Source organism: Bradysia coprophila, assembly GCF_014529535.1.
Source record: "Bradysia coprophila strain Holo2 chromosome IV unlocalized genomic scaffold, BU_Bcop_v1 contig_84, whole genome shotgun sequence".
Taxonomy (NCBI): domain Eukaryota; kingdom Metazoa; phylum Arthropoda; class Insecta; order Diptera; family Sciaridae; genus Bradysia; species Bradysia coprophila.
In genome coordinates, this window is record NW_023503376.1 from 5,777,757 (window position 1) to 5,849,845 (window position 72,089).

The 72,089-nt window shown below is 36.6% G+C and overlaps 1 protein-coding gene and 1 long non-coding RNA gene across 2 annotated transcripts; one reads left to right on the top strand and one right to left on the bottom strand.

Moving 5' to 3' along the window:
• Window positions 1-600: 600 nt before the first annotated feature.
• Window positions 601-3,512, bottom strand: LOC119072863. The gene is made up of 2 exons (XM_037178170.1): window positions 3,303-3,512; window positions 601-2,007 (listed from the first exon to the last, which is right to left on the bottom strand). The coding sequence occupies exons 1-2, from the start codon at window positions 3,319-3,321 to the stop codon at window positions 749-751; spliced, it is 1,278 nt and encodes a 425-aa protein (XP_037034065.1). The 5' UTR covers window positions 3,322-3,512; the 3' UTR covers window positions 601-748.
• Window positions 3,513-15,977: 12,465 nt separating this feature from the next.
• Window positions 15,978-17,106, top strand: LOC119072959. Its single transcript, XR_005086965.1, has 3 exons — window positions 15,978-16,810; window positions 16,873-16,945; window positions 17,001-17,106. It is a non-coding gene; the product is annotated as an uncharacterized LOC119072959 (long non-coding RNA).
• Window positions 17,107-72,089: the final 54,983 nt, after the last annotated feature.

The following is a 72,089-nucleotide window of genomic DNA, read 5'->3' on the forward strand; positions in this document are numbered from 1 at the left end:
TACACTGAGATATGTACAGTTGAAGTTTTCAACCGACTTACACTTTTTTTACAGAAATTTCTCGAGGTACACAGGCATGGTTGTGTGGGGTGTCATTAGAAAGGTAGTTTTATGTACTTTCAGGGAAAATAGGGTCTTATTGGGGTTCGGAAGCATCTACGACTAGTTATGAGCAGTTGAAATATTTAAGTGCTTATATCGAATCGAAGATGCTACCAGCCTTCCGTAAGCTCTACTTTCCCTGAAAGTACATGCAATTACCTTTCTAATGACACCCCACACGATCCTATACGGCTCGTGTAACTGGAGAAATTTTTGTAAGAAAAGTGAAGTTTTCGATTTTTGATGACCTCATACCAGCCACAAAAGCTTCGAAGAATTTTTTTGAAAGTGGTTTTGGCTTCTGGTCCGATGCGTCCGATTTCGGTCTTCTGTTTTTCAGAAGAATCCCTCGCCAGAAAATTAAGAAAACTTACCGCTGGTAAAAGGAGACAAATTTTTGTTGATTGGTCAGAGTCGTAAGAGAAATTTGCATCCAAAAGTTATCGGGGCTTCCTTGTCGGCATGTGCATGCCAAGGTAGTTTTTAATTGAAACTACATCGATGCACTTAGAAAACTAAAACAAAATTTATTTGAAAACAATCGGTGGTTGCTTGGGACAAAGTACAATTAGCAGCTCAGTCAATTGGAATATTAGCAGCTCATGAAGCTCAGTCATTATGGTAGAAGTTTCAATAAAATAATTTTCTAAAACAAAAACTCGACCGACGTCAATTTGTTCGAAATGTTTTCCTTGCATTGAGTGACTCGTTTGAACGTATCGGTTTTGCGGAAGGCGTTGAGCAGTTCCTTCTTCTGCTCACTGTCCTGATTCACTTGACTGGCATCGTGGTAAACAATGTAGCTAACCTTCTGCAGTTTTGGTCCATTCAACGCAATGCAGTCCAGTACTGCTTCCAAGCTCAACATCGGTCGGTATGACTGTTTGTAACGCAAATGAGTCAACGACTTGCCTTTCGTAATTTCCATTAGAAATGCGTCGTTCACAAAGTCGGTTTCGTAGAGATCCAACCGGCGAAGATTTGTCAAGCGATGTAATTGCTTCACGGTTTTAACATTCAGTGGCAGGCTGTTATCGATATCAATCGAACACATTGACAGCGTCTGGATCTTGTTGTGGTTGATCAACGCGCCAAACAATTTGTCAACGTCAATGGATGCGGAAGCATTCGTCAATTTTAATGAAGTCAGTCGGTTGAACAGGCTAAATGGGCTGAAGTTCGCCGGTGCACAGTTGAACTGACATTCCAGTTCGTTCAATTTAACCAATTGATCGACACTCTCGATCAAAATGTCGGGAAATTCTGCAAAGCATTTCCGCATAGTCAGCGATTCCAATTCGGTTTTTGAATTTGCCAGGCACGTTTGTAGGTGCATTGGCTCGACTGCACAATTTTTCAATCTTAATTCCTTTAACGGTGGTAGTTCGCTCAGAAAACCACTGTCGATTTCGGTAAAATGTTTGAAGTTCAGCGTCAACGATTCCAGATTATTGAAACTTTTCAATTTTTCCATAAATCCCTCGGTCGGAGTCCAATTTTCTGGGAATTTTATCGAAATGTGTTTGAGGTTCGTTGGTAGCTGTAACAAATCATTGGGAACGGTATGGTGCAGCACGACTTTCTCCAAATATTTACAATTCCTCCGAAGCAATTCCATTGTCTCCTGAATTGAAATACCCGGCTCACCATCACCGTTGATCTCGATTTCAGTAATGAATCGACCGACTTTTGATAGTAGAAAATCTGCCGTTTCAACGTCGTCACAAATATCCGTCCACAACTGTAGCCGATGCGGAAATAGTCGATGAGCATTGTATTCTAATCGCTTACAAAGTGTACTGGCCAGAATCAGATCGTTTACGTTGAGGTGGGCGAATATATCCAAAAAGCAGTAGTCATTAAGATCGAGAAGACTCAGTTGAGATGGTGATGCAGAAGATGGTGCTGAAACGAATGGGAAACAAATGACAAACTATTATTATGGATCGTTTTTATGGGACAAAAAATTAATTTAAAGGCTTTGGACGACCCCTAAAGGTACTATGTGTCGCATTTCAAACAAAACTGTTTTTCGAAACGAGAAAAAATTGGTTTCTAATCATCAGCTATTTATTGGCACTTCGGGTTCAATTCGTATAAATTCTGTGGAGCACATTGGGTCCAATATGGCCAATTCGGGCCTGCCTACCAAAAACATGTTTTTTCATTTTAATTGTAATTTTGAGTTGGACACCGTATCTGTTCGCCCTTTTGATAGGGGTTGTTTATATAGAAAATGTGCGGACATACAAGACCTTTTCTCGTGAAATTGATTCTTGAAAATTCTCGAAATTTTTGAAAATGCTCAAAATTCTTAACCTTTTGCGCGACTATAACGAGTGACACTCGTGCCAGACATGCCGAAACGTTATGGTTTCTATTGTTCTCAATAGAAGTGCAACAGGTTAAATTAAAGAATTTTCAAAAATTTAAATTCTTGAAAAATCTGGAAAATTCCCAAAATGATCGAAATTTCCAAAACTCTCGAAAAAAAATCCTGAAAATAGGCCCTGACATAAAACGTTTGTTCGGCTGATACTTGGAATTGAAGAATTTCATAATCGAATTCTAACTGCTGATTGGCCATAGCAATGTAAAAAGCACGTTAGCTTCATTTATCGCCTAAATTCTCTTTTGTTTTTGACACGACAAAGAACAAAAACGATATGTTAGGCGATATATCAAGCAATAAGTCGTTTTTTTGCATCGATCTGAATATCCACAGTAATAATACACAAAACCAAACATTCGAAAATTGACTGAAAAATCCAATTTCGATCAAAATTCCATAAAAATCGAATTACACTTTAATCTCTTGAACGCTCTTGTATTCAGCAGCGAGTGCACATTGCACTACAACAATAACGAAAATCGAACCAAAAAGTGTTCTGAATTGGGCGAACATTTAACATCATAAAGTCTGATGGTAAATGCACACAATTTGCAGCTGACACGGAGTGTGCACTCTAGCCGTTCCATACACAGTCAATGGAATTTTTTTCTCCTTTTTTCCCAAAATTGTAATAAAATTTCTATAGCCCAGCATCGCCAAACTGTATTATAACAGCACAACGCATACAAAATCAACAACAAAAAGGTGGTTCGAAGTTCAAACGGTTGATTGGATTGCATAATATGCTGTTATTGAAATCAATGGCATGCATGGTTATACTGTTTTTGCGGTAAAAACGAAAACTTACAATTAATTAAATTATCCATATTGATGCAGTTCAGCTATTACAATCCGTCTATTTTATGATTGAAATTGGACAATCACAAATTGAATTCTATCGGTTTTTTGAACAGCACAATATCGAAATCGAATGATCGACTGATCGATTCTTTAATTACGCAGCAACTTCAACAACCAACCAACTAGGCCAACGATCAAAAATCAACTAAACACAAATTATCATTATTGGCGAAATGCATATACTCTGTGGACATACTCATCATACACACATATACACACAAGTCCTACAAGTTGTTCTCTTTATCTTTTCATTTTTGCATTGATGTGTGGACGGAATGTACAGTGGTGTAGAGCATGTTATATCAGAATTTTGCTATCTTTCAAAACCAAAATAATGAACAGAAATTCGACAAATCTCTCGGTACGGTTTCTTACGACCCGAAAACATTTTTGAGTGGCTAAAAATAAGTACAGTAACGTGTTCGTGCACGTGTTGGTTGTACGTTTTTCATGTTTCGGTGAAACGTTTGTGAAATCACGTAGAACATTTCTTCGCAATGCAATGAGTAATGAATGAGTAAGGATGAACAAATGAGTAGAAAAATCACCTAGAGCTAAGCTAACTTAAGATTGTTTGCTGTGTTCAGTGGTAATGAGTTTACCAATAATATAGTCATTGTACTAGGCGGTCTAAAATATTTATTTACGTATCTGTCGTGGACGGTAGAATTTTGTGAGTTGTAGGCCGAACGAGGTGACCGTTCAAAATAGATGGCCAAAATTACGAGAAAAATTCTGAAATTTATGGCCAAGACATTAAAAAAAATAAAAATATTTTCGCAACAAGTGACATAAAGTAGGACTTTCCGTTGCCTTTATTGCGAAAAACGTATACAACTCGATGATAAATGCTTTTTTAGGCACACGATGTGTATTGTCATCGGCCTACGGCTTCGAGTGGCAATCTACACATCTAGTGCCTAACAGAGCATTTAACTCTCGGTTGTATAATACAGTGAACGACATCTCAAATGTCTCACTGTCATTTTTTTCAGAGAATGTCATTGTGAATTTGCAATGACACAATAAAATTCTCAGAAAAATTTGACAGTGAGACATTTGAGATGTCGTTCACTGTAGTTATTTAAATCACATGAGTCGAAAAACGATTTTTAAAAATTCAAGGTGTGTGTGTGAGAGCTGAGAGGGTATTGTAACATTCGAATGCGATTGTGAACCTCGGTAAACATCGGTTCACAACTTTGCATTCTCATGTTATAATAAACAATACCCTCTCAGCTCACACACACACCTTGAATTTTTAAAAATCGTTTTTCGGCCCGAGTCATTTAATGGCTTTTACATTCGCCTTTCATCGAAAATCACGAAAAAAACACCAAAAATTATCAATTTAATCCGAAACTAAGCACCAAACAAACACAAAATATGTCGATCACTTTAGGAACACACAAAAATATTGCAACAACACGACAACGATTCTTGACAGCGTTCGTTTTTGAAGAGAGAGAGAGAGAGAAGTCTCTCAATTTGCTATGTCTTACAATAGGTTTGTTCCAAGTAACTGTAAACACGAACTTTGACAACCCGAACAACGACAATTTCGTCCGTAGCAACGTCGCTTACGTGATATTTCATACAAATAGAGCAACGACGCCTACGCGATTTACACAGAGATATTATTGAGGTTATGGTTCTGTGGATGAAATTTGACAATTCATATGGCCTTGGAACAAACCTATATGACGAATTTGTATCATAAACACGGTGCTTTCCAGTTTGTTAACTCTAGGTGAGCAATTTCCAATATTTAATCCCTATGTGTTAGCGGGGAACATTTTGACATTTTCTAAATATGTGAATTCGAATAAAAGTCGTGTTTTCGATCAAAGTCGAATGTAAAGCATATATCAAAATCCATTTCACAAATAGTGAAAAGTAAAACATAGAAAACCAGAGAAAAAAAGATCCTTCGATCGTCACCCAAATCACACATGAAAAAGTTGAGTTTTCGCAGCGCAGTTGCAGAAATAACTATTTCTCACCTCTGGTTTTTTCCACGTGACGAACAAGAGTTCTTTCTCTTTACAACTTTGTTATGATTTTGAAAAATGGTGAAACAAATTGATGTTTCGTGGATAAAACGAGCCGTCAGAACAGTTGGAGCGTTTGCTGCGACTGAGCCCCGTACAAACCCGTACATCTATTGCGCACGTGACCCTACTTCGTCCGTCGCCCTACTCTTACCGTAAGCCTATTGCGCCCGTAAACGTCGTAAAATTCTTATGCAATGTGTAGGTCTTAAAAATTGCGCATAGCGCAATTACGAAGCCCCGTACGACGTTCCTTTCAAAAGTAACACAAACTACACTTCCCACTGATCAGTGATTTTGGAATTATCATTTTCACCTATTTATATTGATTTTACAAAAATCCAAAATGGCGGCCGACGGCCATTTTGTTAGGAGGTGGAAAGTACAACGACTGCTTTACATTCGATAATACCTTTCAAACAAAAAAATTGCATGAAATTCGGTTAAATTTTACTCGAGATATTAACAAAAAACACCACCTTCACTGTACGGCCGAGTAGCCACATATAAGCTCACTCCAAGAGACCTAGCTCACGCTCCGGTAAACCGAATTTCATAAACTTTTTTTTCCCTGATTGGTACGGTCAATACCTATCTAATAAAGCTAAAACAGACGAAATATGTTGAAATGTGGCCGACCTACCTTTAGCCTTTAAATAGCCAGAGAAATCTTTGGAAAACGTTAAAGCACCTATGGGGCCCCAGCTCTGGAGGGGTCGACCCAAAATCGCCCATCTTCGAACTTAGCCTCACTATTTCAACTACCTTTCAGGGAAATTTTTTTTTTTTGAAATCGGATTTGATTTACATAAGATATTGACGTGACAGACGGACAGACGGACAGACGGACAGACGGACAGAAGGACAGACGGACAGACGGACAGACAAAATTTTTATTGCGGATTCGTTATCTATGAACATAGGCAAACACTTTGCCCTTACCGTCTGCTTCGAATTCCATCAATTACACACGGCATCGTAATCCTATAAGCCCCTTCGTACTTCGTACGGGGCTAAAAACGGCTATTCACGCCACACACGGAAGAACAATTATGTGTTTCCCTCGGGGGAAAATAGGAAATTCGCTCTGTCAGAATTTTCTAGTTTCTCCCCTTGCCTTGGTAAACCGTTACGTAGGACATGTGGTACCATGTTGCTTTAATGATTTCCCGCGTCGGATGTAATTAAACAACCAATAGATAAAAGTAGTTGGAGACTCTGACGTTAAAAATTGACAGGCCTGGCTATTAACTCCAAGAAAATCGAGAAAATGATATGACAGAACAGACAATATTTCCACCAGTGTAAGGTCATCTGATCAGATCAGCTGTTTATTTACATCAAATATAAAATAATAAAATATTGAACTCACTCAACGCTCGGTAATTAGATGGTAATTCGTACTTGGTAATTGGCAATTTTTAGCCCCGTACGAAGTACGAAGGGGCTTATAGGATTACGATGCCGTGTGTAATTGATGGAATTCGAAGCAGACGGTAAGGGCAAAGTGTTTGCCTATGTTCATAGATGACGAATCCGCAATAAAAATTTGGGCCGTCTGTCCGTCTGTCCGTCTGTCCGTCACGTCGATATCTTGAGTAAATCAAATCCGATTTCAAAAAAAATTTTTTCTCTGAAAGATAGTCAAAATAGTGAGGCTAAGTTCGAAGATGGGCATATTCGGGTCGGCCCTTCGTGAGTTAGGCCCACCTAAGTGATTTAAGGTCTTTTGGTGATATTTATGGCAAAATAAACGATGGAAATGTAAATGAATAAATGACACGGCAAATGATAGGTATTGTCAATACCAATCCAGGAAAAAAAAGTTTTTTAAAATCGGGTGAGTGGACCGTGAGTTAGGGCCTTAGAAGTGAAAAGCTACTAGGGCCCTATGTGTATTTTACATATAACTCGAGTAAGTTTCATATGTTTTTCGTAATTTTTGTTTCATTTGAAAGATAATCGAACACCGAATAGAATGTTGTTGAAAAAAAAAATTTGGGTCCTTGGACTAAGGCCGCTACTAGGGCCCTATGTGTATTTTACATATAACTCGAGCAAATTTCATCCGTTTTTCGTAATTTTTGTTTCATTTGGAAGGTAATCAAAGGCCGAATAGAATGTTGTTGAAAAAAAAATTAAATTTGGGTCCTCGGACTAAGGCCGCTACTAGGGCCCTATGTGTATTTTACATACAACTCGAGTAAATTTCATTCGTTTTTCGTAATTTTTGTGTCATTTGGAAGGTAATCGAACGCCGAATAGAAAGTTGTTGAAAAAAAAAATTAAATTTGGGTCCTTGGACTAAGGCCACTACTAGGGCCCTATGTGTATTTTACATAGAACTCGAGTAAATTTCATTCGTTTTTCGTAATTTTTGTGTCATTTGGAAGGTAATCGAACGCCGAATAGAAAGTTGTTGAAAAAAAATTAAATTTGGGTCCTTGGACTAAGGCCACTATTAGGGCCCTATGTGTATTTTACATTGAACTCGAGTAAATTTCATTCGTTTTTCGTAATTTTTGTGTCATTTGGAAGGTAATCAAAGGCCGAATAGAATGTTGTTGAAAAAAAATTAAATTTGGGTCCTCGGACTAAGGCCGCTACTAGGGCCCTATGGGTATTTTACATACAACTCGAGTAAATTTCATCCGTTTTTCGTAATTTTTGTTTCATTTGAAAGATAATCGAACACCGAATAGAATGTTGTTGAAAAAAAAATTAAATTTGGGTCCTTTGACTAAGGCCGCTACTAGGGCCCTATGTGTATTTTACATACAACTCGAGTAAATTTCATCCGTTTTTCGTAATTTTTGTTTCATTTGAAAGATAATCGAACACCGAATAGAATGTTGTTGAAAAAAAAAATAAATTTGGGTCCTTTGACTAAGGCCGTTACTAGGGCCCTATGTGTATTTTACATATAACTCGAGCAAATTTCATCCGTTTTTCGTAATTTTTGTTTCATTTGGAAGGTAATCAAAGGCCGAATAGAATGTTATTGAAAAAAATTAAATTTGGGTCCTCGGACTAAGGCCGCTACTAGGGCCCTATGTGTATTTTACATATAACTCGAGCAAATTTCATACGTTTTTCGTATTTTTTGTTTCATTTGGAAGGTAATCAAAGGCCGAATAGAATGTAGTTGAAAAAAAAATAAATTTGGATCCTCGGACTGAGGCCGATACTAGGCCTATGTGTATTTATACTCAATAAATTAAAATTTTAGGGCTATTTGAAAGTTTTGTTTTATTTGAAAGGAACTTCGTACGGGGCTTCGTAATTGCGCTATGCGCAATTTCTAAGATGTACACATTACATAATAATTTTACTTTAACTACTTTAACCGGCGCATAGGCTTACGGTCAAAGTAGGGTGACAGACGCACTAGGGTCACGTACGCAATAGATATACGGGTTTGTACGGGGCTCAGTCGCAGCAAACGCTCCGACTGTTCTGATGGCTCGTTTAAAACAATTCCTAGGCGAATCACTTTGGAAATGATTCTGAATCTGAGTTTTTTTTAGTCTGACTGATTCGAATCCATACTATTCCCGAAAGTCATGCGTGCTTCGATTAACTGTCAAATTCAAATTTTGAATAAATGGAGATATGTGTAACTTACTCAGTAAACCCCAGAAAATGAGTCATTACTTCAATGACATTAGCGTTAATACTACATTAACCAGTCACTGGGAAATGAGTTTTGTTATCTTGTGGCCAGAAAATGCGTCATTATTGTACTTTTCAAAACCTGTTTTTTGCATTTTCTGGTCATAAGACAACAAAGTACAGTACTTTCTTGCTGGGAAATTTTTTGTTGAGGCATATGGGATGCATACCTCGTCTTCGGCTGGAAATAGAACCATATCCGTTAACAAAATATGTCCCAGTAAGACAGTACAGTACTATTTTTCGTCTCTCTACTTTTATCTTCATCATGAATACTTAGTCCCTGGCACTGGAGACCTTGCTTGCTGTGAACTCTTACAACTTACAAGAATAACCACACCGCAAAAATGTGTTTCTTGTTTGTTGAATCCAATTTATTTTTGTACAAAAACTTTCAAATCCGTGTTCGATGAACGTTAAAAATTGTAGATTAATAATAAATAAAAGCCAATTCCAACGAAATGGATTTACAGTCTGCATGATAAAAATCTTGTTGGAATTGAGAATATTTTATTGAATAATTCACACATTCAATCGTCGTCGTACGTTTTAAACAAATAATCGAAACAAATAGTTCAATGAGAAGTTATTAATAAACGACACACTCATTTTTCTATCCAAACACTATAATGTCGTTCTCGTCTCGGTGTAGTGCAACATCATATAAATAAAATAACAAAATCAACGTTCAAGTTCTATTGGCTTAGCTATCCATCATTTGAAATTATTTATTGTTGTTGAAGAAACTTGAACATTTACAGAACTGGTAATTTACCAATATGTGTGCGCATTGTGTCTGATCTATTTTAGTTTTAGTTGCAAAATGATTTCTTTCAATACGGTACTGATGGCTACCATCTGTTGTTGACACCGACTGCAGAAATGAACGACAAGCTCAATTGTTCAGAATAATGAAGTAAAAGATTTGAAACCATCCGTTTGAAAATACTTAGATCAAAAATGAAGTAATAGATCCGATAGAGTAGAACTGATGATATGCTTGCCGTCTGTGAAACCAAAAGGATTCTGGGGACTCCAGCAATAGTGGAAGATATGATTCTTCTGATGTAACTCTGACAATGTAATCAATTTCTGTGATATTTGGATTTTCGGGTATTTTTTGTCTAAAATGCACAAACTCTGCAAAAGTGGTTCTGTTCAAAATATGAGTATAATGTGAACATTCCACACGTGTAAGAGTTGTTGAATGTTGAAGCTATGTGGGTTGAATTTATTTGCTTAAAATTTCATACAAAAAGCTTCATTTCCCATCCATGAGAACAAGAAACCTGAAACAATAACTGAAGTTCAGTTACTGAACTACGAAGTACGAAGTCGTTTTTGAAAGTATCAACAAAAATAGGAAAAAGTAAAATTTTAGAACTTTTTTCGTGTTTAACTTCGATTTTAAACGGATGTATTTTAGTCAGAACCAACCGTGGAAATATTTAGCATCAGATTCTGTACAGTACCAAACACGCAGACCGATAAATTTGAATGTTATACAATACAGAAAACTGTTGTTTAATGAGACCAGTATCGATTGCCTGATGTTCTTTCATGATATTTGTTGGTCTTTCGGTTTATAGCACCAGTTATCATCTAATTAAAATTAGTGAAAACTAACGATTCGTCAAACTTTTCTAGTTTCATAAAGTTGGTTTCGTTTGTTTATTGGTTGTTTCGACTGTCGTAAACATTGATACAAAACTATGAAAATTAAAATACTGACTGCATCGTCAACAAACATTTGAGCATGCATTCGAAATAAGCCACTGAGTTAGTGGTAAAAAGGTCACAGGCCGCAGATGATGTTGAATTAAGAATGTGTACCGCATGAGTACATGAGTATGCAGAGACGTAATATAATTTATATTTTAATCAGATTAAAAACATTGATGAAATTTCGGGGTGAGTTTCATTCTGCGTCACCGTCTTTTCATTTATTGTTGTACTTTGAACCTTTCACAACTTTTTGAAATTATGTCTTGTATTTCCCAAATTAGGTCTTGATGCCTACGAATTTTAATCTCTTATTAAGAAACAAACACAACAGCTGACATGGCACTTCGATATCGAGCCGTATATATTACCTTTGAGTTTTGTTTGTAAATACATAAATTGAGCCAATTTATCGGCGAAGAAAAGGTGAACAAAAGGGGGATTACATGTTATGAAATTAGAAAAATATTTACACTTTCTGTCTTAACCATATGGAACGAAGTGTTGCGGGAAAAGCACACGAGAAATCTTTACCGTGAGAGAGGGGCTGACAATTAAATTGAACATCATCAATACTATACAGCACAATGACTGTCAACGGTTATTCAGAAAGTACTTAGTAGAAAATTGATCTCAATTTGATATTTCTATATAAATAGTCAACTTGGAGACATACACAAAGAAGTTGAAACTGAAGTTTGAAATTTTTAACGATTTTTTTTGCTGCACGCGTAACAGGATTTCAACCGGAGTCGATTATGCAGGCACGCCGATTTCTAGGTGGCGTTGGGTCATGAAGCACCCAACAACAATATTTTAGTTCAAACAGGTTCATGTATTTTCAGTTCAGGTTCCATAAATACAGTAGCTCTGACCTGTTTCGAGCTTTAGCAAATCACTTAGAGAACTACTTAAATACGGAAAATCTATTGTATGCAGTTCAGTAATAGATGTTTGAGCCTCAAAATAACAAAATTTTCCCATATTTTCTTAAATTTTCCCATATTTTCTTAAATTTTTCCAGATTTTCCTTAATTTGGAAAAATAGCAAGAAAATTTGGGAAAATATAGAAAAATGTAATCTACACATCTATACATACCTCAATTTAACGTATAGAAGAACAAATTTCTAACATAATTAAGGTGACTATAGTGCCTAAAAACATTTTTATCACTCGGTTGCACAATGGTTATTTACGACATCGGGTACAAATGTCCTTTATCATACTTTAGATGTGTAATTATTGCACAAGACCGGACACATGTCTAATAATAGTAGGTTACAGTGCACCCTGCGAAAATGATTCATTACATGGGGGAACAATTTTGAGATACGAGCAACTCACAAGTGTGTGTCTAAGCGTCAAGGTTTAAAAACTGTTATTTTGACAAGGGTAGAGTTTGCATATCCGAGCCGAAGGCGATGTATGTAACTACCCGCGTCAAAATAACAGTTTTCAAACCGAGGCGCTTAAACACACACGCGTGAGTTGCGAGTTTCAAAATTGTTCCACAATGTAATGAATCATTGCAGCAGGGTGCACTGTATTCTATTTTATTGCTTGCCCATGCGAAAATTGATTCTTACATATCAATTTCTATAAATAGCAACAAAAGCTGATTTAAATACAACCATCTCTGTAGACAAAATCAACAAAACAAATAGAAATTTTTTCGGCACTATAAAACCAGTACACAGCCGAAATCGGCTCATACTTCTTCATAAAATATCCCGAAAATATTGGTACAGCAGTACCAACCGTACCGAAAGTGATCGAAGTGATCACACCATAGCAGGTGCCATGTTGTCATTGAATTGTTATTCCGTACCATGATAATACATTCTAAGCAATGATTTTGTTGTTTTTGTTATTTAGACGAAAAATTTTGCAGTGAAGTGAAAAATTTATCAATGTGTGAAGTGTTTTCGAATTTAAGTGAAAAATACGCAACTAAAAGTGCTCGCTATGTGTGTTCATAACAAATATTGAAATTATTGCTAGAACAAAGATGGGTGACGCTTTCAGTTTTGTGATTTTTCTTTTTATGAATTGAAATTCTTTTGCCACACTGAACTCTCGCCACTGCAAAATAATTGTCCAAAAACACAAAACATCAATAATTATTCCCGTTTTCATGTTAAAAAGCATAAAATATTTCAGATGACGCATTCACCTTCATATGGCTGCACCCGACGAAAACTGATTTTACATGAATGACTCGAGCACCCTGCGAAAATAGAGATTGCCTGACGAAAGTGTCACGCAAATATCCCTCAGAGAATCGACCATTTTCGTGGGGGGCAAATTGATATGTATGAATCAATTTTCGCATGTGGCAAGCAATAAAGTACTTTGCACCCCGAATCTAACGATTTAAAATAGAAAAATGATATGCTGGAACTAATGAAGTCATAGATTGCGTTAATGCGTTATCCTACAACACACAAGATGTAAGATACTTAATAGAGAGTTTGCGCAAATTACTTATAAGTTGACATAGTCAGATCTGACTGACTTGTTATTGGGCTACGGCCTGTTAGTTAGTCATTAAACGTGAAAAAATAAAATAAATAAAATAGAAATAGTAATGATAATAATTCAACTTATAATTTAACATGAGTCATATCTTCATACAAGAAATTCTAGAAGTTTGCTGCTATTCATTGCATTAAGTGTTAGTTTCGCCGATGATGCCTATTCGTACCTGTTGACTTTTAGAAGCAAAACACACATAAATGGCTTCTTATCGAATGGAATTTATTTATTATCCCAAAATTTCAATAGACGACAAACAGTAACGCATATATCGTGACAAATTTAAAGTTTATATTCGTTCCCCATATTCCCATTCATTTTCCCGTTAGTCCTTTTCCGGCATAAAAGAAAATCGAAAAATCTAAACATCAGCTTTTCCAAGCATATACATGAGTTGTAAATCGGATTTAAATGACGGTAAACTAGGGACGGAGCATGGCTTTGCAACTTTAACAGAAAATTGAAGAAAGGTGAATATGTTAGAGAATAACATGAGTAATGTGCTTTCAGCGCTAATAGGAAAACGGAACCATTGACATTTTTCATCGACATGTGTGTGTATACACATAACGGAGAAGATTGTGTCGTGTAAGCAGGTTTTTGAAACGAATCTTTTCTATCAGGGAAAAATGTACACTTTGAAGCTGTTAATACCGTTTTGCTATCCCATCAAAACGAATACATTCACGCAGAACGAGTTGAAGATTTAATACAAACGGAACAGATCATAAAGAACAAGAACTTCGATGATTTGATAAGCTTAAAAGTCTTAAGATACAAATTAAACGTATTCACCGTTCGGCTAAGACTGTTGAACGGAGACCGTATGAATATACTTGTCGTCAAACGATGTTATTTTTGTGTTTATTGCAAAATTTATATTTAAAGCCATTTGAATGTTCAGTCGTCTGTGTTTGCCTATTTCCTCTGAGAATGAACAAATCCCAAAGGTTTGCAAGAAATGTGTAGCAATACAAGCGTAAAGTGATAATAACCATGTTTACGTTGTTGTATATAAGAAAGCCATTTCTGTATCAAGTTGATTTATTTCGAAGATTTTCACACCTTGGCAGCCATTGACAAGGGTTGTTTAAGATGGCATCTGAAGAGGTAATAGATAAAGGTCTCAGTACTCTTTTTTTCCTACTTCTGCTCAGACTTGGAGTTTAACCTAAGACTCAAAACGGAACGGCTACATTTCGTCTTCACATCTATTTCACATCATGGCTGATTTGAACAACTCTGAGTGGTATCTGATCCGTAAATGAAAATCCCATTTATGTTTTGTTACCAACACTAACGTGAACCGACGACGTCATCATTTCAAGATTCAAAATAAAGTCTGACTGATATGAATTCAATGGTTTCAAGAAAAACCCATTTTCTCCACATTTCCGAAATCGATGAAAATTCGACAGCTGAACCTTAACTTAGGGTCACCCTACGTGCTTGTTTAAAAAACTTTTCCTTTTGAGCGAATTGTTTATAGATAAATGCAGGTGCAGAAATGCTCACAGATGGAGAATTAGCGCCGTTAAATTTCTAACTTCTGACTAGGAATATTTGATAATTCATTTGATTGATAAAATATTGATAAAATATTGATTATTTCCTTAGAATCGATTTTATAGATGTTTTCAAAAATCAATATTAATCGAATGTTATATCGATAGTCTGATGATCATTTTGTTGTCCGCTTACAAGTGTCATTCCGCTGGCCCGGAACTAATTTTTTTCTGGAAAATTAAAAATCGATTTTCCAGCCGGAAAAGCCATTTATCTACCAAAGGACCAACACTTTTCAATAAACTTTTATTTTCTGGAAAAGGTGATTCAATACCAACATTGAAGCAGCGAACAAAGTCGGTTAAAAATTCGTTGAATCTCAAGGTTCTAGAGCTGGGAAGATGTATCAATCAATTTCTATGATGCATCAGAGTGATTAATTAATAGAAACTGACCTCTAGCAACCAAAAAAACCGATAAAAAAATCCAGCAAGACTCGTAGACTTGCAAGAACCTACGTACTTTACTCTTTAAAAGTTTCTAGTTATTCTAAAAATTTGGTGAAGAAAATTCGACGAATTAGACTACCACCCAATTATGTGTTGATATCGTTGGATGTAGTCTCCTTATTCACGAAGATTCCGAAAGATTTGGTTGTATCAGCCGTTAACAAGAGATGGACAAAAATCAAGAAATTCACCAATCTACCAAAAGATGAATTCATCGTTGGATTAATGGTACCTGATGAATGCTGCTTTCAATTTGATGGGAAATTCTATCGTCAAGTGTTTGGTTCTCCAATGGGATCACCTGCCAGCCCAGTTTTCGCAGATTTAGTCATGGAGATTTTAGAAGATGATGTCATTCGAAAGCTGAAATTCAAATTACCTTTCTACTGGCGGTTTGTTGATGACATCATAACAGCTGTTCCGGCAGACAAAGTCAATGAGACTAAAGCTGAATTTAACAGATATAATGAACACATCCAATTCACCGTTGAAGAAGAACAGGATTGTAGAATATCCTTCTTAGAAGTGTTATGCATACGTGATGGCCGCAGCATTAAAATTGATTGGTATCATAAAGACACATGGTCTGGCCGGTATCTTAGTTTCAAGTCGCACTTAGCTTCGTCCTACAAACGCAACACCGTTACACTTTTGACGCAAAAGATTTTCCTCCTTTCCGAACCTGAATTTCACAACAAAAATTTGGATTTGTTAAGAGAAACCCTGAGAAAAAATCTTTACCCAATTGGATTAGTTGAGAGTTTAATGAAAGTGACCAAAGAAAAGTTTGACAAGAATGAAAAAGCGCTGCCGAAAGAAAAACTTCCTATAGTTGCAGTACCTTATGTTAAAGGGTTGTTTGAAAAGCTGAAGAACATATGCAAGAATGACGTTATGCTGATTGGTAAAGGAGACAACACCCTAAAGAAGTCAGTTTTCAGTAAATTGAAAGATCCGACACCGAAGATGAAACAGTCACATGTTGTCTATTCGATTCCATGTAGTTGTGGATGTAGATATGTTGGCCAGACTTTACAGTATTTGAAGTCTAGAACTGGTCAGCATAAATATAACATAGACATCAGTAACAATGAACATAGCGCATTATGTGATCATGCAAATTCTACTGGTCACACGCCGCTATGGGAAGATGTTAAAATTGTCTATCGAGAAAGTAATCAAAAGAAGAGAGACATTCTAGAAATGATTGCGATAAAAAAGACACCGAATTGTCTCAACAAACAGACTGATTGCATATTCTTGCCGTCAACGTACAATAACATTATCTGAAATTCTGGTGAAATTTGCACTGTGTGCTGTTGCTTTGTTACACGAATTTGTGTTTTTTACGATTAGTTAGATACACTCAGTCTAGTTGAATGTCTGTTGTTACAGACTTCTTTCATTGATTAATTTAAAGATTTTTGATGTTTGTGACTACCAATGTTTAAGTTTTTAGTAAGTTGACCGGTGATTAGTTTTGCTAAGTTGTTATTCTAATGTGAAATTATGTATTTTAGTTTAGCATTGGAGTCGCATATGACGAAGCACACTTTTTAATGCGTGTCTAAACTTATTATATAAACATTCGTGGTATGTGTGTTGCTATTGTATTATGATTAGGTCCTCATGAAATTAATGTTTTCAGCCACTGATGATGGCATCTATTTGATGTCGAAATTAATTTGGCAAAAATAAATTGATTTTGGAACAAATTGAGCGATACCGATTTTCTCTACATATATTCTAAAAATATTTAATTTTGAAGCTCAAATCTTGATAACCACTAAACGGTATTTGCTCGGTTCATTAGCAACAATATGACTATCCCAATCATGTGAATCCAGTGAAAGATATATAAAACACAAATACGGTACACACAAATACCTCAGTACCACGCGTCATCTCTGTGCTCCACGCGTCACCTCAGTGTACCACGCGTCACCTCAGTGCACCACGCGTCACCTCAGTGTACCACGCGTCACCTCAGTGCACCACGCGTCACTCAGTGCACCACGCGTCACTAGTTCACATTATTGTCCACCCAACGCATCTGCAATTTTAATGAAAGTATTCATCTTAAAAATTACATAAAGCGCAATTACGAAAGCTCGGACGAAGTACCGCTCAAATAAAACAAAAATTTGCGGAGTAATTTTAGGAACCCAAATGTGAAATTTTTTACACATAACCAACAATTACTTTTCTGTTAACAGAAACTGTCTATGTTCCATTTTTTCCAAGATATGTCACTTTTACTAAAATCCAATATGGCCGCCGGCAGCCATTTTGTTGGGAGAACGTAAATTTTACTGACGCCTTACATTCGTTGATACCAATCAAACAAAAAAGTCATGAAATTCTGTCAACGTTTACTGGAGATATTTGCAAAAAGGCCCTGTGGTGACCTGGTTCACACTTCACATCACTCACAAGTCATTCATCCAATTTCCATAGGCTTTTTTGTGCCGATCGCTATTGTTAATGCCCTTCATTTGACGTATCAGTTACAAGTGTAGCGTTTAAATAATGTCAGTTACGTAAGGGGCTAAAAACGAAAATCACTGCTGCCACAATTACAACCACTGACGTCAAACTTTCTCTGTGGTAGGAGAAACCAAATAAACCTTTTAAGTCTTTATTTGGTTTAGGTGCATACTCCACATGTTAACCCGTTATGCCGTTAAATAAAAAAAAATTATAATTACGTTAATCAGTACAACCCCACCGAAGTATTAGTGCTAGTCAGAGCCGGATTAAGGTTTTCAGCGCCACGGGGCTATTAGTTTTCGAGCGCCAATTAGAAAAACATGGCTTTTATTTTTCGTGAACGTGTTAAACGTATTAAAAATAATATTAGTGTCGATATCCTGACAATATCCTAACGATCGGTTCGGAGGAATGGTAATAAGAACGTAAACTGGGTTGTAACATTCTGTAGTCTAGCTAAGTTTTGCTTCGGTCGTAAATAATTATCTTGACTGAAAGTCATGGGTCTGACGGATAATAAACACTCTAAAATGATTGTCATACTTTGTTCATTCCTATAAAACGATAACTTAAGTAATTTGCCACGGATTTCCAATTTTTTTTAATTAAAATTAAAATTAATTAAATTTTTTAGGGTAATTTTCGAAGATAGGTTAAAACGGATGGGCGATGCGATCTCTATGATACTCCCAAAAGAATTTTTGTCTCGTCTATTGATAACAAGATAACTTGAGAATTTCCATTTTTTTATCGTCAAGAAATGAAATTCCTGAGGTTAAGTTTGAAGATGAGCTAAAAAGGAACGGGTGATCTCCATGATATTCTCAAAAGAATTTTCGTCTCGAGTAATTCTGAATGTATTTCCAAAAAAGTTTTTGAATCGAGAGGACTGAAATTTCTGAGGCTAGGTTCGTTAATGGAAAGTATTGGAGTAATAATCCAGAATTCATTTCGAAAAGATTTTTTTTGAGTGATTTCGTGGTAAGCTGTTTGTAAAAAAAATTGAACGAGTTTCATTTTTGTTCAAAACATAAGCAAGAAATCTTCTTCGTATTTTCGTTACTTTAAGAATTCGTGACTTGAACTGGGATTTTGAACTTGTATGGGATTGGGATTTTATACACGCAGCTCTCAAGTTACGAATATTTATGGTTACGATAACATGAGAATCGATGGACAGTTTTATGATACAACAATCGATATAACGATATAACAATCGCAAAAATTGATTGAAAAATTCAGTCAGTGAAAGGACCTGACCTACCCGTAAGGTGGGCCTAGTTTTTTTCATTTTGCTGATATTCGTTTAAAACTGAAAGGAAGGAGAAAGTAACTGCGAGCGAAGCGAGCAAAGAATTTGTAGATTCTTTCCATCAAGAAACTTTCAAGACTATACATTCCGTGTGCAACTTTATTTTTCTTTCATGGTTTCGTGAATGAATTCTTAGACAAAATTCGTCGATACCCTGGATTGATTTTGAATAACAATTTTACATCTGCCATGTTATTACCTCTAAATGACTTTTGTAGGACATATGCTACTACTAAACGAGTATGTTGAGAACTGTCCCGATGATAAAACTGATTTACTGATCGGAAATAAAATGCCAATCAAGAATTTGAAGTTTAATTTTCCTGATTTCCCAGTATTCTGGATACAGTAGATATCAGGAATTTCCAAACAAGAAAATGTAAAAACTGTGATGCCATATCTTTTTAATTGCGCCGCAGGATTTTTTTTTTCAAATATCGGTAAAAGTAGTTTATTTTAATGAAACCAGTAAACTTAACACGATTCATTATTAATTTTCCAGCGCCACTTTTATCCAGCGCCAAGGGGCTAAGCCCCTAAAGCCCATCGTGTTAATCCGGCTCTGGTGCTAGTTGGTATATAATCCGGGAAAACTATTCACGTCGACCTGTGACCTGATAATAGTTTTTAGTTTTAGACGGCATCATTGACTGGATTCTCGGGATGTAGGATAGTGAATAGATTGTGGCTAGAATCAAGCAAAAACTATGTGTCATACATATTGCCCTTGGCGTTTGCATGAGAAAGCATGATCGAATCGGTTTGTTTGTTGACTGCATTTTTAGTTCTGTTAATTGAAATCATTTCCAACACTTCTCGTTTCTTTTTTACGGTCTCATGGTGCAGGACCCTTGCAGTTTCCCATAATGGTGTGTTTTTTTTTGTTGATTGCATGGTCACATAGTGCACTATGGTTTGCGTTCTGGATGGAAATGTTATGTTTGTGTCGGTAGATTCTAGTTTTCAGTAACTGTTCGGTATTTCCAATGTATATAAATCCGCATTCACATTTGATTTCGGAAACAGCATACGACTGTAGCATCGTTGGAGTTTTATCCTTCAATTTTGTGAACAAGGATCTTCGCATTGTGTTGTCAGCTTTCCCAACAATTACCAAATTTTCGTTGCATACGTTTTTAAGTTTTTCAAATAAACCTTTGACGTATGGAATGGCTACTACCGGTTTCACATTTTCATCTTCTTTCAAGCGTGTTCTCTGAATGATATTTTCGACAAGTTTCTTTGGATATGAGTTCTTTTCAAGTGTTGATCTCAAAAGCTCAAATTTTTTTCTTGAAATTCTGGTTCTGATAGTAATGAAATTCGTTCGGTTAGTAAGCTGATTGTGTTTCTCTTGTATGTCATCGGAAGGTGTGAATGAAAGTTTAAATAAGCGTCCAAACCACGTCTCTTTATGAAACCAATCCGTTTTCAACATTCGGTCTTCACGTATCACACGAAGTTCCAAGAATAATATGGATCCATCCTTTTCTTCTTCAACTGAATGTTGCTGTCATATGTGTTGAATATTGCTTACACGTTCTCCACTTCGTTATTCGGTACAGTAGTTATGATGTCGTCAACAAATCGTACAAAAAATGGTAATCTGTATCCTAATCTCTTGATGACGTCATCTTCCAGAATTTCAAGGAATAAGATCAGCGAACGTTGGTGATGATGGTGAGCCCATAGGTGCTCCGAAAATCTGTTTGTAGTATTCTCCATCATAGCTGAATTGGCAATTGTCAAAAACCAACTCCAATCCTGAGACGAATTCATCCTTTGGGATGGTGGTGAATTTTTTGATTTGAGTCCATCTTTTGTTCACTGCCATTACCAACAATTTTTTGGGGATATTTGTAAAAAGAGATACAACATCCAACGAAATCAATTTATAATTTGGTGGTAATCGCACTCGTCTTAGTTTCGCCGCTAATTCTTTGGAATTCTTGACACTTCTACCAGTTTTTCCTACCACATTTTTGAGAATCCGGGAGAACATTTTCGCTAGATTGTAGGTGGGTGATCCAATGCTAGCTACGATTGGCCGAATGCCTTGCTTGTGAATTTTAACCAAACCGTAAATTTTTGAGCAGTTGGAATTGTATCGTCTCACTTTCTGGTAAGTATCGGTGTCATTCAACAATTCTTTCATTTTCGAATCATAGTCAGCTTTGTACATAATTACCGTGACGTTACCTTTGTCTGAGAATTATCAATTCCGAATGTTGACTCAGGAATTTCTTGGTGAAACAATGATTTTCGATGATGATTTCGTCAATGGTTGTGTGTTTTGACGGTCGTTTTTTGTGATTTGTAAGAAGTGAGAAGTGTTGGAAGTGATTTCAATTAAAAGAGCTAACAATGCAGTCAACAAACAAACCGTTTCGATCATGCTATCGTCCGCTTACAGCAATTTAATTCAATCAAATTCAGCCGCCAATTAATAATTCAAACACTCAGATGATAATTTTAAGTCCGGTCATGTTGGTCACGATAAAGTCCTTTGTTATCACTTCTGTCCGAATTCTGCACAATCATTCAATAGACGTAAAAAGTAAATTTGTTTGTTTACACTGACCAACAATGTTTCATAGTAGTGACGATAGTAAGAGTCCATGGTACTTATGGATAACATGGATAACATGGATAACATGGATAACAAAACCAACTGTCCATGCTGATTGTTCTCAAAATCAAATATGTATTTTATACGAAAACACTGTGACATGTTATCTTATCGTTTAACGGTTCTACTTGTGTTCCATCAGCTTCATTTACTTTTTTCGTTCTAATTGCGTTATCCTTTAAATACTTGTGTTATGGAGAAGATTATAAGCAATAAAAAAACTCACGAAGAAATTTTTAAAAAAGGCTACGCTTATTTACATGACAAAACGGTTGGTACAACCAAATACTATGTATGCGAACGGTGAGTTTCATCACGATAACCTCAAAATGTCTCGATTTCGTTCATGTGACTGTACATTGTTATATCCAGATACTACCAGCTCTCAAAGTGCACGGGACGTTTAGTTATCAAAAACGGTGATGATTCAAAAGAGACTCGACCTCATTCACATCCAGCTGACGCTAGACTGTTGCCAAAGGCGAAGATTATGAACAATTTAAAAGTGAAGGCAAAAACATCATCGAAATTGCCGTGCGAGTTAGTAGCCGAAGCGTGTGCAGACATAAGTAGCGACGTTGCACCTATGTTTCCGACTACGAGAAATTTAACCCGTTTAGTGGCAAATATACAAAATGGATGTACGAACATGAAGAATCCCAAAACTCTATCGGAGCTGGTTTTCTCACCAGCAATGGTCACAATTAACGGTCAAAACTTTTTGCTGTATGATAGTTCCGTATCAAGTCTCAACTCCGACCGTATAGTAATTTTTGGAACAACAGCAAATCTGAATATATTAGCCCGTTGTGCAACTCTTGCCATGGATGGAACATTTAAAGTCACGCCGCCACTTTTTCATCAATTGTACACGATTCACGGTAAGGACCTAAGTCAGCATTTTTCTGTTTTTTTGTAAAAGATAAATTGAAATCGTTATCGATTATTCATATTTTTCAACGCAAACATTAAGACGTCATTTTCAATTCAACTATACATGCCACTTGCAGGTCTATACAAAGATCATTGGATTCCTCTGGTTTATGTGCTGTGCACAAATAAAAAGCAAAAAACCTATGAAAAAATCCGTTTTGACCGTTTTGAAAGGCATGGAATCAAATCTAAATCCAACCAATGTGATTCTCGATTTTGAAAAGGCAGCAATCAACGCTGTAGAAACTGTATTTGTTGGTTGCACTGTGCGTTGTTGTTTCTTCCATTTCACGCAAAATGTTTGGCGCCATGTCCAAGACGTTGGCCTTCAGAGTATTTAATCGTGGTAGTCATTTGGAGGAAGTTACGGACCTAAAAAAAAAATTTCGGACGCGAGACAGGAACTGAAACGAAATATGATGGCAGAATGGCAGGAGCGATATCGAGAATCAGCCAGAACGAAGGGAAAGACACACTTTGAAATTCAGAAAACTGTTAAACTAAAACCTTGGTTCAAAAGTAGTGAACTGAACGTCGGCGAAGTGAAGATTTTGACGAGATTAAGAACCGGACATGGACTATGTGGTGTGGAGAAGAAAATGTTCAAATTGCGAGACTCCGAATTGTGCGAACAGTGCCAAGTGAAAGAAGACCTAGAACGCATTCTGTTGAGATGTACGAAGCACGAAGCAGGGAGAAGAAGATTTTCGGAACTGATGCAGTGCAGAAATTTGACCGAATTGCTAGAAAAAATTGACCTGGTTCGATACCGCGCGATCGGAAAGTTCTGTCGAAAATATTATGAAGAGTTTGGCGCGTGATTCCACTCTAAGAAAATAGCAAATCAAGTATGCAATTGAATTGAAAACAATCATGATACCCGTGATTCGGGGTATAAATACAGGCCAATTGTACAGAATAGAATCAGAATAAACACAACTACTGAACGGGCAACATGCCCTAAGTAACGAGTTTTTCTCATAGTAGATGCACTGGCACATGCGTGTTGGGGAGAATATCCCTCCAGTACAAGTAGAAACAGTAGAACCATCGATGCAGCGGCCGACGAACAAAGAAGAATTTGTTAAAATTCTTGACAAGTTCTATCGAGAAGCGTAATTGGATTTTTAGAGTGAAAATATGAACAGGAAGGCCTTGGCTGAACACGGTTCAACCGAACCACGCCACAATAATATTGGAACAACAACAACTTTTTAAATAAATTCTAAAGAAACTTTTTTTTTATTTATACAAAAGTATTTACACATTTTCTCATTAAAAAATTATTACAAAATTATTGGTCTTCGGTTTCCGGTATTTTATTCCCTAGTCTGTTTGACAAAATCAGTTTTCGACGCTACGTGTCGTTGACTGGTTGACCATTAACTGCTTGGATTGAAGCGGATCTATTATTGTCGCCTAATAAAAAAACCAACTTGCATAATTCCAGCAACAGTGGCACAATGTTCAAATCAGCTCTGATGATAGCAGCGATTGTTGGCCAATCTCCACATTCAAATAACCAAGATTCACTTGTGATCTGCAATGGATAAGAAGTTAGTCACTCAAATACCTTTCACGTTTACAAACGTGTTAAAACTTACGTTAGTTGGCGACGATGCAAACGTTCCACCGTTTGAAGCTTTATTGCTGATATTCCGTTTGCGCTGTGACGACCACGTCCAGTAATTATACGGAGATACTTTGTCCCCTCTTGATTTGTCAGCCGCTGTTGATTTATGTGATGGTCTATGAAGTTGTCCACAATTTTGGCAGCTTCGTCGACCTGCAACAGGTGGAGATCTAGGACGTCTGCAAGGGATGGAAGGAATAATTATTTTTTATTTTGTTTTTGTTTTCAGTGCAAGTCACTAAATTTTACCTTGGTTTCGATGATTGATGTCATGCAATCTGACTATGCAACGTACTGCCTCTGCGTTGAATGACTCCATTTGCCGTTGGTGCGTATCTGCTGTTCGTGCAGCAGCACCAAAGTCAGTCCCTCCAGCGATTTCAGCATCTTTTTTATACTTCTGGTAGAGTCTGAATTGATGCTTAGCCATTTCTCGATAAGTGTTAATTTTCTGTAATAAAAAAAGAGAAAAATTACAATGAGATGAAGAAGAAATCATATATAAATAAAGCTGCTAATACATGGACGATTTTGAGGTCAGCGTTTTGGGAAATTTGAAAAAGCGTAGGGAAAGTTTAGAAAAAATGGGATTCGATTCGATTAGAAACGGTGGCAAATTTGTATGTGGTTCTTGCAAATCACCCGCATTCATGGCGTGAATTGAGACACACCAACTTTAACACAAGTGACACAAGTGACACACGCATGCAACATCACAATCAATGGAAACATAACTACACCATGCGGATTTAACGTTTACCCATTGTATTCGATCGACAAGTTTGCCCATCAGGTCGCTGCGTCCGGTGGGAACCAACTTATGGCACCAGCGATGATAAATTATGATGGCATACAGCTGCCTACTTCACTCATTCCCGATTCTTTTTAATGTTGCATCTCAAATTAAATTAAACAAAAAGAGTTAGCGTGGAGAACGTACTAAGAGTGAGCGACAGGAGAACGTTAGCGCGGAATAGGTCCGATTGGAGAGGATTGCTGGAGGAGGCCAAAACCAATAGTAGGTTGTAGTGGCAGCCTAAGTAAGTAAGTAAGTAGATCACTTTTAGATCTGTTCCGAACTTTAGTTACGTAACCTGTCACAGACGGCAATCATATTAACAGCTTTACTATCTGATTTACTTCATTTGATCAAAGATTTTCAGATATTGATTTTAGAAATCTTTTACTTCATTTGTTTTCTACATGTTTTTGCTATATAAGACCGAATTAGTCTGAGCTTGTCAGTTTTGAAAATGGTTTTGGCTTCTAGGGTGAAATACCTTTCTAGGCACATATGGGTAGTTCCAGCTAATTTGTGACTGTTCGAAATATTTTCACCGAATGAAAAGCGATTTCGGCAAACTTTTTTTTCCTTGAAAGCTCTTGACCAGACGCGTCGTTTAAGCCCCATATTAGGTCGGTGACCGAAAATCTCGGGGAGATACCACCATAAAAATGTATGGTTGCTTTTAGCAAATTTTTGAAAATTATAGTTTATTTCACGAATCCTGAACAGATTTCACTAAACTTTTTTTTTTGCTGAAAGCTATTGACAAGACTCGTAGTTTGACACCAATATGAGGTCATGGTAAAATGAGGTCTTGGGGAGATATGACCAAAAAGTGTTTGTTCGTATTCGGCTTTCCGAGATATTCTCAATAAATCTCAAATGATTTTTGTACATTTGTTTTCCTGTAGATCTCAACTATATAATTCCACAATTGCTCCAAATGACACGAAATTAAATTTTCAAAAGATTTTTGGTTCATTCTGCTTCGAAGTAAGGTAAAATCACTTCGACCCAAACGTTGCCGAAATTACATTTTTTCAAATAAAAACTGAAGATCGGTGTCATTCGAAAGCTACAGCATATGACTTCACGAGAAAAATAACTTTGGGTCAGTCAGGTTAGTTGGATGAGTGTAGTAGATGAAACCAGCTTCCCAGTGGTGATAATTGTCATCCTCGAATTTTAACTCGTCGAGATTTTGTATTCGACACGTGAAATTATTCACGGCGATTCTGCAGAGTGTTTTTGGGAAGTTAAACTGGAGTAAAATGGGAATAAAGATAAATGAAGAGTACCTGAGCAATCTCCGCTTCGCTGATGACATTGTACCGATAGCAGCCAATCTAGGTCATGCTCAGCTCATGCTACAACAGTTAAGTGAAGAGGCAAGCAAAGTTGGCCTCTAGATGAACTTATCGAAAACAAAAGTCATGACCAACATCGGGGACGATAGAGAAATCAAAATTGGTGACACTGTCATTGAACGAGTCGACAGCTACGTGTATCTAGGACATAAACTGAAGTTAGGTCTGGACAACCAGACTGCAGACGTAGGATTGGTCTTGCATGGGCAGCGTTCGGAAAACTCAGACTCATTTTCAAAAGCAAAATGAATAATAGTCTGAAACGCAAAGTTTTCGACACTTGCGTCCTTCCAGTGCTCACTTATGGAGCGGAAACGTTAACTTTAACGAAAGCATCCGAAGATAAATTGAGAGTGACACAAAGAGCCATGGAACGGTATATGCTTGGAATAACACTCAGAGACAGAATGACGAATCAATAGATTCGACAACAAACCAGGGACGTTGATGTGATGGAAAGAATAGCATCTCTGAAATGGAGCTGGGCGGGACAAATTGCAAGAAGGACAGACGAACGTTGGACCAAAAAGATCATGAACTGGCGACCATATAAAAGACGAGCTATACGTAGACCACCAGAGAGATGGACAAACGGAATTAAGAATATTGCAGGTACAAACTGGCAGCAAATGGCAATTAGAAATTAGAAAATTTATAGACTGATTTGTTACCGCAAAACATAGCCAACACAATTAACTTTATGACTCACAGATAACGAAATTTGTAACGCAACTAACCATGGAGTTACCCATATATAAAAGTCCACTAGAAAATGCGTTCGATTTCGGCAGGCTGTTTTTTAAAAGAATCGCCTCTATTTGATTAACCCTGTTTCATCAAATATTTGAACGTTCGTGTCACTACATAACCGAGAATACGCAAACGATTCGACGTATTTAGTACACCCATGATAGTATGAAGAATGTTAATGATTTGAATTTAATTTTGGGCAAAAATATGATTCAGATTGTTGGACTTGATCTTGAGATGAGATTGAGATCTCAACTCAATTCTCAATTTGCATCATCGTATATAAATCGAACTTCAAAAGAATTAGGTTGGGCTGCAAAACACGCGGAAGAAAAGAAGTACGAACACTACGTCGATTTGCGAGAACAATTTATTTTCATTCCAGTAGCCACAGAGACGTCCGGTGTTTTTGGCAAAGAAGCAATTAAACTAACAAAAGCAATTTGAAGCAAGATCGCTGAAGTTACTCATGAGAAAAGAGCGACGAGGTTTATGTTCCAGCGGTTAGCACTCTCAATTCAGCGTGGAAATGTTGCATCGATTCTTGGTACAATTCCACCTTCCGAGAACTTGGCACAATTATTTTATTTATAAATACTGTAAAATGCTGTTAAATATATAACAATCTAATTCTCAATTTTAGTGATCTTGAGTTGACGTAGAGTTGAGATTGAGATCTAAAGAAAATCTTGAATCTCAACTCAACTCTTGAGTTGTGCTAAAGTAATTCACATCTCACTTTTCTAATTTTTCATTAGAATTTAGAATCCTTTAAATTAATAAGAAAATTAAAAGACAAAAAACGTACCTTTAGAATTGCGTTTTCCATTTTTATTTTTATTTTTTGTACACTATTCACAGGCACAGGAAATTGTTTTGCATTGAATGCTTACTGATTCACTTCACAATTATAACTAATTTTTCGACTTGCAAAAATAAGGGTTCTTTAAGGCCAATGGACAACATCATGCAATAGCAATTGCAAAGCAAGCATATTTTGTCTCGTTTTTGTGTCATTATTATTTTCTCGTGGAATTTCCGAAAATCACACGGGACCACAGTTTCAATTGTTCTTAATGACTTTACTGCAACCTACTTTCGGTTTGACTTAGATTTCAACAAAGACCAATAGAGAGTGGATTGGTGTGAATGGAATGGTAATACATAACAAGGAATGAACATCATATAAGGATGGAAGAAATAAGACCTGTTTAAAGAGCGATATAAAAGCATGAGTGTAGTGGTAAACTGACCAGTTAAAACTTGCTTTAGGTATATCTGTCAAACTTGTTGTTGTAACCATTCCATTGTCGATAGACTGTTATGATCAGGGCGAAGACTAGGTATCATAACTTGCATTGGACTACTTGTCAAAGTATTTGCTTCTCTTTCAACGTGGTACGTTGAGAGTGAAAGGACAGAAGATCAGTTTATTTTAACTTGCCATTGATTTGATGTAAACATTTTCGAGTGATTGATGTGAAAATCTATTTGTTACTTATAACCTTTCTCACTTTTAGCAAGCATTTCAATAAATTGCCATTGGATCTACACTGACAAAAAAGTTTTCAGATTATTACCTGTGGCAGATAATCTTTCCCCAGGTAATGTAATTTCTCATACAAAAATAGCACTACCTGTCACAGATAATGTGATTTTTATATGAAAAATTACATTACCTGGGGACTGAACTGTCAACTTTTTTCTCCGTGTATTACCTCAAATCAAATTATTAATCAAATCAAAAGCGGGTTAATTCAACACAACTTCTTTCTACATCTCCACAGAACAATTTGAATCGCGAAAAAGGAAAGGGCTTTACAACTTCGATTTAGTAACGAAGCAAATTTGACTTTAGAAAAACAGGTAAAAATCTGGGGAAAATGAACATAATCTCAAACGGATCTGTTACCTCCGTTGATCTAAGTATTTTCAGGAGATTGATGTTAAATAGGTTTGTTCCAAGGCCATATGAATTGTCAAATTTCATCCATATAACCATAACATCAATAATACCTCTGTGTAAATCGTGTTAATTTATTATTTCACTTTTCGTATCATTTTTATGGGAAAACACGATCAAAACATTGGCTGTGGATGTTTAAATTTGAAACCGACAGCAATGTTTTCATGTGTATCTTCCACACACGTATATTTCCGAAATTTCCTCAATACTTTTAGCCGTTCACAAAAATATTTGCAATGTTTAACGCACTTAAAAATCGCGAATAATGCACAAAGTTTAGCAGAAATTTTCTCACATCACAACCGAATCAGATTGACACAAGATTAATGAATGCGAGAACAATACTACGCGAACAGTGGTTCTGACATTTGAATTTTGGCTGCTCATTACCGTACCATTTAAAAATATGACCAGCAGCTTCAATTCCAATGCATCAAGATTTCACAATTTTACGTGTTACGGCATGTTTCATTTTCATTTACATTGCCTAATCACGTAAAGCATTGTACTTACGAGGTTCCAAGTTGTTATTTGACAAGTGGAGAATACAGCCCTCCCCTTCGGGTCGGGCTGTAACACCCCACTTATCAAATACACAACGTGGAACCTCGGAAGTAATATACTATTACTTTAAATTTCAGAAATAAATATGTGGATATTGTGTGTATTTCAAGATACAATGTCAACAATTCTTGGGAAGGGTCAGCATCGCAAAAAATGTGTACATTTATGTTCTCGATTTTGTTAACTGCTCGTTTGAATTTTTTATGGTGCGAATGTGAGCACCCCGAATCAAAAGTGTCAGAATTTTATGGAATAAAAACTTTGCTGGACAACTAGCGCCACTGTTGTTCATTAAATTAAGTATTTTTGTCCCACAATTCAACCCAAAACTAGTCCCAAAACAGAAAACATGTTAGTTTTCACTTTTCAACGACTGTAGGTCGTCCTTCAACAGTTACTAGGTCAGTCAATGCGTCCAGCAACTCCTTTTTCTCATATTCAACAGTCGTTGTTTTTATCGTAAAAATTCGAAAATCTAATCTCAAATGGATACTTTTCAACCTTCTTAATCAATTTTCATAAGAAATCGTGATCATGACCTCAGTATAGCTTCAATTTTGGTCTCCTGCACCTGGTGTAAACTTTGGATGCCCTAAAAAGCTACACGAGGGATTCTTTTGAAAAACAGCCTACCGAAATCGGACGCATTTTCCAGTGGACTTTTTTATATGTGCCTAGAAACCGTAAAGGCCAAACCCACTTTCAAAAAAATTCTTCGAAGTTTGTGTGGCTGGTGAAAGGTGATCAAAAACCAAAAACTTGCACTTTTCTTACAAAAATTTCTCCAGTTACGCGAGCCGTACAGGGTCATTAGAAAGGTAATTACATGTACTATTGAGCTGAATAGGTACTTATTGGGTTTAAGACATTCTTTAAATCGATTTTTCGCCATGAAGCCATGATGGCTCATTTTCGGCCAAATGGAGAAAAATGTAGATCTGGTCGTGGTCTACATTCTTCTCCATTTGACCAAAAATGAGTTTACGCTGACCAACAATGTTTCATTGTAGTGACAATGTTTAATTGAAGATTAAACTCATTAATTTAGTGTCTTATTCTAAGGTATTCGTTGATTGTTGTAAATTAACGTAAACAAATGTGTAAAATTACGAAAAATTGTAATTTCAGCCACTGATGATGACCTCGAACTGAGTGTCGAAAAATTTCCGGCAAATAAAAGAATCTGAGCAACATCGAATAAACTTTTTAAATAGTCATGTTGGTATATGGGGGAACGATCTTGCCGATGACTATGCCAATCGTGGTAGTCATTTGGAGGAAGTTACGGATCTGAAAAAGAATTTTCGGACGCGAGACAGGAACTGAAACGAAATATGATGGCAGAATGGCAGGAGCGATATCAAGAATCAGCCAGAACGAAGGGAAAGACACACTTTGAAATTCAGAAAACTGTTAAACTAAAACCTTGGTTCAAAAGTAGTGAACTGAACGGCGGCGAAGTGAAGATTTTGACGAGATTAAGAACCGGACATGGACTATGTGGTGTGAAGAAGAAAATGTTCAAATTGCGAGACTCCGAATTGTGCGAACAGTGCCAAGTGAAAGAAGACCTAGAACACATTCTGTTGAGATTTACGAAGCACGAAGCAGTGATAAGAAGATTTTCGGAACTGATGCAGAGCAGAAATTTGACCGAATTGCTAAAAAAAATTGACCTGGTTCGATACCGCGCGATCGGAAAGTTCTGTCGAAAATATTATGAAGAGTTTGGCGAGTGATTTCACTCTAAGAAAACAGCAAATCAAGTATGCAATTGAATTGAAAACAATCATGATACCCGTGATTCGGGGTATAAATACAGGCCAATTGTACAGAATAGAATCAGAATAAACACAACTACTGAACGGGCAACATGCCCTAAGTAACGAGTTTTTCTCATAGTAGATGTACTGGCACATGCGTGTTGGGGAGAATATCCCTCCAGTACAAGTAGAAACAGTAGAACCATCGATGCAGCGGCCGACGAACAAAGAAGAATTTGTTAAAATTCTTGACAAGTTCTATCGAGAAGCGGAATTGGATTTTTAGAGTGAAAATATGAACAGGAAGGCCTTGGCTGAACACGGTTCAACCGAACCACGCCACAATAATATTGGAACAACAACAACTTTTTAAATAAATTCTAAAGAAACTTTTTTTTATTTATTCAAAAGTATGTACACATTTCTCATCAAAAAATTATTACAAAATTATTGGTCTTCGGTTTCCGGTATTTTATTCCCTAGTCTGTTTGACAAAATCAGTTTTCGACGCTACGTGTCGTTGACTGGTTGACCATTAACTGCTTGGATTGAAGCGGATCTATTATTGTCGCCTAATAAAAAAACCAACTTGCATAATTCCAGCAACAGTGGCACAATGTTCAAATCAGCTCTGATGATAGCAGCGATTGTTGGCCAATCTCCACATTCAAATAACCAAGATTCACTTGTGATCTGCAATGGATAAGAAGTTAGTCACTCAAATACCTTTCACGTTTACAAACGTGTTAAAACTTACGTTAGTTGGCGACGATGCAAACGTTCCACCGTTTGAAGCTTTATTGCTGATATTCCGTTTGCGCTGTGACGACCACGTCCAGTAATTATACAGAGATACTTTGTCCCCTCTTGATTTGTCAGCCGCTGTTGATTTATGTGATGGTCTATGAAGTTGTCCACAATTTTGGCAGCTTCGTCGACCTGTAACAGGTGGAGATCTAGGACGTCTGCAAGCGATGGAAGGAATAATTTTTTTTATTTTGTTTTTGTTTTCAGTGCAAGTCACTAAATTTTACCTTGGTTTCGATGATTGATGTCATGCAATCTGACTATGCAACGTACTGCCTCTGCGTTGAATGACTCCATTTGCCGTTGGTGCGTATCTGCTGTTCGTGCAGCAGCACCAAAGTCAGTCCCTCCAGCGATTTCAGCATCTTTTTTATACTTCTGGTAGAGTCTGAATTGATGCTTAGCCATATCTCGATAAGCGTTAATTTTCTGTAATAAAAAAAGAAAAAAATTACAATGAGATGAAGAAGAAATCTCATATAAATAAAGCTGCTAATACATGGACGAGTTTGAGGTCAGCGTTTTGGGAAATTTGAAAAAGCGTAGGGAAAGTTTAGAAAAAATGGGATTCGATTCGATTAGAAACGGTGGCAAATTTGTATGTGGTTATTGCAAATCATGGCGTGAATTGAGACATCAACTTTAACACAAGTGCTAGCTAAAGGAGAAAGCTAAGGAAGTCATTTTGGTATTTCATACTCCATCACAAGCATGTTAGGGTGGTTCAAATTTTCCTGAAGGCGAGGAAATCGAAAAATGTTATTGAAAAATGGACAAAAAATGACGTTTTAAACATGTTTAAAGACGTAAATTTTGTGTTTCTATGTATTTCTTACGATTTCAAAGCAATCTAAACAAGAAAATCAAAAAAAAAATTGACCAAAAAATCGGTCCCATGGAATTTTTTCATGAAAAATCAATTTGCAAAATACAATTATACTTTCTTCGGCAAAATTGTAGCAAATGACACAGAGAACAATATTACCAAAAATTTTTTTTTACTTCGGAACATATTTAAGAAATTATTTAACTTTAACCTTAAATTTAAAACATCAATTTGAAGAAAAGTCGGAAAAGTCTTAAACGATTTGGAAAATTTGGAAAATCTAACTGCGCCAAAAAAAACTTTGAACCTTTACCTTTAAAATGAGCTATCACACGTTTCACACAGCCCTGTCAATAATTCTACAAAGACACCTCTGCATTTAAACTTTGAAGGGGTGCGGAGGGGAAGGACGAGGAGGAATTTTTGGTCTCTTCTTCAGAAAATTGTGTCTTCGATGTACCCAACAACCTGCAATCACTCGTTTGCCGGAACTCGCTCGGTAAACGTTCCTTAACAGAATTTGCGTTATCGACTACACAATATGAAGCTGTTAAATTGATGAAACCCTTTTCGAGAAAATAGATGTCAAATCCATGCACGTTCATGATATTGTTAAAAAGTTGAGGCAAAAACCCATCGTTATCGCCAAAGCTGATAAAAGTAATAATGTCGTCATACTGGATGAAGCAGTTTATGAAGACAACGTTAAAAAACTTATTAGTGATGGCTCCTATATTGAATTGGATTATAACCCCCTTAAAGACATGATCAGCGAAGTCGAGGCGGTGTTAAAGAAGCATCAGCATTTGTTAACTGACAATCCACGTATGGAATTGAGGAATTGGAAAGTCAGTAATCCACGTATGCCTGCAATGTACTGCCTCGGTAAACTACATAAATTAGTTAACATCGATGACGAATTAAAGATGAGACCGATAGCATCCAACATAAATGCACCAACTCAACGTATAGCCAAATGGTTGTTAAAACAATTTAAAACATTAAATCCTCCCAAAGGTCGATCAGTGAAGAATTGTTTTGAATTCGCTGAAACAGTCAACGGAACAAATATAAAACGGAACGAAGAAATGGCATCGTATGACGTCACATCGCTATATCCCAGCATTCCTGTTGACGAAGTTTTAGTCTACATGGGTGAGTGGTTGAATGAAAATGATGTTCCCAAAGAAATCGCTGAGATGTATATTGACCTCACGAAAGTGTACATGAACCAGAACCTTTTTATCTTCAGAGATAAATTCTACCGGCAGATTCATGGTGTAGCAATGGGTAACTCGCTTAGTTGTTTTATTGCAGAAATTTTCATGTGTTATTTTGAAACTAAGCTAGAAAGCCACCCCACTTTCCCGAGAGTTTACCACAGATTCGTGGACGATATCTTTTCTGTCAACAATAAGAGAAAGATTGGTGATGTACAGAGCCGGATTAAGGTTTTCAGCGCCAATTACAAAAACATGGCTTTTATTTTTCGTCAACATATTAAACGTATTAAAAATAATATTAGTGTCGATATCCTGACAATATCCTAACGATCGGTTCGGAGGAATGGTAATAAGAACGTAAACTGGGTTGTAACATTCTGTAGTCTAGCTAAGTTTTACTTCGGTCGTAAATAATTATCTTGACTGAAAGTCATGGGTCTGACGGATAATAAACACTCTAAAATGATTGTCATACTTTGTTCATTCCTATAAAACGATAACTTAAGTAATTTGCCACGGATTTGCAATTTTTTTTTTTTATTAAAATTAAAATTAATTACATTTTTTAGGGTAATTTTCGAAGATAGGTTAAAACGGATGGGCGATGCGATCTCTATGATACTCCCAAAAGAATTTTTGTCTCGTCTATTGATAACAAGATAACTTGAGAATTTCCATTTTTTTATCGTCAAGAAATGAAATTCCTGAGGTTAAGTTTGAAGATGAGCTAAAAAGGAACGGGTGATCTCTATGATATTCTCAAAAGAATTTTCGTCTCGAGTAATTCTGAATGTATTTCCAAAAAAGTTTTTGAATCGAGAGGACTGAAATTTCTGAGGCTAGGTTCGTTAATGGAAAGTATTGGAGTAATAATCCAGAATTCATTTCGAAAAGATTTTTTTTGAGTGATTTCGTGGTAAGCTGTTTGTAAAAAAAATTGAACGAGTTTCATTTTTGTTCAAAACATAAGCAAGAAATCCTTTTCGTATTTTCGTTACTTTAAGAATTCGTGACTTGAACTTATCATCTTATGGGATTTTATACACGCAGCTCTCAAGTTACGAATATTTATGGTTACGATAACATGAGAATCGATGGACAGTTTTATGATACAACAATCGATATAACGATATAACAATCGCAAAAATTGATTGAAAAATTCAGTCAGTGAAAGGACCTGACCTACCCGTAAGGCGGGCCTAGTTTTTTTCATTTTGCTGATATTCGTTTAAAACTGAAAGGAAGGAGAAAGTAACTGCGAGCGAAGCGAGCAAAGAATTTTTAGATTCTTTCCATCAAGAAACTTTCAAGACTATACATTCCGTGTGCAACTTTATTTTTCTTTCATGGTTTCGTGAATGAATTCTTAGACAAAATTCGTCGATACCCTGGATTGATTTTGAATAACAATTTTACATCTGCCATGTTATTACCTCTAAATGACTTTTGTAGGACATATGCTACTACTAAACGAGTATGTTGACAGCTGTCCCGATGATAAAACTGATTTTCTTATCGGAAATAAAATGCCAATCAAGAATTTGAAGTTTAATTTTCCTGATTTCCCAGTATTCTGGATACAGTAGATATCAGGAATTTCCAAACAAGAAAATGTAAAAACTGTGATGCCATATCTTTTTAATTGCGCCGCAGGATTTTTTTTTTCAAATATCGGTAAAAGTAGTTTATTTTAATGAAACCAGTAAACTTAACACGATTCATTATTAATTTTCCAGCGCCACTTTTATCCAGCGCCAAGGGGCTAAGCCCCTAAAGCCCATCGTGTTAACCCGGCTTTGGTGATGTACAAAATTTCTTGAACAGTCAACATGAAACTGTTAAATTCACGACCGAAAGAGAAAAGGATGGGAAAATCGCGTTCTTGGACACCATGGAAAGAATTGACGGAAAATTGCACATCGATGTTTACAGAAAACCTTCTGGCACTGATCGCTTAATCACATCCGACTCTCATCATGATATCAAACATAAAATGGCAGCATTTCACTCAATGGCTCATAGACTTGTAACACTCTCTTCTTTGAACTACAAAAACGAAGTTGAGAAGATCAAACATTTGGCAGTAGTCATCATGAACTTCATCAAAAAACATCAGTCTAAACGAGAATTACGCGATTTAACTACTCTATCGAATGTCGATAAAACCGATGAACCACCAGTGAGAAAGAGTATTTTGTTCCAGCCTAAAATTACGCGTAAATTGAAACATTTACAAGAAGCATGGTGTCACCATGGTACACTCAAGTAATGGCACCATCAAACAACACCTTGGTACATTAAAAGACAAGTTGCCTAATAACTCCAAGTCTGGCATTTATAAGATCAACTGCCAAAAATGTAATCGAGAATATTTCGGACTATCGTGTCGATGTATCAAAGTAAGATTACGCGAACATGATCGACATTGGCGCCTTGGTAGAGGTGAAAAATCAGCAGTGGCTTGTGCTTAAGCATATGCTTAAGAATAAAGGTCACACTATGGACATCAAAAACTTGCATTTAGTTAAAGAAGTTAATGATCCACGAAAGTTGCGATTCTATGAAGTCATTTACATTCATAAAAATCGTTCTAACTTGATGAACGGTGATTTGGGCAATGTTAATTCGCCACTCTTGACTCTCTTTAAAGAGATCCAGAAGGAACGTACTGTTTTTGACATTGATGTTACAATTTTTGAATAAGTTGAGTCACACAGATACTTGTTTTGTTTGAAAGTATTCTTGTCAATAGAATTGTTCTCCCTTTGTCTTAAATTTTAGACGATGCATATTGTATGCTGAATTATATTTAGTTTGAAACGACTCTTGAAGATGGTCACATTGTGATCGAAACCGTAGGTTGAATAAATAAATGTTTGGTACAATTAAAAATTGGTTGTGTTTGAAACCCAAAACTAGAAACTTATTTAACCCTGTTGGGCTGCAAAACACGCGGAAGAAAAGAAGTACGAACACTACGTCGATTTGCGAGAACAATTTATTTTCATTCCAGTAGCCACGCACAGAGACGTCCGGTGTTTTTGGCAAAGAAGCAATTAAACTAATAAAAGCAATTGGAAGCAAGATCGCTGAAGTTACTCATGAGAAAAGAGAGACGAGTTTTATGTTCCAGCGGTTAGCACTCTCAATTCAGCGTGGAAATGTTGCATCGATTCTTGGTACAATTCCACCTTCCGAGAACTTGGCAGAATTATTTTATTTATAAATACTGTAAAATGCTGTTAAATATATAACAATCTAATTCTCAATTTTAGTGATCTTGAGTTGTTGTAGAGTTGAGATTGAGATCTAAAGAAAATCTGGAATCTCAACTCAACTCTTGAGTTGTGCTAAAGTAATTCACATCTGACTTTTCTAATTTTTCATTAGAATTTAGAATCCTTTAAATTAATAAGAAAAAACGTACCTTTAGAATTGCGTTTTCCATTTTTATTTTTATTTTTTTACGTTATTCACAGGCACAGGAAATTTTTTTGCATTGAATGCTTACTGATTCACTTCACAATTATAACTAATTTTTCGACTTGCAAAAATAAGGGTTCTTTAAGGCCAACGGACAACATCATGCAATAGCAATTGCAAAGCAAGCATATTTTGTCTCGTTTTTGTGTCATTATTAATTTCTCGTGGAATTTCCGAAAATCACACGGGACCACAGTTTCAATTGTTCTTAATGACTTTACTGCAAAATACTTTCGGTTTGACTTAGATTTCAACAGAGACCAATAGAGAGTGGATTGGTGTGAATGGAATGGTAATACATAACAAGGAATGAACATCACATAAGGATGGAAGAAACAAGACCTGTTTAAAGAGCGATATAAAAGCATGAGTGTAGTGGTAAACTGACCAGATAAAACTTGCTTTAGGTATAGCTGTCAAACTTGTTGTTGTAACCATTCCATTGTCGATAGACTGTTATGATCAGGGCGAAGACAAGCTATCATAACTAACATTGGGCTACTTGTCAAAGTATTTGCTTCTCTTTCAACGTGGTACGTTGAGAGTGAAAGGACAGAAGATCAGTTTATTTTAACTTGCCATTGATTTGATGTAAACATTTTCGAGTGATTGATGTGAAAATCTATTTGTTACTTATAACCTTTCTCACTTTTAGCAAGCATTTGAATAAATAACCATTGGATCTACACTGACAAAAAAGTTTTCAGATTATTACCTGTGGCAGATAATCTTTCCCCAGGTAATGTAATTTCTCATACAAAAATAGCACTACCTGTCACAGATAATGTGATTTTTATATGAACTGTCAACTTTTTTCTCAGTGTATCACCTCAAATCAAATTATTAATCAAATCAAAAGCGGGTTAATTCAACACAACTTCTTTCTACATTCTACATCTCCACAGAACAATTTGAATCGCGAAAAAGGAAAGGGCTTTACAACTTCGATTTAGTAACGAAGCAAATTTGACTTTAGAAAAACAGAGGAAAAACTCTGCGAAAAATGAACATAATCTCAAACGGATCTGTTACCTCCGTTGATCTAAGTATTTTCAGGAGATTGATGTTAAATAAGTTTATTCCAAGGCCATATGAATTGTCAAATTTCATCCATATAACCATAACATCAATAATACCTCTGTGTAAATCGCGTTAATTTATTATTTCACTTTTCGTATCATTTTTATGGGAAAACACGATCAAAACATTGGCTGTGGATGTTTAAATTTGAAACCGACAGCAATGTTTTCATGTGTATCTTCCACACACGTATATTTCCGAAATTTCCTCAACACTTTTAGCCGTTCACAAAAATATTTGCAATGTTTAACGCACTTAAAAATCGCGAATAATGCACAAAGTTTAGCAGAAATTTTCTCACATCACAACCGAATCAGATTGACACAAGATTAATGAATGCTAGAACAATACTACGCGAACAGTGGTTCTGACATTTGAATTTTGGCTGCTCATTACCGTACCATTTAAAAATATGACCAGCAGCTTCAATTCCAATGCATCAAGATTTCACAATTTTACGTGTTACGGCATGTTTCATTTTCATTTACATTGCCTAATCACGTAAAACATTGTACTTACGAGGTTCCAAGTTGTTATTTGACAAGTGGAGAATACAGCCCTCCCCTTCGGGTCGGGCTGTAACACCCCACTTATCAAATACACAACGTGGAACCTCGGAAGTAATATACTATTACTTTAAATTTCAGAAATAAATATGAGGATATTGTGTGTATTTCAAGATACAATGTCAACAATTCTTGGGAAGGGTCAGCATCGCAAAAAATGTGTACATTTATGTTCTCGATTTTGTTAACTGCTCGTTTGAATTTTTTATGGTGCGAATGTGAGCACCTCGAATCAAAAGTGTCAGAATTTTATCGAATAAAAACTTTGCTGGACAACTAGCGCCACTGTTGTTCATTAAATTAAGTATTTTTGTCCCACAATTCAACCCAAAACTAGTCCCAAAACAGAAAACATGTTAGTTTTCACTTTTCAACGACTGTAGGTCGTCCTGCAACAGTTACTAGGTCAGTCAATGCGTCCAGCAACTCCTTTTTCTCATATTCAACAGTCGTTGTTTTTATCGTAAAAATTCGAAAATCTAATCTCAAATGGATACTTTTCAACCTTCTTAATCAATTTTCATAAGAAATCGTGATCATGACCTCAGTATAGCTTCAATTTTGGTCTCCTGCACCTGGTGTAAACTTTGGATGCCCTAATTATTTGAGCTACGAAGGTATGCCTTAACTCAAGCCTAAACTTTGATCGCAGCGTAATAAGTTAACTTCATTAGTTAAATATCATTTCGAAAAAGCAACATGAGGGATTCTTTTGAAAAACAGCCTACCGAAATCGGACGCATTTTCCAGTGGACTTTTTTATATGTGCCTAGAAACCGTAAAGGCCAAACCCACTTTCAAAAACATAGCTAACGCCGACCCGTACGAAACACCTATTCGTATCAAAAGCCTTTAATGTGAAACTCTTCATTTCTCTTACTTCATTTTCTTCTCTGCTGAAAAACTATTCTTCCTTTTAAATCACTTACATTATCCACTCTTTGCCTTGTTATCATATACAACTAAATTGCCGGAGGCAACATAGACAGCCCCGTACGAAGACAAATTTCATAAATTCCTATTTAAACAGCTATATACCGCTATATTTACCTATATTTCACTGTAAATAAACATTTCACAGAGGAATATGCTATTATATAGCTCTATATGCCTGTATATAGCTCAATATAGCTGTATATAGGTATATATAGATGTCCGTATATGGAATCCCTGAAACCCCACACACATAACACATTATTTCCATGTTAACAGAAACTCTCTAAGCATCATTTTTCCCACTTTATATCGTTTTACTAAAATCCAATATGGCCGCCGGCAGCCATTTTGTTAGGAGACTGGAAATAGTACCGACGCTTTACATTCGTTAATACCTTTCAAACAAAAAAAAATCATGAAATTCGGTCAAAATTTACTCGAGATATTGACAAAATACACCACGTTCACTGTACTTCCGAGTAGCCAGATAAGAGCTCACTCCAAAAGACCTAGCTCACGCTCCGGAGAACATAATTTCATAAAAAAAATTTTCCCTGATTGGTACGGTCAATACCTATCTAATAAAGCTAAAACAGACGAAATATGTTCAAATGTGGCCGACCTACAAGCAAAAACTGCTTGCCGCCCTGTGCCTGTTCCACACCAAGGGGTCTAACTCACGAGTCGGTCATCCGATTTCCATAAACTTTTTTTTTGTCGATCGGTATTGTAAATACCTTTTATTTGACGTATCACTTACAAGTTTAACGTTTAAATGTCCGGAGATATCTTCGAAAAACCGTAAAGCACTTATTGGGCCCCAGCTCAGGAGGGGTCGATCCAAAATCACTCATCTTCGAACTTAGCCTGTCTTTTGACATTACCAAACGGGAAAAAAAAGAATTTTCAAAATCGGATGCGTTTTACTCAAGTTATCGTGCAGACAGACAGACGGACAGACAGACGGACATTTTTTTTTCGCGGATTTGGCATCTCTAGACAACCACAATAGGTTTCCCCTTACTCAGGGAGTCCAATTCGACGTGTTACAAACGTATGCGTAAACCTATATGACCCCAGTACTTCGTACGGGTCTAAAAATTCTTCGAAGTTTGTGTGGCTGGTGAAAGGTGATCAAAAACCAAAAACTTGCACTTTTCTTACAAAAATTTCTCCAGTTACGCGAGCCGTACAGGGTCATTAGAAAGGTAATTACATGTACTATTGAGCTGAATAGGTACTTCTTGGGTTTAAGACATTCTTTAAATCGATTTTTCGCCATGAAGCCATGATGGCTCATTTTCGGCCAAATGGAGAAAAATGTAGATCTGGTCGTGGTCTACATTCTTCTCCATTTGACCAAAAATGAGTTTACACTGACCAACAATGTTTCATTGTGGTGACGATGTTTAATTGAAGATTAAACTCATTAATTTAGTGTCTTATTCTAAGGTATTCATTGATTATTGTAAATTAACGTAAACAAATGTGTAAAATTACGAAAAATTGTAATTTCAGCCACTGATGATGACCTCGAACTGAGTGTCGAAAAATTTCCGGCAAATAAAAGAATCTGAGCAACATCGAATAAACTTTTTAACCTGTCACAGACGGCAAGCATATTAACATCTTTACTATTCAACCTATTACTTCATTTGATCGAAGATTTTCAGACATTGATTTCAGAAATCTATTACTTCATTTGTTTTGAACATGCGTTTTGCTATAAAACTTCATTGGTCAGAGGTTGTCGTTTATTATTGCTGTCGTTGTCGATAACAGATGACAGCCGTCTGTAACAGATTAAATAGTCATGTTGGTATATGGGGGAACGAGCTTGCCGATGACTATGCCAATCGCGGTAGTCATTTGGAGGAAGTTACGGATCTGAAAATCACTTTTTCGGACGCGAGACAGGAACTGAAACGAAATATGATGGCACAATGGCAGGACAACAACAACTTTTTAAATAAATTCTAAAGAAACTTTTTTTTATTTATACAAAAGTATTTACACATTTTCTCATTAAAAAATTATTACAAAATTATTGGTCTTCGGTTTCCGGTATTTTATTCCCTAGTCTGTTTGTCAAAATCAGTTTTCGACGCTACGTGTCGTTGACTGGTTGACCATTAACTGCTTGGATTGAAGCGGATCTATTATTGTCGCCTAATAAAAAAACCAACTTGCATAATTCCAGCAACGGTGGCACAATGTTCAAATCAGCTCTGATGATAGCAGCGATTGTTGGCCAATCTCCACATTCAAATAACCAAGATTCACTTGTGATCTGCAATGGATAAGAAGTTAGTCACTCAAATACCTTTCACGTTTACAAACGTGTTAAAACTTACGTTAGTTGGCGACGATGCAAACGTTCCACCGTTTGAAGCTTTATTGCTGATATTCCGTTTGCGCTGTGACGACCACGTCCAGTAATTATACGGAGATACTTTGTTCCCTCTTGATTTGTCAGCCGCTGTTGATTTATGTGATGGTCTATGAAGTTGTCCACAATTTTGGCAGCTTCGTCGACCTGTAACAGGTGGAGATCTAGGACGTCTGCAAGGGATGGAAGGAATAATTTTTTTTTATTTTTTTTTTGTTTTCAGTGCAAGTCACTAAATTTTACCTTGGTTTCGATGATTGATGTCATGCAATCTGACTATGCAACGTACTGCCTCTGCGTTGAATGACTCCATTTGCCGTTGGTGCGTATCTGCTGTTCGTGCAGCTGCACCAAAGTCAGCCCCTCCAGCGATTTCAGCATCTTTTTTATACTTCTGGTAGAGTCTGAATTGATGCTTAGCCATTTCTCGATAAGTGTTAATTTTCTGTAATAAAAAAAAGAGAAAAATTACAATGAGATGAAGAAGAAATCTCATATAAATAAAGCTGCTAATACATGGACGATTTTGAGGTCAGCGTTTTGTTAAATTTGAAAAAGCGTAGGGAAAGTTTAGAAAAAATGGGATTCGATTCGATTAGAAACGGTGGCAAATTTGTATGTGTTTATTGCAAATCACCCGCATTCATGGCGTGAATTGAGACACACCAACTTTAACACAGTGACACACGCATGCAACATCACAATCAATGGAAACATAACTACACCATGCGGATTTAACGTTTACCCATTGTATTCGATCGACAAATTTGCCCATCAGGTCGCTGCGTCCGGTGGGAACCAACTTGTGGCACCAGCGATGTTAAATTATTATTAAAAAGAGTGAGCCTCTGGAGAACGTACTAAGAGTGAGCGACAGGAGAACGTTGGCGCGGAATAGGTCCGATTGGAGAGGATTGCTGGAGGAGGCCAAAACCAATAGTAGGTTGTAGTGGCAGCCTTAGTAAGTAAGTAAGTAGATCACTTTTAGATCTGTTCCGAACTTTAGTTACGTAACCTGTCACAGACGGCAATCATATTAACAGTTTTACTATCTGATTTACTTCATTTGATCAAAGATTTTCAGATATTCATTTTAGAAATCTTTTACTTCATTTGTTTTCAACATGTTTTTGCTATATAAGACCGAATTAGTCTGAGCTTGTCAGTTTTGAAAATGGTTTTGGCTTCTAGGGTGAAATACCTTTCTAGGCACATATGGGTAGTTCCAGCTAATTTGTGACTGTTCGAAATATTTTCACCGAATGAAAAGCGATTTCGGCAAACTTTTTTTTTCCTTGAAAGCTCTTGACCAGACGTGTCGTTTAAGCCCCATATTACGTCGGTGGCCGAAAATCTCGGGGAGATACCACCGTAAAAATGTATGGTTGCTTTTAGCAAATTTTTGAAAATTATAGTTTATTTCACGAATCCTGAACAGATTTCACGAAACTTTTTTTTTTGCTGACAGCTATTGACAAGACTCGTAGTTTGACACCAATATGAGGTCATGGTAAAATGAGGTCTTGGGGAGATATGACCAAAAAGTGTTTGTTCGTATTCGGCTTTCCGAGATATTCTCAATAAATCTCAAATGATTTTTGTACATTTGTTTTCCTGTAGATCTGAACTATATAATTCCACAATTGCTCCAAATGACACGAAATTAAATTTTCAAAAGATTTTTGGTTCATTCTGCTTTGAAGTAAGGTAAAATCACTTCGACCCAAACGTTGCCGAACTTACATTTTTTCAAATAAAAACTGAAGATCGGTGTCATTCGAAAGCTACAGCATATGACTTCACGAGAAAAATAACTTTGGGTCAATCAGGTTAGTTGGATGAGTGTAGTAGATGAAACCAGCTTCCCAGTGGTGATAATTGTCATCCTCGAATTTTAACTCGTCGAGATTTTGTATTCGACACGTGAAATTATTCACGGCGATTCTGCAGAGTGTTTTTGGGAAGTTAAACTGGAGTAAAATGGGAATAAAGATAAATGAAGAGTACCTGAGCAATCTCCGCTTCGCTGATGACATTGTACCGATAGCAGCAAATCTAGGTCAGGCTCAGCTGATGCTACAACAGTTAAGTGAAGAGGCAAGCAAAGTTGGCCTCAAGATGAACTTATCGAAAACAAAAGTCATGACCAACATCGGGGACGATAGAGAAATCAAAATTGGTGACACCGTCATTGAACGAGTCGACAGCTACGTATATCTAGGACATAAACTGAAGTTACGTCTGGACAACCAGACTGCAGACGTAGGATTGGTCTTGCATGGGCAGCGTTCGGAAAACTCAGACTCATTTTCAAAAGCAAAATGAATAATAGTCTGAAACGCAAAGTTTTCGACACTTGTGTCCTTCCAGTGCTCACTTATGGAGCGGAAACGTTAACTTTAACGAAAGCATCCGAAGATAAATTGAGAGTGACACAAAGAGCCATGGAACGGAGAATGCTTGGAATAACACTCAGAGACAGAATGACGAATCAATAGATTCGACAACAAACCAGGGTCGTTGATGTCATGGAAAGAATAGCATCTCTGAAATGGAGCTGGGCGGGACAAATTGCAAGGAGGACAGACGAACGTTGGACCAAAAAGATCATGAACTGGCGACCATATAAAAGACGAGCTATAGGTAGACCACCAGAGAGATGGACAAACGGAATTAAGAATATTGCAGGTACAAACTGGCAGCAAATGGCAATGGATCGTACGAAATGGAAAAAAGTTGGGGAGGCCTACATCCAGCAGTGGATAGAAACAGGCTGAAAAGAAGAAGAAGAGAATTTGTAACCATTTTTTTAAACGGTTTTGAGCCAAAGAAACATTTTCTGTTGGGTAACAACCACCAATTGCGAAAAAAATCCTGGCTGTTAATGACCTCCGAAAAATATCACTTTTATAGACAGTCCCCCAGGGAAAAAAGATTTTTTTTACTTTTGCCCCTTGTCATTCAATGTACTATTTATTCCAGTAGCCACAGAGGCGTCCGGTGTTTTTGGCAAAGAAGCAATTAAACTAATAAAAGCAATTGGAAGCAAGATCGCTGAAGTTACTCATGAGAAAAGAGCGACGAGTTTTATGTTCTAGCGGTTAGCACTCTCAATTCAGCGTGGAAATGTTGCATCGATTCTTGGTACAATTCCACCCTCCGAGAACTTGGCAGAATTATTTTATTTATAAATACTGTAAAATGCTGTTAAATATATATCAATCTAATTCTCAATTTTAGTGATCTTGGGTCGAGTTAGAGTTGAGATTGAGATCTAAAGAAAATCTTGAATCTCAACTCAACTCTTGAGTTGTGCTAAAGTAATTCACATCTGACTTTTCTAATTTTTCATTAGAATTTAGAATCCTTTAAATTAATAAGAAAATTAAAAGACAAAAAACGTACCTTTAGAATTGCGTTTTCCATTTTTATTTTTATTTTTTGTACACTATTCACAGGCACAGGAAATTGTTTTGCATTGAATGCTTACTGATTCACTTCACAATTATAACTAATTTTTCGACTTGCAAAAATAAGGGTTCTTTAAGGCCAACGGACAACATCATGCAATAGCAATTGCAAAGCAAGCATATTTTGTCTCGTTTTTGTGTCATTATTATTTTCTCGTGGAATTTCCGAAAATCACACGGGACCACAGTTTCAATTGTTCTTAATGACTTTATTGCAACCTACTTTCGGTTTGACTTAGATTTCAACAAAGACCAATAGAGAGTGGATTGGTGTGAATGGAATGGTAATACATAACAAGGAATGAACATCACATAAGGATGGAAGAAATAAGACCTGTTTAAAGAGCGATATAAAAGCATATTTCCGAAATTTCCTCAACACTTTTAGCCGTTCACAAAAATATTTGCAATGTTTAACGCACTTAAAAATCGCGAATAATGCACAAAGTTTAGCAGAAATTTTCTCACATCACAACCGAATCAGATTGACACAAGATTAATGAATGCGAGAACAATACTACGCGAACAGTGGTTCTGACATTTGAATTTTGGCTGCTCATTACCGTACCATTTAAAAATGTGACCAGCAGCTTCAATTCCAATGCATCAAGATTTCACAATTTTACGTGTTACGGCATGTTTCATTTTCATTTACATTGCCTAATCACGTAAAGCATTGTACTTACGAGGTTCCAAGTTGTTATTTGACAAGTGGAGAATACAGCCCTCCCCTTCGGGTCGGGCTGTAACACCCCACTTATCAAATACACAACGTGGAACCTCGGAAGTAATATACTATTACTTTAAATTTCAGAAATAAATATGAGGATATTGTGTGTATTTCAAGATACAATGTCAACAATTCTTGGGAAGGGTCAGCATCGCAAAAAATGTGTACATTTATGTTCTCGATTTTGTTAACTGCTCGTTTGAATTTTTTATGGTGCGAATGTGAGCACCTCGAATCAAAAGTGTCAGAATTTTATTGAATAAAAACTTTGCTGGACAACTAGCGCCACTGTTGTTCATTAAATTAAGTATTTTTGTCCCACAATTCAACCTAAAACTAGTCCCAAAACAGAAAACATGTTAGTTTTCACTTTTCCACGACTGTAGGTCGTCCTTCAACAGTTACTAGGTCAGTCAATGCGTCCAGCAACTCCTTTTTCTCATATTCAACAGTCGTTGTTTTTATCGTAAAAATTCGAAAATCTAATCTCAAATGGATACTTTTCAACCTTCTTAATCAATTTTCATAAGAAATCGTGATCATGACCTCAGTATAGCTTCAATTTTGGTCTCCTGCACCTGGTGTAAACTTTGTATGCCCTAATTATTTGAGCTACGAAGGTATGGCTTAACTCAAGCCTAAACTTTGATCGCAGCGTAATAAGTTAACTTCATTAGTTAAATATCATTTCGAAAAAGCAACATGAGGGATTCTTTTGAAAAACAGCCTACCGAAATCGGACGCATTTTCCAGTGGACTTTTTTATATGTGCCTAGAAACCGTAAAGGCCAAACCCACTTTCAAAAAAATTCTTCGAAGTTTGTGTGGCTGGTGAAAGGTGATCAAAAACCAAAAACTTGCACTTTTCTTACAAAAATTTCTCCAGTTACGCTACGGCTCGCGTCATTAGAAAGGTAATTACATGTACTATTGAGCTGAACAGGTACTTATTGGGTTTAAGACATTCTTTAAATCGATTTTTCGCCATGAAGCCATGATGGCTCATTTTCGGCCAAATGGAGAAAAATGTAGATCTGGTCGTAAATAAAATGCCAATCAAGAATTTGAAGTTTAATTTTCCTGATTTCCCAGTATTCTGGATACAGTGGATATCAGGAATTTCCAAACAAGAAAATGTAAAAACTGTGATGCCATATCTTTTTAATTGCGCCGCAGGATTTTTTTTTTCAAATATCGGTAAAAGTAGTTTATTTTAATGAAACCAGTAAACTTAACACGATTCATTATTAATTTTCCAGCGCCACTTTTATCCAGCGCCAAGGGGCTAAGCCCCTAAAGCCCATCGTGTTAACCCGGCTTTGGTGATGTACAAAATTTCTTGAACAGTCAACATGAAACTGTTAAATTCACGACCGAAAGAGAAAAGGATGGGAAAATCGCGTTCTTGGACACCATGGAAAGAATTGACGGAAAATTGCACATCGATGTTTACAGAAAACCTTCTGGCACTGATCGCTTAATCACATCCGACTCTCATCATGATATCAAACATAAAATGGCAGCATTTCACTCAATGGCTCATAGACTTGTAACACTCTCTTCTTTGAACTACAAAAACGAAGTTGAGAAGATCAAACATTTGGCAGTAGTCATCATGAACTTCATCAAAAAACATCAGTCTAAACGAGAATTACGCGATTTAACTACTCTATCGAATGTCGATAAAACCGATGAACCACCAGTGAGAAAGAGTATTTTGTTCCAGCCTAAAATTACGCGTAAATTGAAACATTTACAAGAAGCATGGTGTCACCATGGTACACTCAAGTAATGGCACCATCAAACAACACCTTGGTACATTAAAAGACAAGTTGCCTAATAACTCCAAGTCTGGCATTTATAAGATCAACTGCCAAAAATGTAATCGAGAATATTTCGGACTATCGTGTCGATGTATCAAAGTAAGATTACGCGAACATGATCGACATTGGCGCCTTGGTAGAGGTGAAAAATCAGCAGTGGCTTGTGCTTAAGCATATGCTTAAGAATAAAGGTCACACTATGGACATCAAAAACTTGCATTTAGTTAAAGAAGTTAATGATCCACGAAAGTTGCGATTCTATGAAGTCATTTACATTCATAAAAATCGTTCTAACTTGATGAACGGTGATTTGGGCAATGTTAATTCGCCACTCTTGACTCTCTTTAAAGAGATCCAGAAGGAACGTACTGTTTTTGACATTGATGTTACAATTTTTGAATAAGTTGAGTCACACAGATACTTGTTTTGTTTGAAAGTATTCTTGTCAATAGAATTGTTCTCCCTTTGTCTTAAATTTTAGACGATGCATATTGTATGCTGAATTATATTTAGTTTGAAACGACTCTTGAAGATGGTCACATTGTGATCGAAACCGTAGGTTGAATAAATAAATGTTTGGTACAATTAAAAATTGGTTGTGTTTGAAACCCAAAACTAGAAACTTATTTAACCCTGTTGGGCTGCAAAACACGCGGAAGAAAAGAAGTACGAACACTACGTCGATTTGCGAGAACAATTTATTTTCATTCCAGTAGCCACGCACAGAGACGTCCGGTGTTTTTGGCAAAGAAGCAATTAAACTAATAAAAGCAATTGGAAGCAAGATCGCTGAAGTTACTCATGAGAAAAGAGAGACGAGTTTTATGTTCCAGCGGTTAGCACTCTCAATTCAGCGTGGAAATGTTGCATCGATTCTTGGTACAATTCCACCTTCCGAGAACTTGGCAGAATTATTTTATTTATAAATACTGTAAAATGCTGTTAAATATATAACAATCTAATTCTCAATTTTAGTGATCTTGAGTTGTTGTAGAGTTGAGATTGAGATCTAAAGAAAATCTGGAATCTCAACTCAACTCTTGAGTTGTGCTAAAGTAATTCACATCTGACTTTTCTAATTTTTCATTAGAATTTAGAATCCTTTAAATTAATAAGAAAAAACGTACCTTTAGAATTGCGTTTTCCATTTTTATTTTTATTTTTTTACGTTATTCACAGGCACAGGAAATTTTTTTGCATTGAATGCTTACTGATTCACTTCACAATTATAACTAATTTTTCGACTTGCAAAAATAAGGGTTCTTTAAGGCCAACGGACAACATCATGCAATAGCAATTGCAAAGCAAGCATATTTTGTCTCGTTTTTGTGTCATTATTAATTTCTCGTGGAATTTCCGAAAATCACACGGGACCACAGTTTCAATTGTTCTTAATGACTTTACTGCAAAATACTTTCGGTTTGACTTAGATTTCAACAGAGACCAATAGAGAGTGGATTGGTGTGAATGGAATGGTAATACATAACAAGGAATGAACATCACATAAGGATGGAAGAAACAAGACCTGTTTAAAGAGCGATATAAAAGCATGAGTGTAGTGGTAAACTGACCAGATAAAACTTGCTTTAGGTATAGCTGTCAAACTTGTTGTTGTAACCATTCCATTGTCGATAGACTGTTATGATCAGGGCGAAGACAAGCTATCATAACTAACATTGGGCTACTTGTCAAAGTATTTGCTTCTCTTTCAACGTGGTACGTTGAGAGTGAAAGGACAGAAGATCAGTTTATTTTAACTTGCCATTGATTTGATGTAAACATTTTCGAGTGATTGATGTGAAAATCTATTTGTTACTTATAACCTTTCTCACTTTTAGCAAGCATTTGAATAAATAACCATTGGATCTACACTGACAAAAAAGTTTTCAGATTATTACCTGTGGCAGATAATCTTTCCCCAGGTAATGTAATTTCTCATACAAAAATAGCACTACCTGTCACAGATAATGTGATTTTTATATGAACTGTCAACTTTTTTCTCAGTGTATCACCTCAAATCAAATTATTAATCAAATCAAAAGCGGGTTAATTCAACACAACTTCTTTCTACATTCTACATCTCCACAGAACAATTTGAATCGCGAAAAAGGAAAGGGCTTTACAACTTCGATTTAGTAACGAAGCAAATTTGACTTTAGAAAAACAGAGGAAAAACTCTGCGAAAAATGAACATAATCTCAAACGGATCTGTTACCTCCGTTGATCTAAGTATTTTCAGGAGATTGATGTTAAATAAGTTTATTCCAAGGCCATATGAATTGTCAAATTTCATCCATATAACCATAACATCAATAATACCTCTGTGTAAATCGCGTTAATTTATTATTTCACTTTTCGTATCATTTTTATGGGAAAACACGATCAAAACATTGGCTGTGGATGTTTAAATTTGAAACCGACAGCAATGTTTTCATGTGTATCTTCCACACACGTATATTTCCGAAATTTCCTCAACACTTTTAGCCGTTCACAAAAATATTTGCAATGTTTAACGCACTTAAAAATCGCGAATAATGCACAAAGTTTAGCAGAAATTTTCTCACATCACAACCGAATCAGATTGACACAAGATTAATGAATGCGAGAACAATACTACGCGAACAGTGGTTCTGACATTTGAATTTTGGCTGCTCATTACCGTACCATTTAAAAATATGACCAGCAGCTTCAATTCCAATGCATCAAGATTTCACAATTTTACGTGTTACGGCATGTTTCATTTTCATTTACATTGCCTAATCACGTAAAACATTGTACTTACGAGGTTCCAAGTTGTTATTTGACAAGTGGAGAATACAGCCCTCCCCTTCGGGTCGGGCTGTAACACCCCACTTATCAAATACACAACGTGGAACCTCGGAAGTAATATACTATTACTTTAAATTTCAGAAATAAATATGAGGATATTGTGTGTATTTCAAGATACAATGTCAACAATTCTTGGGAAGGGTCAGCATCGCAAAAAATGTGTACATTTATGTTCTCGATTTTGTTAACTGCTCGTTTGAATTTTTTATGGTGCGAATGTGAGCACCTCGAATCAAAAGTGTCAGAATTTTATCGAATAAAAACTTTGCTGGACAACTAGCGCCACTGTTGTTCATTAAATTAAGTATTTTTGTCCCACAATTCAACCCAAAACTAGTCCCAAAACAGAAAACATGTTAGTTTTCACTTTTCAACGACTGTAGGTCGTCCTGCAACAGTTACTAGGTCAGTCAATGCGTCCAGCAACTCCTTTTTCTCATATTCAACAGTCGTTGTTTTTATCGTAAAAATTCGAAAATCTAATCTCAAATGGATACTTTTCAACCTTCTTAATCAATTTTCATAAGAAATCGTGATCATGACCTCAGTATAGCTTCAATTTTGGTCTCCTGCACCTGGTGTAAACTTTGGATGCCCTAATTATTTGAGCTACGAAGGTATGCCTTAACTCAAGCCTAAACTTTGATCGCAGCGTAATAAGTTAACTTCATTAGTTAAATATCATTTCGAAAAAGCAACATGAGGGATTCTTTTGAAAAACAGCCTACCGAAATCGGACGCATTTTCCAGTGGACTTTTTTATATGTGCCTAGAAACCGTAAAGGCCAAACCCACTTTCAAAAACATAGCTAACGCCGACCCGTACGAAACACCTATTCGTATCAAAAGCCTTTAATGTGAAACTCTTCATTTCTCTTACTTCATTTTCTTCTCTGCTGAAAAACTATTCTTCCTTTTAAATCACTTACATTATCCACTCTTTGCCTTGTTATCATATACAACTAAATTGCCGGAGGCAACATAGACAGCCCCGTACGAAGACAAATTTCATAAATTCCTATTTAAACAGCTATATACCGCTATATTTACCTATATTTCACTGTAAATAAACATTTCACAGAGGAATATGCTATTATATAGCTCTATATGCCTGTATATAGCTCAATATAGCTGTATATAGGTATATATAGATGTCCGTATATGGAATCCCTGAAACCCCACACACATAACACATTATTTCCATGTTAACAGAAACTCTCTAAGCATCATTTTTCCCACTTTATATCGTTTTACTAAAATCCAATATGGCCGCCGGCAGCCATTTTGTTAGGAGACTGGAAATAGTACCGACGCTTTACATTCGTTAATACCTTTCAAACAAAAAAAAATCATGAAATTCGGTCAAAATTTACTCGAGATATTGACAAAATACACCACGTTCACTGTACTTCCGAGTAGCCAGATAAGAGCTCACTCCAAAAGACCTAGCTCACGCTCCGGAGAACATAATTTCATAAAAAAAATTTTCCCTGATTGGTACGGTCAATACCTATCTAATAAAGCTAAAACAGACGAAATATGTTCAAATGTGGCCGACCTACAAGCAAAAACTGCTTGCCGCCCTGTGCCTGTTCCACACCAAGGGGTCTAACTCACGAGTCGGTCATCCGATTTCCATAAACTTTTTTTTTGTCGATCGGTATTGTAAATACCTTTTATTTGACGTATCACTTACAAGTTTAACGTTTAAATGTCCGGAGATATCTTCGAAAAACCGTAAAGCACTTATTGGGCCCCAGCTCAGGAGGGGTCGATCCAAAATCACTCATCTTCGAACTTAGCCTGTCTTTTGACATTACCAAACGGGAAAAAAAAGAATTTTCAAAATCGGATGCGTTTTACTCAAGTTATCGTGCAGACAGACAGACGGACAGACAGACGGACATTTTTTTTTCGCGGATTTGGCATCTCTAGACAACCACAATAGGTTTCCCCTTACTCAGGGAGTCCAATTCGACGTGTTACAAACGTATGCGTAAACCTATATGACCCCAGTACTTCGTACGGGTCTAAAAATTCTTCGAAGTTTGTGTGGCTGGTGAAAGGTGATCAAAAACCAAAAACTTGCACTTTTCTTACAAAAATTTCTCCAGTTACGCGAGCCGTACAGGGTCATTAGAAAGGTAATTACATGTACTATTGAGCTGAATAGGTACTTCTTGGGTTTAAGACATTCTTTAAATCGATTTTTCGCCATGAAGCCATGATGGCTCATTTTCGGCCAAATGGAGAAAAATGTAGATCTGGTCGTGGTCTACATTCTTCTCCATTTGACCAAAAATGAGTTTACACTGACCAACAATGTTTCATTGTGGTGACGATGTTTAATTGAAGATTAAACTCATTAATTTAGTGTCTTATTCTAAGGTATTCATTGATTATTGTAAATTAACGTAAACAAATGTGTAAAATTACGAAAAATTGTAATTTCAGCCACTGATGATGACCTCGAACTGAGTGTCGAAAAATTTCCGGCAAATAAAAGAATCTGAGCAACATCGAATAAACTTTTTAACCTGTCACAGACGGCAAGCATATTAACATCTTTACTATTCAACCTATTACTTCATTTGATCGAAGATTTTCAGACATTGATTTCAGAAATCTATTACTTCATTTGTTTTGAACATGCGTTTTGCTATAAAACTTCATTGGTCAGAGGTTGTCGTTTATTATTGCTGTCGTTGTCGATAACAGATGACAGCCGTCTGTAACAGATTAAATAGTCATGTTGGTATATGGGGGAACGAGCTTGCCGATGACTATGCCAATCGCGGTAGTCATTTGGAGGAAGTTACGGATCTGAAAATCACTTTTTCGGACGCGAGACAGGAACTGAAACGAAATATGATGGCACAATGGCAGGACAACAACAACTTTTTAAATAAATTCTAAAGAAACTTTTTTTTATTTATACAAAAGTATTTACACATTTTCTCATTAAAAAATTATTACAAAATTATTGGTCTTCGGTTTCCGGTATTTTATTCCCTAGTCTGTTTGTCAAAATCAGTTTTCGACGCTACGTGTCGTTGACTGGTTGACCATTAACTGCTTGGATTGAAGCGGATCTATTATTGTCGCCTAATAAAAAAACCAACTTGCATAATTCCAGCAACGGTGGCACAATGTTCAAATCAGCTCTGATGATAGCAGCGATTGTTGGCCAATCTCCACATTCAAATAACCAAGATTCACTTGTGATCTGCAATGGATAAGAAGTTAGTCACTCAAATACCTTTCACGTTTACAAACGTGTTAAAACTTACGTTAGTTGGCGACGATGCAAACGTTCCACCGTTTGAAGCTTTATTGCTGATATTCCGTTTGCGCTGTGACGACCACGTCCAGTAATTATACGGAGATACTTTGTTCCCTCTTGATTTGTCAGCCGCTGTTGATTTATGTGATGGTCTATGAAGTTGTCCACAATTTTGGCAGCTTCGTCGACCTGTAACAGGTGGAGATCTAGGACGTCTGCAAGGGATGGAAGGAATAATTTTTTTTTATTTTTTTTTTGTTTTCAGTGCAAGTCACTAAATTTTACCTTGGTTTCGATGATTGATGTCATGCAATCTGACTATGCAACGTACTGCCTCTGCGTTGAATGACTCCATTTGCCGTTGGTGCGTATCTGCTGTTCGTGCAGCTGCACCAAAGTCAGCCCCTCCAGCGATTTCAGCATCTTTTTTATACTTCTGGTAGAGTCTGAATTGATGCTTAGCCATTTCTCGATAAGTGTTAATTTTCTGTAATAAAAAAAAGAGAAAAATTACAATGAGATGAAGAAGAAATCTCATATAAATAAAGCTGCTAATACATGGACGATTTTGAGGTCAGCGTTTTGTTAAATTTGAAAAAGCGTAGGGAAAGTTTAGAAAAAATGGGATTCGATTCGATTAGAAACGGTGGCAAATTTGTATGTGTTTATTGCAAATCACCCGCATTCATGGCGTGAATTGAGACACACCAACTTTAACACAGTGACACACGCATGCAACATCACAATCAATGGAAACATAACTACACCATGCGGATTTAACGTTTACCCATTGTATTCGATCGACAAATTTGCCCATCAGGTCGCTGCGTCCGGTGGGAACCAACTTGTGGCACCAGCGATGTTAAATTATTATTAAAAAGAGTGAGCCTCTGGAGAACGTACTAAGAGTGAGCGACAGGAGAACGTTGGCGCGGAATAGGTCCGATTGGAGAGGATTGCTGGAGGAGGCCAAAACCAATAGTAGGTTGTAGTGGCAGCCTTAGTAAGTAAGTAAGTAGATCACTTTTAGATCTGTTCCGAACTTTAGTTACGTAACCTGTCACAGACGGCAATCATATTAACAGTTTTACTATCTGATTTACTTCATTTGATCAAAGATTTTCAGATATTCATTTTAGAAATCTTTTACTTCATTTGTTTTCAACATGTTTTTGCTATATAAGACCGAATTAGTCTGAGCTTGTCAGTTTTGAAAATGGTTTTGGCTTCTAGGGTGAAATACCTTTCTAGGCACATATGGGTAGTTCCAGCTAATTTGTGACTGTTCGAAATATTTTCACCGAATGAAAAGCGATTTCGGCAAACTTTTTTTTTCCTTGAAAGCTCTTGACCAGACGTGTCGTTTAAGCCCCATATTACGTCGGTGGCCGAAAATCTCGGGGAGATACCACCGTAAAAATGTATGGTTGCTTTTAGCAAATTTTTGAAAATTATAGTTTATTTCACGAATCCTGAACAGATTTCACGAAACTTTTTTTTTTGCTGACAGCTATTGACAAGACTCGTAGTTTGACACCAATATGAGGTCATGGTAAAATGAGGTCTTGGGGAGATATGACCAAAAAGTGTTTGTTCGTATTCGGCTTTCCGAGATATTCTCAATAAATCTCAAATGATTTTTGTACATTTGTTTTCCTGTAGATCTGAACTATATAATTCCACAATTGCTCCAAATGACACGAAATTAAATTTTCAAAAGATTTTTGGTTCATTCTGCTTTGAAGTAAGGTAAAATCACTTCGACCCAAACGTTGCCGAACTTACATTTTTTCAAATAAAAACTGAAGATCGGTGTCATTCGAAAGCTACAGCATATGACTTCACGAGAAAAATAACTTTGGGTCAATCAGGTTAGTTGGATGAGTGTAGTAGATGAAACCAGCTTCCCAGTGGTGATAATTGTCATCCTCGAATTTTAACTCGTCGAGATTTTGTATTCGACACGTGAAATTATTCACGGCGATTCTGCAGAGTGTTTTTGGGAAGTTAAACTGGAGTAAAATGGGAATAAAGATAAATGAAGAGTACCTGAGCAATCTCCGCTTCGCTGATGACATTGTACCGATAGCAGCAAATCTAGGTCAGGCTCAGCTGATGCTACAACAGTTAAGTGAAGAGGCAAGCAAAGTTGGCCTCAAGATGAACTTATCGAAAACAAAAGTCATGACCAACATCGGGGACGATAGAGAAATCAAAATTGGTGACACCGTCATTGAACGAGTCGACAGCTACGTATATCTAGGACATAAACTGAAGTTACGTCTGGACAACCAGACTGCAGACGTAGGATTGGTCTTGCATGGGCAGCGTTCGGAAAACTCAGACTCATTTTCAAAAGCAAAATGAAAAATAGTCTGAAACGCAAAGTTTTCGACACTTGTGTCCTTCCAGTGCTCACTTATGGAGCGGAAACGTTAACTTTAACGAAAGCATCCGAAGATAAATTGAGAGTGACACAAAGAGCCATGGAACGGAGAATGCTTGGAATAACACTCAGAGACAGAATGACGAATCAATAGATTCGACAACAAACCAGGGTCGTTGATGTCATGGAAAGAATAGCATTTCTGAAATGGAGCTGGGCGGGACAAATTGCAAGAAGGACAGACGAACGTTGGACCAAAAAGATCATGAACTGGCGACTGTATAAAAGACGAGCTATAAGTAGACCACCAGAGAGATGGACAAACGGAATTAAGAATATTGCAGGTACAAACTGGCAGCAAATGGCAATTAGAAATTAGAAAATTTATAGACTGATTTGTTACCGCAAAACATAGCCAACACAATTAACTTTATGACTCACAGATAACGAAATTTGTAACGCAACTAACCATGGAGTTACCCATATATAAAAGTCCACTAGAAAATGAGTTCGATTTCGGCAGCCTGTTTTTTAAAAGAATCGCCTCTATTTGATTAGCCCTGTTTCATCAAATATTTGAACTTCGTGTCACTACATAACCGAGAATACGCAAACGATTCGACGTATTTAGTACACCCATGATAGTATGAAGAATGTTAAATAATGATTTGAATTTAATTTTCGGCAAAAATATGATTCAGATTGTTGGACTTGATCTTGAGAAGAGATCTCAATCTAAACTCAATTCTCAATTTGCATCATCGTATATAAATCGAACTTCAAAAGAATTAGGTTGGGCTGCAAAACACGCGGAAGAAAAGAAGTACGAACACTACGTCGATTTGCGAGAACAATTTATTTTCAATCCAGTAGCCACAGAGACGTCCGGTGTTTTTGGCAAAGAAGCAATTAAACTAACAAAAGCAATTTGAAGCAAGATCGCTGAAGTTACTCATGAGAAAAGAGCGACGAGTTTTATGTTCCAGCGGTTAGCACTCTCAATTCAGCGTGGAAATGTTGCATCGATTCTTGGTACAATTCCACCTTCCGAGAACTTGGCAGAATTATTTTATTTATAAATACTGTAAAATGCTGTTAAATATATAACAATCTAATTCTCAATTTTAGTGATCTTGAGTTGAGGTAGAGTTGAGATTGAGATCTAAAGAAAATCTAGAATCTCAACTCAACTCTTGAGTTGTGCTAAAGTAATTCACATCTGACTTTTCTAATTTTTCATTAGAATTTAGAATCCTTTAAATTAATAAGAAAATTAAAAGACAAAAAACGTACCTTTAGAATTGCGTTTTCCATTTTTGTTTTTATTTTTTGTACACTATTCACAGGCACAGGAAATTTTTTTGCATTGAATGCTTACTGATTCACTTCACAATTATAACTAATTTTTCGACTTGCAAAAATAAGGGTTCTTTAAGGCCAACGGACAACATCATGCAATAGCAATTGCAAAGCGAGCATATTTTGTCTCATTTTTGTGTCATTATTTTATCCGAAAATCACACGGGACCACAGTTTCAATTGTTCTTAATGACTTTATTGCAACCTACTTTCGCTTTGACTTATGAAATATATAATAGTAGATTTCAACAGAGCCCAATAGAGAGTGGATTGGTGTGAATGTAATGGTAATACATAACAAGGAATGAACATCACATAAGGATGGAAGAAATAAGACCTGTGGTAAACTGACCAGTTAAAACTTGCTTTAGGTATAGCTGTCAAACTTGTTGTTGTAACCATTCCATTGTCGATAGACTGTTATGATCAGGGCGAAGACAAGCTATCATAACTTACATTGGGCTACTTGTCAAAGTATTTGCTTCTCTTTCAACGTGGTACGTTGAGAGTGAAAGGACAGAAGATCAGTTTATTTTAACTTGCCATTGATTTGATGTAAACATTTTCGAGTGATCGATGTGAAAATCTATTTGTTACTTATAACCTTTCTCACTTTTAGCAAGCATTTCAATAAATTGCCATTGGATCTACACTGACAAAAAAGTTTTCAGATTATTACCTGTGGCAGGTAATCTTTCCCCAGGTAATGTAATTTCTCATACAAAAATAGCACTACCTGTCACAGATAATGTGATTTTTATATGAAAAATTACATTACCTGGGGACTGAATTGTCAACTTTTTTCTCCGTGTATTACGTCAAATCAAATTATTAATCATTCTGCACAATCATTCAATAGACGTAAAAAGTAAATTTGTTTGTTTACACTGACCAACAATGTTTCATTGTAGTGACGATGTTTAATTGAAGATTAAACTCATTAATTTAGTGTCTTATTCTAAGGTATTCATTGATTGTTGTAAATTAACGTAAACAAATGTGTAAAATTACGAAAAATTGTAATTTCAGCCACTTATGGCCTCGAACTGAGTGTCGAAAAATTTCCGGCAAATAAAAGAATCTGAGCAACATCGAATAAACTTTTTAACCTGTCACAGACTGCAAGCATATTAACATCTTTATTATTCAACCTATTACTTCATTTGATCGAAGATTTTTAGACATTGATTTCAGAAATCTATTACTTCATTTGTTTTGAACATGCGTTTTGCTATATAAAACTTCATTGGTCAGAGGTTGTCGTTTATTATTGCTGTCGTTGTCGATAACAGATGACAGCCGTCTGTAACAGATTAAATAGTCATGTTGGTATATGGGGGAACGAGCTTGCCGATGACTATGCCAATCGCGGTAGTTACGGATCTGAAAAAAAAAATTCGGACGCGAGACAGGAACTGAAACGAAATATGATGGCAGAATGGCAGGAGCGATATCAAGAATCAGCCAGAACGAAGGGAAAGACACACTTTGAAATTCATAAAACTGTTAAACTAAAACCTTGATTCAAAAGTAGTGAACTGAACGGCGGCGAAGTGAAGATTTTGACGAGATTAAGAGCCGGACATGGACTATGTGGTGTGAAGAAGAAAATGTTCAAATTGCGAGACTCCGAATTGTGCGAACAATGCCAAGTGAAAGAAGACCTAGAACACATTCTGTTGAGATTTACGAAGCACGAAGCAGTGATAAGAAGATTTTCGGAACTGATGCAGAGCAGAAATTTGACCGAATTGCTAGAAAAAATTGACCTGGTTCGATACCGCGCGATCGGAAAGTTCTGTCGAAAATATTATGAAGAGTTTGGCGAGTGATTTCACTCTAAGAAATTAGCAAATCAAGTATGCAATTGAATTGAAAACAATCATGATACCCGTGATTCGGGGTATAAATACAGGGCAATTGTACAGAATAGAATCAGAATAAACACAGCTACTGAACGGGCAACATGCCCTAAGTAACGAGTTTTTCTCATAGTAGATGTACTGGTACATGCGTGTTGGGGAGAATATCCCTCCAGTACAAGTAGAAACAGTAGAAGAATTTGTTAAAATTCTTGACAAGTTCTATCGAGAAGCGGAATTGGATTTTTAGAGTGAAAATATGAACAGGAAGGCCTTGGCTGAACACGGTTCAACCGAACCACGCCACAATAATATTGGAACAACAACAACTTTTTAAATAAATTCTAAAGAAACTCTTTTTTATTTATTCAAAAGTATTTACACATTTTCTCATTAAAAAATTAAAAAAATTAAAAAATTATTACAAAATTATTGGTCTTCGGTTTCCGGTATTTTATTCCCTTATATTATACGTGTCGTTGACTGGTTGACCATTAACTGCTTGGATTGAAGCGGATCTATTATTGTCGCCTAATAAAAAACCAACTTGCATAATTCCAGCAACAGTGGCACAATGTTCAAATCAGCTCTGATGATAGCAGCGATTGTTGGCCAAGCTCCACATTCAAATAACCAAGGTTCACTTGTGATCTGCAATGGATAAGAAGTTAGTCACTCAAATACCTTTCACGTTTACAAACGTGTTAAAACTTACGTTAGTTGGCGACGATGCAAACGTTCCACCGTTTGAAGCTTTATTGCTGATATTCCGTTTGCGCTGTGACGACCACGTCCAGTAATTATACGGAGATACTTTGTCCCCTCTTGATTTGTCAGCCGCTGTTGATTTATGTGATGGTCTATAAAGTTGTCCACAATTTTGGCAGCTTCGTCGACCTGTAACAGGTGGAGATCTAGGACGTCTGCAAGCGATGGAAGGAATAATTATTTTTTATTTTGTTTTTGTTTTCAGTGCAAGTCACTAAATTTTACCTTGGTTTCGATGATTGATGTCATGCAATCTGACTATGCAACGTACTGCCTCTGCGTTGAATGACTCCATTTGCCGTTGGTGCGTATCTGCTGTTCGTGCAGCTGCACCAAAGTCAGCCCCTCCAGCGATTTCAGCATCTTTTTTATACTTCTGGTAGAGTCTGAATTGATGCTTAGCCATTTCTCGATAAGCGTTAATTTTCTGTAATAAAAAAAGAGAAAAATTACAATGAGATGAAGAAGAAATCATATATAAATAAAGCTGCTAATACATGGACGATTTTGAGGTCAGCGTTTTGGGAAATTTGAAAAAGCGTAGGGAAAGTTTAGAAAAAATGGGATTCGATTCGATTAGAAACGGTGGCAAATTTGTATGTGGTTATTGCAAATCACCCCCATTCATGGCGTGAATTGAGACACACCAACTTTAACACAAGTGACACACGCATGCAACATCACAATCAATGGAAACATAACTACACCATGCGGATTTAACGTTTACCCATTGTATTCGATCGACAAGTTTGCCCAACAGGTCGCTGCGTCCGGTGGGAACCAACTTATGGCACCAGCGATGTTAAATTATTATTAAAAAGAGTGAGCCTCTGGAGAACGTACTAAGAGTGAGCGACAGGAGAACGTTGGCGCGGAATAGGTCCGATTGGAGAGGATTGCTGGAGGAGGCCAAAACCAATAGTAGGTTGTAGTGGCAGCCTTAGTAAGTAAGTAAGTAGATCACTTTTAGATCTGTTCCGAACTTTAGTTACGTAACCTGTCACAGACGTCAATCATATTAACAGCTTAACTATCTGATTTACTTCATTTGATCAAAGATTTTCAGACATTCATTTTAGAAATCTTTTACTTCATTTGTTTTCAACTTGTTTTTGCTATATAAGACCGAATTAGTCTGAGCTCGTCAGTTTTGAAAATGGTTTTGGCTTCTAGGGTGAAATACCTTTCTAGGCACATATGGGTAGTTCCAGCTAATTTGTGACTGTTCGAAATATTTTCACCGAATGAAAAGCGATTTCGGCAAACTTTTTAGCCCCGTACGAAGTACAAAGGGGCTTATAGGATTACGATGCCGTGTGTAATTGATGGAATCCGAAGCAGACGGTAAGGGCAAAGTGTTTGCCTATGTTCATAGATAACGAATCCGCAATAAAAATTTTGACTGTCCGTCACGTCGATATCTTGAGCAAATCAAATCCGATTTCAAAAACTTTTTTTTCCCTGAAAGATAGTCAAAATAGTGAGGCTAAGTTCGAAGATGGGCATATTTGGGTCGGCCCTTCGTGAGTTAGGGCCGCCTAAGTGCTTTAAGGTCTTTTGGGGATATTTACGGCAAAAAAAACGATGGAAATGCAAATGAAACGGCAAAAGATAGGTATTGTCGATACCGATCCAGGAAAAAAAAGTTTATTAAAATCGGGTGAATGGACCGTGAGTTAGGGCCCTAGAAGTGAAAGGCTACTCGGCCCTAAGTGTATTTTGCGTATAGATCGAGTAAATATCATCCAATTTTGCTAGTTTTTGTCTTATATGAAAGGTAATTGAATACCGAATAGAATGTGATGAGAAAAATGTTTGAAATTTGGGTTCTTGGACTGAGGCCGCTCCTCGGCCCTAAGTGTATTTTGCATATAACTCGAGTAAATTTGATCCGATTTTCCTAAATTTTGTTTCATTTGAAAGGTAATCGAACACCGAATAGAATGTTGTTGAAAAAATAAATAAATTTGGGTCCTGGGACTAAGGCCGCTACTCGGCCCTAAGTGTATTTTGCATATAACTCGAGTAAATTTCATCCGATTTTCCTAATTTTTTTTTGCATTTGGAAGGTAATCGAAGGCCGAATAGAATACTGTTGGAAAAAAAAATAAATTTGGGTCGTTGGACTAAGGCCGTAACTTGGCCTTAGGCCTCTCAATAAATTAAAATTTTAGGTCAACTTGAAATTTGTGTAACATTTGAAAGGAACGTCGTACGGGGCTTCGTAATTGCGCTATTCGCAATTTCTAAGATGTACACATTTCATAATAATTTGACTTCAACTACGTTTACGGGTGCAATAGGTCTACGGTCAAAGTAGGGTGACAGACGCACTAGGGTCACGTACGCAATAGATATACGGGTTCGTACGGGGCTCAGTCGCAGCAAACGCTCCGACTGTTCTGATGGCTCGTTTTTCTTTGAAAGCTCTTGACCAGACGCGTCATTTAAGCCCCATATTAGGTCGGTGGCCGAAAATCTCGGGGAGATACCACCATAAAAATGTATGCTTGTTTTTAGCAAATTTTTGAAAATTATACTTTATTTCACGAATCCTGAACAGATTTCACTAAACTTTTTTTTTTGCTGACAGCTATTGAAAAGACTCGTAGTTTGACACCAATATGAGGTCATGGTAAAATGAGGTCTTGGGGAGATATGACCAAAAAGTGTTTGTTCGTATTCGGCTTTCCGAGATATTCTCAATAAATCTCAAATGATTTTTGTACATTTGTTTTCCTGTAGATCTGAACTATATAATTCCACAATTGCTCCAAATGACACGAAATTAAATTTTCAAAAGATTTTTGGTTCATTCTGCTTTGAAGTAAGGTAAAATCACTTCGACCCAAACGTTGCCGAACTTACATTTTTTCATATAAAAGCTGAAGATCGGCGTCATTCGAAAGCTACAGCATATGACTTCACGAGAAAAATAACTTTGGGTCAATCAGGTTAGTTGGATGAGTGTAGTAGATGAAACCAGCTTCCCAGTGGTGATAATTGTCATCCTCGAATTTTAACTCGTCGAGATTTTGTATTCGATATGTGTACAAAAATGCTACTGCATGTATAAAACTTCATAAGAGCACGGAGAAATTCAGAATCGGCCGAAGTGTAAGGCAGGGTGTCACGTGAAATTATTCACGGCGATTCTGCAGAGTGTTTTTGGTAAGTTAAACTGGAGTAAAATGGGAATAAAGACAAATGAAGAAGACCTGAGAAATCTCCGCTTCGCTGATGACATTGTACCGATAGCAGCAAATCTAGGTCAGGCTCAGCTTATGCTACAACAGTTAAGTGAAGAGGCAAGCAAAGTTGGCCTCAAGATGAACTTATCGAAAACAAAAGTCATGACCAACATCGGGGACGATAGAGAAATCAAAATTGGTGACACTGTCATTGAACGAGTCGACAGCTACGTATATCTAGGACATAAACTGAAGTTAGGTCTGGACAACCAGACTGCAGACGTAGGATCGGTCTTGCATGGGCAGCGTTCGGAAAACTCAGACTCATTTTCAAAAGCAAAATGAATAATAGTCTGAAACGCAAAGTTTTCTTGTGTCCTTCCAGTGCTCACTTATGGAGCGGAAACGTTAACTTTAACGAAAGCATCCGAAGATAAATTGAGAGTGACACAAAGAGTCATGGAACGGAGAATGCTTGGAATAACACTCAGAGACAGAATGACGAATCAATAGATTCGACAACAAACCAGGGTCGTTGATGTCATGGAAAGAATAGCATCTCTGAAATGGAGCTGGGCGGGACAAATTGCAAGAAGGACAGACGAACGTTGGACCAAAAAGATCATGAACTGGCGACCAAATAAAAGACGAGCTATAGGTAGACCACCAGAGAGATGGACAAACGGAATTAAGAATATTGCAGGTACAAACTGGCAGCAAATGGCAATTAGAAATTAGAAAATTTATAGACTGATTTGTTACCGCAAAACATAGCCAACACAATTAACTTTATGACACACAGATAACGAAATTTGTAACGCAAATAACCATGGAGTTACCCATATATAAAAGTCCACTAGAAAATGCGTTCGATTTCGGCAGGCTGTTTTTTTAAAAGAATCGCCTCTATTTGATAAACCCTGTTTCATCAAATATTTGATAGTATGAAGAATGTTAATGATTTGAATTTAATTTTGGGCAAAAATATGATTCAGATTGTTGGACTTGTTCTTGAGATGAGATTGAGATCTCAACTCAATTCTCAATTTGCATCATCGTATATAAATCGAACTTCAAAAGAATTAGGTTGGGCTGCAAAACACGCGGAAGAAAAGAAGTACGAACACTACGTCGATTTGCGAGAACAATTTATTTTCATTCCAGTAGCCACAGAGACGTCCGGTGTTTTTGGCAAAGAAGAAATTAAACTAACAAAAGCAATTGGAAGCAAGATCGCTGAAGTTACTCATGAGAAAAGAGCGACGAGTTTTATGTTCTAGCGGTTAGCACTCTCAATTCAGCGTGGAAATGTTGCATCGATTCTTGGTACAATTCCACCTTCCGAGAACTTGGCAGAATTATTTTATTTATAAATACTGTAAAATGCTGTTAAATATATAACAATCTAATTCTCAATTTTAGTGATCTTGAGTTGAGGTAGAGTTGAGATTGAGATCTAAAGAAAATCTTGAATCTCAACTCAACTCTTGAGTTGTGCTAAAGTAATTCACATCTGACTTTTCTAATTTTTCATTAGAATTTAGAATCCTTTAAATTAATAAGAAAATTAAAAGACAAAAAACGTACCTTTAGAATTGCGTTTTCCATTTTTATTTTTATTTTTTGTACACTATTCACAGGCACAGGAAATTGTTTTGCATTGAATGCTTACCGATTCACTTCACAATTATAACTAATTTTTCGACTTGCAAAAATAAGGGTTCTTTAAGGCCAACGGACAACATCATGCAATAGCAATTGCAAAGCAAGCATATTTTGTCTCGTTTTTGTGTCATTATTAATTTCTCGTGGAATTTCCTAAAATCAGACGGGACCACAGTTTCAATTGTTCTTAATGACTTTACTGCAACCTACTTTCGGTTTGACTTAGATTTCAACAAAGACCAAAAGAGAGTGGATTATTGTGAATGGAATGGTAATACATAACAAGGAATGAACATCACATAAGGATGGAAGAAATAAGACCTGTTTAAAGAGCGATATAAAAGCATGAGTGTAGTGGTAAACTGACCAGTTAAAACTTGCTTTAGGTGTCAAACTTGTTGTTGTAACCATTCCATTGTCGATAGACTGTTATGATCAGGGCGAAGACTAGGTATCATAACTTGCATTGGACTACTTGTCAAAGTATTTGCTTCTCTTTCAACGTGGTACGTTGAGAGTGAAAGGACAGAAGATCAGTTTATTTTAACTTGCCATTGATTTGATGTAAACATTTTCGAGTAATCGATGTGAAAATCTATTTGTTACTTATAACCTTTCTCACTTTTAGCAAGCATTTCAATAAATTGCCATTGGATCTACACTGGCAAAAAAGTTTTCAGATTATTACCTGTGGCAGGTAATCTTTCCCCAGGTAATGTAATTTCTCATACAAAAATAGCACTACCTGTCACAGATAATGTGATTTTTATATGAAAAATTACATTACCTGGGGACTGAACTGTCAACTTTTTCTCCGTGTATTACGTCAAATCAAATTATTAATCAAATCAAAAGCGGCTTAATTCAACACAACTTCTTTCTACATCTCCACAGAACAATTTGAATCGCAAAAAAGGCCAGGGCTTTACAACTTCGATTTAGTAACGAAGCAAATTTGACTTTAGAAAAACAGAGGAAAAACTCTGGGAAAAATGAACATAATCTCAAACGGATCTGTTACTTCCGTTGATCTAAGTATTTTCAGGAGATTGATGTTAAATATTTTACTTCATATTTTTGAACATGACTTTTAATAACGTAAAAACAGCAGTCAGATGTTATGGCTTATTTTTGTTGTTGGTAACATAAACTCATTAGCATCGGGATGGGATTAGCCATCGCGATTCTTTTTTCGTCGCTTTTACACCAATTTCTTGTGTCAAACACACATTCCTATTTTATGTATAAGCCATAGGTCTGTTCCAAGACCATACGAATTGTCAAATTACTGTCAAATTTCATTCATAACATCATCAATATTTGTATGAAAACCGAGCTCTGTGGATGAAATCGTGTTCGTTCTTCGTGTTTACAGTTCTAAAACTTTCAGTAGATGACTTTGTGTGGCGTTTTCATTTCTTCTGCTGACTAAATAACCTCCATACAAACAACACACACTCTACGGGGAATAATGTCAAATTCGTCTCACTCTGCTCGGAAGGACCAGCAGTTTCATATGTTTTTTTCGTTTCACCCTGCCACACAACCTAAGTGGTCCTGCGTGAAATAACGCTGACGTATATCTCGATCATTATTCCCCGTAGAGTGTGTGTTGTTTGTATGGAGGTTATTTACTGCTGACAATGTCTTCACGACAATTTTGCCGTCAATAATCACTTTGTGCATCGATCCCCACAACTCTATGACGATGTCGTGTAGCAGAATCAATTTTTTGATGGATGACTTTTCCATTTAACAGTCGATGAATCTCTTTTCGTTTCTTCTCCGCTCGCTGCCGGAGAGCCTCATCCACTGTTTCCGACGAAAGCAAATTCAGATCAAAGGTGTCAAACAGCGGTTTGATCATGCTTCGTAGAGATTTGGAGTCTAATATTCTAATAGGTCGTCCTTCAACACCACCTGGCCAAAAAATGAAGATTCTGTCCACTAAAATTCCAGAGCACAGAGTGTTCACATTCTGTACACGGAAAAAGTCAGGCGTACAGAGTGTTCACATTCTGTGTACACAACTCAAAATGTGCACAGAAACCAAGAACATGTGAACAAATGATGCACAGTTCGAGTACAGATGTGAACTATTTTGAGCACGAACTGTGAATTTTTCACATTTTGTTAATATTTTGTGAACAGAAGTCGATTCTAATTTATCGTTTTACCCGAAGGGAAAGTAACTGTACAGTTACTAGGTCAGTCAATGCGTCCAGCAACTCCTTTTTCTCATATTCAACAGTCGGTGTTTTTATCGTAAAAATTCGAAAATCTAATCTCAAATGGATACTTTTCAACCTTCTTAATCAATTTTCATAAGAAATCGTGATCATGACCTCAGTATAGCTTCAATTTTGGTCTCCTGCACCTGGTGTAAACTTTGGATGCCCTAATTATTTGAGCTACGAAGGTATGGCTTAACTCAAGCCTAAACTTTGATCGTAGCGTAATAAGTTAACTTCATTAGTTAAATATCATTTCGAAAAAGCAACATGAGGGATTCTTTTGAAAAACAGCCTACCGAAATCGGACGCATTTTCCAGTGGACTTTTTTATATGTGCCTAGAAACCGTAAAGGCCAAACCCACTTTCAAAAAAATTCTTCGAAGTTTGTGTGGCTGGTGAAAGGTGATCAAAAACCAAAAACTTGCACTTTTCTTACAAAAATTTCTCCAGTTACGCTACGGCTCGCGTCATTAGAAAGGTAATTACATGTACTATTGAGCTGAACAGGTACTTATTGGGTTTAAGACATTCTTTAAATCGATTTTTCGCCATGAAGCCATGATGGCTCATTTTCGGCCAAATGGAGAAAAATGTAGATCTGGTCGTGGTCTACATTCTTCTCCATTTGACCAAAAATGAGTTTACACTGACCAACAATGTTTCATTGTAGTGACGATGTTTAATTGAAGATTAAACTCATTAATTTAGTGTCTTATTCTAAGGTATTCGTTGATTGTTGTAAATTAACGTAAACAAATGTGTAAAATTACGAAAAATTGTAATTTCAGCCACTGATGATGACCTCGAACTGAGTGTCGAAAAATTTCCGGCCAATAAAAGAATCTGAGCAACATCGAATAAACTTTTTAAATAGTCATGTTGGTATATGGGGGTATATGCCCTAAGTAACGAGTTTTTCTCATAGTAGATGTACTGGCACATGCGTGTTGGGGAGAATATCCCTCCAGTACAAGTAGAAACAGTAGAACCATCGATGCAGCGGCCGACGAACAAAGAAGAATTTGTTAAAATTCTTGACAAGTTCTATCGAGAAGCGGAATTGGATTTTTAGAGTGAAAATATGAACAGGAAGGCCTTGGCTGAACACGGTTCAACCGAACCACGCCACAATAATATTGGCACAACAACAACTTTTTAAATAAATTCTAAAGAAACTCTTTTTTATTTATTCAAAAGTATTTACACATTTTCTCATTAAAAAATTATTACAAAATTATTGGTCTTCGGTTTCCGGTATTTTATTCCCTTATATTATACGTGTCGTTGACTGGTTGACCATTAACTGCTTGGATTGAAGCGGATCTATTATTGTCGCCTAATAAAAAACCAACTTGCATAATTCCAGCAACAGTGGCACAATGTTCAAATCAGCTCTGATGATAGCAGCGATTGTTGGCCAAGCTCCACATTCAAATAACCAAGGTTCACTTGTGATCTGCAATGGATAAGAAATTAGTCACTCAAATACCTTTCACGTTTACAAACGTGTTAAAACTTACATTAGTTGGCGACGATGCAAACGTTCCACCGTTTGAAGCTTTATTGCTGATATTCCGTTTGCGCTGTGACGACCACGTCCAGTAATTATACGGAGATACTTTGTTCCCTCTTGATTTGTCAGCCGCTGTTGATTTATGTGATGGTCTATGAAGTTGTCCACAATTTTGGCAGCTTCGTCGACCTGTAACAGGTGGAGATCTAGGACGTCTGCAAGCGATGGAAGGAATAATTATTTTTTATTTTGTTTTTGTTTTCAGTGCAAGTCAGTAAATTTTACCTTGGTTTCGATGATTGATGTCATGCAATCTGACTATGCAACGTACTGCCTCTGCGTTGAATGACTCCATTTGCCGTTGGTGCGTATCTGCTGTTCGCGCAGCAGCACCAAAGTCAGCCCCTCCAGCGATTTCAGCATCTTTTTTATACTTCTGGTAGAGTCTGAATTGATGCTTAGCCATTTCTCGATAAGTGTTAATTTTCTGTAATAAAAAAAAGAGAAAAATTACAATGAGATGAAGAAGAAATCATATATAAATAAAGCTGCTAATACATGGACGATTTTGAGGTCAGCGTTTTGGGAAATTTGAAAAAGCGTAGGGAAAGTTTAGAAAAAATGGGATTCGATTCGATTAGAAACGGTGGCAAATTTGTATGTGGTTCTTGCAAATCACCCGCATTCATGGCGTGAATTGAGACACACCAACTTTAACACAAGTGACACAAGTGACACACGCATGCAACATCACAATCAATGGAAACATAACTACACCATGCGGATTTAACGTTTCGATCGACAAATTTGCCCATCAGGTCGCTGCGTCCGGTGGGAACCAACTTATGGCACCAGCGATGTTAAATTATTATTAAAAAGAGTGAGCCTCTGGAGAACGTACTAAGAGTGAGCGACAGGAGAACGTTGGCGCGGAATAGGTCCGATTGGAGAGGATTGCTGGAGGAGGCCAAAACCAATAGTAGGTTGTAGTGGCAGCCTTAGTAAGTAAGTAAGTAGATCACTTTTAGATCTGTTCCGAACTTTAGTTACGTAACCTGTCACAGACGGCAATCATATTAACAGCTTTACTATCTGATTTACTTCATTTGATCAAAGATTATCAGATATTGATTTTAGAAATCTTTTACTTCATTTGTTTTCAACATGTTTTTGCTATATAAGACCGAATTAGTCTGAGCTTGTCAGTTTTGAAAATGGTTTTGGCTTCTAGGGTGAAATACCTTTCTAGGCGCATATGGGTAGTTCCAGCTAATTTGTGACTGTTCGAAATATTTTCACCGAATGAAAAGCGATTTCGACAAACTTTTTTTTTCTTGAAAGCTCTTGACCAGACGCGTCGTTTAAGCCCCATATTAGGTCGGTGACCGAAAATCTCGGGGAGATACCACCATAAAAATGTATGGTTGCTTTTAGCAAATTTTTGAAAATTATAGTTTATTTCACGAATCCTGAACAGATTTCACTAAACTTTTTTTTTTGCTGAAAGCTATTGACAAGACTCGTAGTTTGACACCAATATGACGTCATGGTAAAATGAGGTCTTGGGGAGATATGACCAAAAAGTGTTTGTTCGTATTCGGCTTTCCGAGATATTGTCAATAAATCTCAAATGATTTTTGTACATTTGTTTTCCTGTAGATCTGAACTATATAATTCCACAATTGCTCCAAATGACACGAAATTAAATTTTCAAAAGATTTTTGGTTCATTCTGCTTTGAAGTAAGGTAAAATCACTTCGACCCAAACGTTGCCGAACTTACATTTTTTCAAATAAAAACTGAAGATCGGTGTCATTCGAAAGCTACAGCATATGACTTCACGAGAAAAATAACTTTGGGTCAATCAGGTTAGTTGGATGAGTGTAGTAGATGAAACCAGCTTCCCAGTGGTGATAATTGTCATCCTCGAATTTTAACTCGTCGAGATTTTGTATTCGATATGTGTACAAAAATGCTACTTCATGTATAAAACTTCATAAGAGCACGGAGAAATTCAGAATCGGCCGAGGTGTAAGGCAGGGTGACACGTGAAATTATTCACGGCGATTCTGCAGAGTGTTTTTGGTAAGTTAAACTGGAGTAAAATGGGAATAAAGAT